At 48.9% G+C, this 70,947-nt stretch overlaps 3 protein-coding genes across 13 annotated transcripts in view; 1 reads left to right on the top strand and 2 right to left on the bottom strand.

The window, feature by feature from the left end:
* Cyld (CYLD lysine 63 deubiquitinase) overlaps positions 1 to 1,605 on the bottom strand; it is a 55,927-nt gene extending 54,322 nt beyond the window's left edge. For 2 of the 7 annotated variants that reach the window (XM_029480370.1, XM_021169542.2), the window contains exon 1: positions 1,523 to 1,605. The gene's annotated coding sequence lies outside the window, so the exon portion shown is untranslated. The other 5 variants (XM_029480371.1, XM_029480376.1, XM_029480372.1 and 2 more) reach the window with 4 other exon arrangements.
* Positions 1,606 to 11,300: 9,695 nt separating this feature from the next.
* Positions 11,301 to 50,952, bottom strand: Nod2 (nucleotide binding oligomerization domain containing 2). The gene is made up of 12 exons (XM_021170890.2): positions 50,891 to 50,952; positions 44,900 to 45,366; positions 37,588 to 37,693; positions 32,585 to 34,400; positions 27,682 to 27,765; positions 27,439 to 27,522; positions 25,440 to 25,523; positions 23,184 to 23,267; positions 22,643 to 22,726; positions 16,520 to 16,603; positions 14,166 to 14,249; positions 11,301 to 11,953 (listed from the first exon to the last, which is right to left on the bottom strand). The coding sequence occupies exons 2-12, from the start codon at positions 45,356 to 45,358 to the stop codon at positions 11,881 to 11,883; spliced, it is 3,042 nt and encodes a 1,013-aa protein (XP_021026549.1). The 5' UTR covers positions 45,359 to 45,366; positions 50,891 to 50,952; the 3' UTR covers positions 11,301 to 11,880.
* Positions 50,953 to 62,151: 11,199 nt separating this feature from the next.
* Positions 62,152 to 70,947, top strand: part of Snx20 (sorting nexin 20) — a 9,004-nt gene continuing 208 nt past the window's right edge. The window contains exons 1-5 of one of the 5 annotated variants that reach the window (XM_029481031.1): positions 62,170 to 62,292; positions 64,789 to 64,874; positions 66,179 to 66,317; positions 67,892 to 68,043; positions 70,155 to 70,947. The exon at positions 70,155 to 70,947 is cut by the window's right edge and continues 208 nt beyond it. In XM_029481031.1, coding sequence (XP_029336891.1) covers positions 66,197 to 66,317; positions 67,892 to 68,043; positions 70,155 to 70,823 — 942 coding nt within the window. In that variant the 5' untranslated portion in view covers positions 62,170 to 62,292; positions 64,789 to 64,874; positions 66,179 to 66,196 and the 3' untranslated portion in view covers positions 70,824 to 70,947. The other 4 variants (XM_021170432.1, XM_029481032.1, XM_021170435.1 and 1 more) reach the window with 4 other exon arrangements.

Below are 70,947 nucleotides of genomic sequence, written 5' to 3'. Positions count from 1 at the left end.
TCCATATAAGTAGAAACAAGTAAGGGGAAATGTCACAATTATGAAAGCAGGTTGTTTGGAGCGTCATTTGAAACTAAAAATGTAAGATGACAGTATAAACACCAGGAGCAAAACACTAAGTATAGATTGATGGGCAGGATAATTACTGCTCTTTCTTCATGTATTAAAGACTTCCTTAAATCACTTAAGCACAATTTCAGGTATCTTCTGTTTAATATGTCATTTTTACATAACAAGTTCCTGGTCTTATCAGCTCATCTCAAAAGTTTCCAGTCCAAACAAGGCTTTTTTTTTTTTTTTTTTTTTAAAGAATACCTTAAAATTTTGCAGCAGAACATTAGAGAATGTTCTGGGTACTGTCAACAACATTCAAATTACATGAACTTCACTAAGAATTTCCAGCAAATCATTTTCCTTCAATACTGTTCTAGTGCAAATCCACCCACTACCCAGCGGGGAGCAGCAGGCTAAATTCTTGGGGCCATTCAACCTACTTGAGGTATGAGGGGGTGTGCAAGAGACTGATGCTTGAATGCACGCCCTCTTGATGCCTGCATTCTTCTCTGGAGCCAATGATTACAAAAATGAGCAATCTTATTAGGAATCCCTGATTAGCCCCAACACAGACACACACACACAACACACACACAGCAAGGTATGAATGAATGCTCCTCTAAGGAGACAACTTTCCAGGGAAAAGCAAAGCGGGGATGGTGGGGGTTGGGAGATTGCAAGGCTTGGTGGCTAGAGGATGACAAACCCCTAAAACATGCAAATGCCAAGGGGTGGAATAGAAAAAGATGCCAAGGACATGAATAACCTGGCAGCTGACCCAGACTCAGTTCCAGACCGTGATCATTCACGACTTGGCGTTCTCCTCCAAGGCTGACCATAATAATAAAAGGAAAAACAAGGTACCTGTCTCAACAGGGTGCACCTTCCAACTACACAACTGTGCAAAACCATCCCTCCTCCCCCCCCCCCCCAGGCCAGAGAAACTGAAAGAAAAAGCAGAACACGCCATTTAGCGAGGCCAGACTGCTCTTCCGGGAATGGAGCCACCAACACCCCACAAAACAGCACAGACGTGAGGTACCATAACCCGAGATTCTCCCTGCCTCCTGCAGCCGTTGGGAGCCAGACAGGGTCCCGGCCTCAGTTTCCCCATCTGTCCACGACGGCGGGCCAGAGAGAAAGACGGAGTCCTGCACTGCTCCTACCCAAGCCCTGTGGTGCAGGAGTCCCGCGAGTCAGGAGCCCTCAGGCAGGCTGGAGGTGACAACCGCGGTTGACGTCAGAAGCTCGTCGGCCCGGGGCAGCTAACGGGCGGGCGCTGAGGCCCGACGGTCGCCTCCGCGCTTCAGGGCGCCTGAGGCAGAGCAGGAACACTGGGGACCTAGCGTCAGCCGCGCGGCCGCGCACACTCACCCGCCTCGGCCGCCGCTCAGCGCCGCAGCCCCGGGCTTCAGAACCGGCGTCCCGGGCCGGCCGGGCGCCCCACACCCACCACCCCAGTATTTACCTCAGGCGCGCGGGCCCCCGCACAGCCGAACCTGCTACCTGGGCCCGCCCCCACCTGCCCCGCCTCCGAACCGCCCGCGGGGAGGGAGGAGCGGAGGCGGAGAGGGTAGATGCCGCGCTAGCCAATTGTATCCAGAGATCCGACCCTGCGTGCGCTCTGATTGGGTCTTCCTGTAACAGACCTTCCTCCAATGGCTGCTGGCAGGGTGCTGGCTGAAGGGACTTTCCGCTCGGTCAAGCTCGGTGGAGGCAAAGGGAAAGCGAAGGGGCGGGGCAGAGGAGAAAGGGTGGGGGCGAGGAGCGATGGCTGATTGGGCAAAAGGCCGCCAGTGCCATGTCACCATTGGCTGAAACCACGCCTGGGCGGGGCGCTGTGCTCTTAGCTCCACCCTCCTTGCGCGGGTCTTGGCTCTTGGCTTAGCTGTCAAAACTAGGGTGGGAAGCGATCCAGAGAAGAACTGAGAATAATTTTCAGGGTTCCATTGAAAGAACAAAGCTTAGAATTACACCTAGAGTCAATGTTTTCTTTCTCAGTTTGTCAACATGTAACACGGGGAACTCCCAACCATCCTGAGCCTCAATTTCCTCGTCTGTAGAACGGAGGTGTTAGTACCACCTGTTTTACCGGATTATTGTGAAATGCTATATAGTATCTCCTAACAGTAGACTCTGTACAAATTGAAGCTCTTTCTGTCCTCAGATGGGGTCTGAGACACCTGCTGATTTTTTAAACTTCTGTGGCCACCTCTCCCAGGTTGGAGAGAGTCTCCTACGGATAAAGAAAGGCTTTCCACCCTCTACCTTACCCAGGACTGCATCCCTGGCCACCAGCCAGAATTAAGGGTATAGTGAAGGATCTTTCAATTAGACGGAAGGATTCTGACTCCCAAAAGTGTTCAAAATATTTAAAGAAACTCTTTTTATAATCAGCCCCAGAGCCTGGCAGCACATGACTTGCTTCACTGGATAGTTCTCTTAATTAATTCCTTCTCCTTTGACATTTTAACTACTAATTATGGGAGAAGGTGATTAATACTGAGAAGGAGGTGTGTGTGTGTGTGTGTGTGTGTGTGTATGTGTTTAATCATGACACAAATTTCCCCAGTGGAGACTACCATGTTTCTGAAAATCCAAACAATGGAAACTAATAAGAACACAGAAGCAGACAGACACATGGGTGATTGCTAACAGTATTAACTCACTACTCCTCTCCCTGCTGAAATCACCCATGATGAAATTGGCATCTTTTGAAAACTGAAGCCTCAACTCTTACCTGTCTTTCATGGGTATACATATCTCCTGTTCCCAATTTCCCAAGCTCTAGCCACATGATATAAATCAATAGTGACACGCAGTGGCCTTAGACAACAACATTCCCCTATAGATCTGGATTCTCCCATGACACTGGCATGACTCAGAGATCCAGTCTGGCTGTGTAGGAGGACATTTTGCTTGGCCCCATCTAACAAGGAAGAGGACAGAGTTGAGGAAGCAGACTTGGGAATCTTTTAGTGGGCCAAGCAGACTTATTTTCTCCAGATTGCCAGAGTCCTTCCCCCATTCTGTTTTGTCTCCTCAAATCCTTTCTCTCATGCTCATTGTCCTTAGGCTCCTGGAGATGTGATTACCGCTCCTGGCTGAAGCATCTTTATGTCCTTTTTGATAGTGGCATCTTGTATAGTTGAATGCTCTGCTTCAGTAGGGTTTGCCACTGCACTATCAGTGACCACGTACCTCACTTATCCCCACCCCCACCCCCGCTGACACATGCTCACTGAATCAGGATCAGGGCCTGACTTCATCCAAGATCGCCAGCTCATCCAAACCTTACTTACGTGCAGGCTCTTCTTAGTCACCATTCCAGGTCAGTTGGTACTGGCTGCCTAGAACTGAGCTGCCTAGAACGATGCTGAAGCTGTGCGTTCAGGCTCAAGAGATAAAATAGCCGCCATGGTCTGACACACAAAAATGATGTCATTGCCATACTAGATACTATTTGCAGTTCTTCATCTTTCCAGTGTCTTGTTTTACGGGCGGGAGATTAAGGTCCAGAGTGGGAAAATAGCTTCCCTCAGTTACACAGCTGTTTCTTCGCCTGAGTTTAAGTGGTATCTCTGACTAAAGTGCTTCCTAGGCCTCCACAATCTTCCCTTCAAGTAAGGCCCAGCCCAAGTGCAAACTCTACCAGCCATCTTTTCAGATGACTCCAGACCCCATTGATCACCTCTTGCTTCCCTGCCCTCAGCCTGTCCCACCCAACCTGGGCTTGGCTCCGTGCAGATCAGGTTAAGTAGCTGAGCAGCTACCAGGAAACACATCTAAGTAGAGAGCAGGAATGCCTGGTCTGCCTTCCTGGGGGAGGGGAGAAGAGTAGCGCCCCCCACCCCCGTGTTCCGTGTTGACAGCTCAGTTACAGTTAGGATAAGAACAGTCTAAGAACTCTGAGAAGGGAGAGGTGCACTCCGAAGCAGCCTGAGAAGGGCTCCTGCAAAGTAAGAGAGCAATGATGAATGTCAGCAGGGGCTGATGGAACACCCCAAAGGGAACAGGAAGTGCACAGCATGTTGAAAGAACTGAGAAGGGGAACGTGCTGTCACCATAGCACGCTGCATCAGGGCCAGGTGGGTCCTTGTGCCTAGAGCAGCAGGAAGGGGTTTTAGCCTGGTTGTGTGATTCCAAGCTGTCTCACCTAATCCCCTTACTATATGTGTAGGACTCCCCCCACCCTCAATGCATGGCCCTCTCTAGACTGCATCCAGATAGCCTTTTAGGAGCTATTGAGCGACTCACAGTGGGTACTGAAGGAAACATTTCTTAGTGGTGCTGGCACGCCCCTGACATAGACCCTGTTTGCTTTGAACCTCCCAGGGGGGCTACCCCAGGCCTCACCAAGCCCTGTGTTTATTTTATATTTTTCTGCTTACTCCACATCTGTACTTAACACAATCCAAAGTGGACATCTGGTGTCCCTGCTCCACTGCCTCTCCCCACACCCCCACACCCCCCCCCCATAACTGGTGACATCCAGTCACATATTCAGCTTCTGTGATTCCTGTTGTGTTCCCACCAATCCAGTGAACATGGCCCTGAATCACAAAAGCTACGTAGACCAGATATCCCGGCAGGTGAGGATAGGGTACCATCGCTTTCTCCACAGAAGCCTACCATGGTGTCTTGATCGCGGGTGAGGAGCACCCTCTGAGTACCCTTTGTCACCGAGGTACTTGCCTCTGGAGAAGGGACTCCCGGTACACCTGAGCATTCCATCTGGACGCTTTCACTCTGACCACCAGAAAGCTCTTTTCAATGAGATAAAAAGCATGACTTTAATCATCTTGAAGCTAGCACGGATGAGCCATCGCTCTCCTCTTTGAGTGGTTATCAGTATTATTCTCAATGATGAGTGATTTCTGTGGCCGAGTCTAAAGCACAGAGAAAAAGGCTTAGTGCTCCTCTCCGACACATTAGTGCCACATCTGGAACCCATCTGGGGCAGTGCACACACTAAGCATGGTCTCATGTCCAGTGCAGCCACCCTCCTTTGCGAAGGAAGCTATAGTGGAACCTGCTTTGGTTTCTGCTCCCATTTTTCAAAAAAAGCATTTGCTGCTCTTTCAGAAGACCCAGGTTCAATTCCTACTACCCACATGCTGGGTCACAACCACCTGTGACTCCAGTTTTAGGGGGGGGTCTGATGCCTTATTCTGAACTCTGAGGGTGCCAGACATGCAGGACTGCCCACATATACATGCAGGCAATAGGTCTTCACTTAGTTATTAAAAACTGGGTGCCTATTATGTGCTGTGTACCCTGTGGGGCTCTCAAGCAGCGGCTATTCCAGGGAAAGTATGTCAGCCTTCCGTTGCTGTGACAGAATACAGGAGAAAATTAACTTGTAAGGAAGAAGCGTCGCTGTTGGCTCGGGAGTTTCATGGGTGCTTTGATCTGTTGCTTTGAGGCTGTGGTATTAAACTATTATAGGGTGGCAGTTGATTCCCTTGTGGAAGTCAGGAAGCAAAAGAGACACGAAGAACCCCAAATGACCAGAAGACCTCCGATTAGGCTCCAGCCCTTAAAGGCTCCACCACATCTCAGTAAACCACAGATTGGCAATTAGATCTTTAAAACACGAGACTTCGAAGGATAGTCAAGATCGAAACTCTCTATCAAGAAGAAAGAGGCAACTGCACCCAAAGAGTCCACACTGAGAAGACCCTGAGACAGGCGAGGGTGAGAGTTGGAGGGGAGGGGCATATTGTTCAAGGAAGGATTTCCTCAAGGAGGTGATTATAAAATCCCCAAGGAAATAGGCACAAATACACCACAGAGAATAGTGGCACCAGAGGAATAATCAGACAGCTGTGTGTGTCTGGAAGCAGCAAAGAAGACCTCAGTAGAGGAATACTGTAGGGAACATGGTGTTCCGTGACCAAGAGAACCCTAGAAGGAGACCTTGACTTTACTCTGCCTTAGATGGGAAGTCACAGAGGGCTTAGAGCAGAGGGGTGGCCAATGTTGGCTTGTGTTGGTTCTATGAGGCTCAGTCTGCAGGCCGGGGACAAAAGCAAAGAAACTGGCTAAAGGACTGCTACAGGTAAGAGGCAACTTGTTTCCTGGGATGGAAGCGGTGAACAAGAAGCCGTGGAGAGAGATAGAAGAACATGGAACCAAGGGGCTAAAAAAGAAACTCACTGGGCATGGCAGTACACACTTGTCACCCAAGCAAGGAGGAAGTCTGTGGCAAGAAGATCGCATTCAAAGCCAGCCTGGGAATCGCGGGAAAATGTTTAAAAAAAAAAAAAAATCAAGGAGAAAAAAAGTTTGGGAAGAGACAAAGGATGGAAAGTCATTCTATCATTTTGAATGGATAACTGACAGAGGAGAGATGGCTAGGGGGCCATTGGAGAGCATAATCATAGACTGCGGTTAAATTTAGAGCCAAAACAACAGGTATCTCAGGGGAGCACAGCTAAAGAGCTCGCTAGCTCCGGGTTGCCAGTCTACACGGAGGTAGTCTGTTTGGATGTAACTCTCAAACAGGAAATTACTCAGCTCAGCCCCACCCCCACCCCTCATCCAGGATGATCTGTTTACACTATCCGAAATCTGAGGCTGAACATCTCTCACCCATGAACGTGGCAGAGCTTAGCCCATCACACTGGGCCAACTGAGTGGGAGGAGATGCACCAGGAATACATTACATTAAAACTCTGGTCTAGATGCAGCCCACTTCAGACACGGTTCCTTCGCTCAGGTTCCTCTCTCTCTCTCTCTCTCTCTCTCTCTCTCTCTCTCTCTCTCTCTCTCTCTCTCTCTTCNTCTCTCTCTCTCTCTCTCTCTCTCTCTCTCTCTCTCTCTCTCTCTCTCTCTCTCTCTTCGTCTTCTTCTTCTTCTTCTTCATGCCTTTTCTTTTCAGTAGTGGAGACTCAGCCCTGGCCTGCACACAGGCTAGGCAACTGCTTCTCCACCTAGCTACACCCCCAGCCTTTTGATCACGTTTCTATGCCGCATATTCATTTCAGTATCTTGTTTCCTGACTGTGGAGGAGGCTGAAGCAGGGGTGAGGGGAAATACTCGAGCCCTTCTCTCCCAGTCATGATGACTGTAACTGAACTCTGAAGAATTTCCTAAACTAAAATCTAGACAAGTCTCCTGCTCTGGTACCTTTTGTTCTGCACACAAGAATTAGGGACTTTTGGTCACATGGGAAGCCAGCTAGTGCCAGGCTAAGCCAACGGCTGTAAAGCCACGTGCTTCTCCAGTAACCTCTCAGCCAAAGAAATGTAAGACTAAGAACTCAAGTTCACTGGTTATCTGCTCAGGCCCAAGAGTCCTTTCAGTGCTGTCCACTGGCCTTCTGAAAGTCTGGAAAGTTCTTCATCCCTGAACTCCAGTAATTTCCTACCAAAGTCTGAGTACCATCCTTGTCTGGGTCCTTGTACTCTCCATCTCTCTTCCTGTTCTCTCTCTCTCTCTCCTCCATCCCCGTTGTCACCCCTCTCTCCATCTCTCTCTCCAACTCTCTCCCTGTTCTCTCTCTCTCCCTTTTTCTCTCTCCATCTCTCTCCCTGTTCTCTCTCCCCCCACCCCCGTTTCTCTCTCTCCTTCCCTCCTTCCATCTCTCTCCCATTTGATATTAAGTCTCACATAGCTCAGGTTGACCTCAACTCATTAGGTAGCCAAAGATGACCCTAGTTGTTTTTTCCCTTGTACCTCCCAAGTGTTGATTACTACACTTGGCTTTGGCCTCTTATTTCTTCCCAACCTCTCCCTGGATGATGCCATTTGGTTTTAAGAACTCGTTTTGGTGCTGAGGACACCCACCCCATTCTCTCTGGCCGCACCCTCTCCAGGCTCCAGGCTCATCACAATAAATGCTTCTCTTAGGCATAGGAAACTTGACTGCCCAAAACAGAAGTCTCTTCCTCCTGACTTTATCATACTTGCTACCCCAGCCCTCATGTGCTCAGGACTGAACTCTGTTATTCTAGACAATTCCCTTCCCCTGGGCCCTATCTACCCATCAACCCCTGGGCATCTGCCTCTGGAGAATCTCTGAGGTCTATCCTCCTAGCTCTACCTCTCCCATACCCAGCCTGCTCTAGCTCCCCAGTTGCCTTCCCACTTCCTCCTCTTGTCCCTACCCTTATGGATTTGGGTCACAACTCCACCCGAGAAGCAAGTTCTTTGTTAAAGAAAAGTTAGATCATATCTCCCCTGCTTAGAATATTCCAATAGCTTGGCCTTATTTTACTTATTTAGATTTTTAGATAGATAGATAGATAGATAGATAGATAGATAGATAGATAGATAGATAGATACTCACCACATAGCCTAGGTTAGATTCAACTGCTAAATCTTCCCATGAGCTTTGTGAGTGCTGGGATTACAGGCAACACTTACCTCTATTCCAAAGTCAAGACCAAAGCCTTGATCACGGCCATGAAAATCCGGCCTACGGATCTTTGCAAACCCACCTATTGATACCCTCTCCCTGACTCAGAGCAAGTTCATTCCCTACAGTTGCAGCAGACCACCACAAATACCTAGCCCAAAAGTGACATAAACCACACCACGGCAATACCTGAAAGCTCTAAGTGGACTGGGCTCCCTCCTAGGCTCGGAGGGGGAATCTGGCTTCCTGTCATTCCCAGCTTTCAGACCTGAAGTCATGAGTTCTTTAACCCTTTTATGGCCTTCATGGCCAGAGGCATGACATCTGCTTCAGCTGTCTCTCTCCCATAAGGACACACAAATGTGACTGTGTGTAGGGCCAACCAGATAATTCATGGTCATCATCACCCCCATTTCCTGAAAATCTACAAAGTCCTTTCTTCTAGGTAAGGTTCTTTTGGGGGACTATTACTCAACCTGATGCACATTCAAAGACCTTTGCTCCTGGAGTCTTTATGCAGCTGGCCTGTGGCTCCTCTCTCTCTGCCCACTCACTAGTGGCTTGGTCACTGCCCACTCACTGGTAGCCTGCCTGGTCAGCACCTTCCCATTGAAGACCCAGCTTTCTTAGTTCATGGGAAGAACGCTCCTTGGGCCTGGTGTTTGTTTATGTCTAAGTAACACAGCTTTCCTTTGAGGAAGTAATGCGTGCCTGAGACGAGCAACATACAAGGAGATGTTTATCTATGGTCACCGATGAAGAGGTTTCTATCTGTAGTCTCTCGGCCTTGTTGCTGTGGCCCTGTGGCCGTGAAGCATGTCAGAGCAGAAATGTGGTAATGCAATCTGTTCCCCTCGAGAAGCAAGAGAGATCAACAAGGTTCAGAGGTCCTGATAGTCCTTGAAGGGCGTGACCCCCGAGTGGCCTCCCTTCCTTCAGGCTTCCTTGACTTTACTTCCAACCAGCCAGGTCCCAAGCCAACAACATATGAGCCTCTGAGGAATGTTTGAATCCTAGCTACAATTTTCTTCCTCGAATTTTAATAGAAAAGTATTACGTTATCCACATACTTTCAATAAACATGTTTTCTGCCTATCCGTCCCCTCTGTCCTCATGCTGGTGCTCTGAGAACAAGGACAATGGCCGCCTGTTTGACATTACTAGTTGATAAATTATTACTAAAGATGAGCTTACCATCCAACACGGTGCTGTGCAATCGGCATTCTAGCCTCTCCTTAGAGAAAGTGATCTTATCCCTCTTCGCCCATCATCTGACCCAACCACTTTCCAGGCAGGGCAGAGCCCCAGGAACAAAGAGAGCCCATGGAGATCCCTCACACAAACGCCCAGGGAGATGCCCCAGCATTTAGCAAGCCGGACACACCAAAGAACCTGTACGGAAGCAGGGATCCACTGTGGCCAACAGCCACCTGTGTGCATGGGCATAGCAAGACTAAGTCTTGTGTCTGTGAGGCCAGCACAAGGAGGCTGCTGGCAGAGGCAAGCCACATACCTGCCTTCTTCCTGTTAAAAGACATCTACTCACTTCTACAGCCACCAGGAGAGAACTAGGGAACTAAGGAAGGCCCACACTTCACCATGGGTTAGACTCTGCTAAGTTGAAGCCAAATGTGTTTGGACTGTCAGCTATTTCTAAGAATTGCTTTTTGGCATTAGGCATTACATTATCCGGTATAAAACAACATTGTCCCCGCCTTGTGGTACTTTAAAAGTTTGACAAGTTTGGGGATATTTTTAACTGTTTCATCACAATGAACAGAGATTCAGTAACTCAATAGCTTTCACCTCTGTGATTATTTATAGCCGGAAGTTCATGATTGCATTTTCTATAAAAGCACCAACTTAAAATAAAACAGTGCCATTTATAAATATTAACCCGCTTTCACGCTAAATAAAATGGAGGTAGTAAAACTTGTACAATTTAAAAATTACAAAGGTGACATTTTGAAAAACCACAGAAAGACCTTGCTCAGAAAGAAGGGCTTGGTTTTGTCCCCTGCAAGCCTCCAAGCCCCAACTCCATGTCCTAAAGCATTCTGTCATAAATAAAATGGAGCTGTCTTTCAGGAATATGTTTCAGAAGTCTGTTGTCAGAGTTCAGTTCACAGGCACCGACTCAGGGCCTGGTGGGGTCGTTTGAAATTCTGGCCCAGATTAATTCTAAAGAGCTGCAGTTGAGGGAGGAACTGATTCCAAAGGCTCAAACTATAGAGTAATTGATGTTACTGGAAACCAAAGGCCATGTGTGATCCCAGCTGGAGTGTGGTCACATTTTTTCTTATAAATCTAGAACATCCTGGGGGCAAATGGCTGTTGTTTGTGTTAAGAAAGGAGAGCAAGGTATTATGTTGGTTGTCGGAGTTGAGTCCTGTTGGGCCTCAGGCAGGACAAGTGGAGGTATCAGAGTGGGATGGCCTTAGAGAGTGAGCTGAGTCCAGACATGGCTAGAGCTGCTTCCTGAATACTCCTCTTCAAACAGGAGGAGGAAGGCATCTTGTATGTAGATCCACAGCAACAGGCGTTCAGTTAACATCCATGCGTTCCACTGAACCCTTCAGAACCCTGGCCATTCAGAGGCTAGCAACATAGTAACAGGGGAATCTGCTTGAGCAGCCAGAGGCCAGCAACATAGTAATGGGGGCGGGCAGCGGGGGTGGGGTGGGGTGGGGGGTGGGGGTGGTCCTGCTTGAGCTCATCCGGTGCTTGGAGTCTAGAAAAGAAAAAGAGAATAAAAGCATGTTCTTTGCCTGTTCTCCTGAAGAACAGACCCAATGCGGGCAGAGGGAGGGAGGAAGGGAGGGACGGAGGAAGGAGAAAGGGAATTTCTCGGATTCACTTACACCATCCGGATAGAGTAGTCCAACAGTGGCCATCTGGAGAGGCAGAGAACCAACCTTCTCAGCCGGAGAAGCACAACGCCTCACGTTCCATCAAGCTCCAGGCCTGAAAACTCCCTAAAACATCACTGGTGATGGATCCATGTTGAAAGGCCAAAGACGCTGAAGTCTGCTGTTCAAACATGAGGGCAGCAGCCACAGCTGTCCTCACTCAGAAGAAATGCTCACATATGCATGCACACGCTGTCTTCCTCCTCCTTCATCTTCCTCCCACGGGGCAACCAGAGGATTGTGTCACCCACATGCAGTGAGGGCCTTTCCCCTTCCAGTCACTAATCCTGCATAGTGATCCTCTCTAGAGGCAGAAACGTGGTCCTCTCGGCTCATGAGTCTCTTATGTCAGTGCAGTTAACAACCAAGACCAACCATCACACCTCCTCAGGAAAAGTCAATTCCAGACGGCAATGGGGTGACTTTCTCCGCTAACAGAAGATGACTATACTGCATTCAGAAAAGCAAACCAGCCCTGTGTAGCAGAGGGATTCTGCCTGATGTTACTCAGCCTCCAGAGTCCAGGCCCCCACAGTCCACTCACATACTGAGACGTCACAACAAGAGTCTGGCGTCCCTGGAGCTGAGTGTTTGGATTTCCTCCAGAGAGAATGTGTTCCCTCGAAGCCTGCAGGGATGATAGGAAGTGGGGTCTGAGTGGAGAGGGAGGTGTGAGTGAAGGCTTGCAAGGAAAGTAGCCATCTTAAAAACCTATGCCTGGCGGGGGGTGGGGGATGGGAGCTAATGCTCAGTTCCCCACCTCAGACTCAGCAGATAGAAGGGGGTTAGGTTTTGAGGATTCTGTTTTTTACCATCAGCCACCCAGAGTTGTTCCCAACCAGCCCAAAGAATGAGCAAGACTCCATGACTGGCCTTAGTCCATAACACTGGGCCAGGCCAGCTACAGACTCCCCAAGGCCAGCTATTGCTGTTCAGGCAATAATCACATCTGTTAGGAATGAAGTGGGTTAAGTCTGTGCCCACCCAGCTTCATCAACAGTCAGCGAGGCACATTAGAGCCCTTAGGTGTCAGCCTGAGGCTGCTCTACTCCTTGAAGATGGAAGGGGACATATCTTGGGACTATGTAATTATTTTTAAAAACCAAAACAAAATAAAACAACAGCAGTACAAAAAAACAAAAGCTGTCTTAGATGCTAGGCTACTGGACCTCACAAGCAATGGGACTGTAGTCACACAGGAAGCAGACTGTCTCCAGCTCAAGTGGTTTCAGAAGCTTTGGCTTCAATTTTACTCTCTGAGATCTGTGGTTGTATGAAACACAAGCTCAAATGGAACCTGGTCTAGGTAATAGGCCTTGTGGGTCTGCAGCCAGCTCTAAGAGTCTGCCCACCTAAGAAGGGCCACCAGTTCCTCTCCTCTGCTTAAATGTCTGACACTGGGAAAAGGGCTCCAAGCCAGGCATGGCGGTGCACACCTGTAATCCCAGCACTTGGGAGGTAGAAGCAGAAGAATTAGGAGTTTATCCTTGGCTACACAGTGAGTTTGAAGCCAGTCTGGGCCATATGAGGTTCTATCTTGAGGTGGTGGGGTAGGGGTGGGAGCAGGCAAGCAGGGGACAGAGAAAATAGGATCCCAGAGTTGACAGAAACTTTTGAGAAAATACTGAAAACCATGCTTGTCTTGTTTTGAGACAGGAGCTTGCCCAGACTCTAGCCTCCTGAGTACTAGGATCACAGGCTCGTGCCATTATACCTGATCTGAAATGCAGAACTTTCACAGTGGTAGCTTTCACTCAGGATGTGTTAAGCCAGAGCATCCTGCTCTGCTTTCTGCACGAGAACCAAGGAGCCTAGATCAGGTTGACTCTGGATGCCTTCTTCAAACACGTGAAGGACTGTCTTTGGCTTTTAATTCTATGGATGTGGCCTTACCATACTGCAGTCCCCACCTCCCCTGTGTAAGCTCCAGAATTTAGAAGTACTAAGGGTCTCACATAGATGAGAGCAACTATTGTGGCTAGAAGCTGGGGTGGAGCTCTTGTTTTAATTATCTAACCAAACCACTATACACTTTTCTTTACAAGACAGGGTTTCTCTGTGTAGCCTTGGCTGTCCTGGAACTCACTTTGTAGACCTTGAACTCAGAAATCCACCTGCCTCTGCCTCTCAAGTGCTGGGATTAAAGGTGTGTGCCACCACGCCCGGCAACTAAACCACTATTCTTACTTTGCTGCTTAGAACACCAAAGTTTCAGAATAAATACTCCTGGTTTTATACTTTCCTTTCTCTCTTCTTCTTCTTCTTCTTCTTCTTCTTCTTCTTCTTCTTCTTCTTCTTCTTCTTCTTCTTCTTTCTTCTTCTTTCTTCTTCCTCTTCCTCTCCTCCTCCTCTTCCTCCTCCTCTTCCTCCTCCTCTTCCTCTCCTCCTCCTCCTCCTCCTCCTCCTTCTTCTTCTTCTTCTTCTTCTTCTTCTTCTTCTTCTTCTTCTTCTTTCTCTCTCTCTCTCTCTNCTCTCTCTCTCTCTCTCTCTCTCTCTCTCTCTCTCTCTCTCTCTCTCTCTCTCTCTCTCTGTTTTTCAGTTCTCAGCCTGTAACCCAGGCTGATCTAGAACACACATTCCTCCTGTCTCAGCCCCACAAGCACTGGTATCAGCTATATACCACCACACCCAACTACTATTTGAAGCAGAACTGGCCCTACTTGGAGATACAGATTTCCTTCACAGCCAGAGATGTAGACCTACTGTGTGCAGAATACCAAATGTTGGTCAAAACTGATCTTCAAAATTCCACCATTCCTCCCTCCCTTCATCTCATTTCACAGATCTGAAAGCCAAGGCTTGGAAAGGCACAGAAGTCCCCCCCCCCCCAGGGCCCTTACCAAACCTCCAGAATGGCACTGTTCCTGCTGAGGGCCTGCAGGAGGGCTTCTGCACCCCGGTAGGTGATGCCATTGTTGGACAATCTGCAAGAGACATAGACAAGATGAGCTACTACAGGGCTTAATTTTCCACTGAGCCCATCCAGTTCCAGGATGCCTGCTGCTCCAGCCCTGTGAGATGACCCATGAGGGTCAATGCTTCTGTAAAGAGAGCCCTTCTTCCACTAGACACACACTGGGAAGGGAGGAAGGGCTGAGGAGCCACAGCTCATTGCCAGGCTTCTACGGGTTCAAGTCCAACTCCTACCATTTGCTGTTCAATCTTCAGCAAATTTGTCTGAATAAGGAAGGACCTGCCTCACAGAGAGTAAGACGTGAAGAAAAAATGACACAGCAAGAGCTCTTGGCCCAGCACCTCACTGACAGGAAGTAACTCATAAACAGTGATGTTCGGGGACATAAGTCAGAGACAGAGGCTGGGACAGGAGCTGATCCACAATGGAAACTTTTGTTCCTTGCCTTCTAAGAACGACTGCCCCATCTGCCTTCATCCCCAACACTGGCCTATTGCACATCTACCATTAAGGTGATGCTGAGAACACCACCAATAGGTGTCGAGCTTTTCCTGTGTGCCAGCTCCCTACCTTCTAAACGTCAGTGCATGGCCAGAATCCATGAGGAGACCAGTTACTACCCCTTTATACTTGAGGCAACTAAGGCATCTGTCCAAGGAGAGAGGCTGTCTGCCTGTGAAGCCTGGACTCCAACCAACACTTGGCAGAGAAGACACTGGAAAAAGAGTTGGGAGAACAGAGCATTCTCTCTCTCTCTCTCTCTCTCTCTCTCTCTCTCCATCCTGTTTCACCTCCCTTTAACACCTCACATGGAAGAGAGATATAAATAATATAAATGTATAGATAGTATGAGGAAATCGGTATGGGGTAATTATTACTACTCAGGATGCTGAATCGTCAGTCTGACAACAGGTGGCACAGAACACTCCCCACCTCCACCACTGCCTGGCATCCTTTCAGATCAAGTGAGGCAAAGTGTGGCAAAGAGGAAGCGCAAACCTGCCACATCCACGCCCAATCAGTGATGTCCTGAGGGTCCCCAAGTGCTCCAATGGCACTTGCTGCTTCACACATGCGTGGTATGCTTCCCAGTGTAATAGGAGCCTTCCCAGTTTGAATTCAAACACCACCTTCTTATAGAGGCCTTGTCTGAATGACAACAACCACACACACACACGCGCACACACATACACCCATGGTTCCACATCCTCCTCCCAACTAAAAATGAGCCTTTTGTTTGCCATCTGTCTCCAGCATTAGAATACAAGAGATGGGAGAATGTGAGCCCGCTCTGTCCTAGCCACCTGATCTAAGAATTGTGGTAGGAACACTTTCTATTGAATGCATACAGGAGTGTGCCAATATTTTTCCAATCAATGGCTGAACACACACATAAGCAAACACCAGCACAGAACACACCAGGAGACACTACTGGACATGGCCATCCAAATAGCCCATCTGCCTGAGCCTCAGTGGCTCTTGGGGGAAGAAGATCACCTGTAAGACATATGGCAGATACACTCATCAGCCTACCCATCCGTGCTCCAATTTACATTTCCAATTCCGGGAGTTGCTTGCTGAGACCTGCCACTCTCTGGAGCAGCGGTTCTCAACCCTCGTGATGCTGCAACCCTTTCAGACCATTCCTCATGTTGTGGTGACCTCCAACCATAAAAGTGTTTTCCTTGCTACCTCCGAACTGCAATTCTCCTGCTGTTATGAGTCTTAATGTAAACATCTGTGTTCTCTGATGGTCTTAGGCAACCCCTTGAAAGGGTTGTTAGAACCCCCAAAAGGGTTGCAACTGCCAGATTGAGAACCACTGCTCTAGATTCTTGGAACAAGCTAAGCCACGTGAGAGTAAGCTGGAGGGTCAGGAGAATTGACGGCCCCATAGACACACCTCTTGCAAAAAAAGGTGTTTACTTGAGGAGACGTATCCAGCAGCTCCACTCTTGGATTAGATATGTGTTGAGCTTGTTCTGCTAACTCCCAAAGGCTCCAGTTGCAGGAGTTCTAATCTGAGTGATAACTGACTCAAGGTCCACCTTCCACAGTTGTCAGCCCTTTCTGCCGCACCAAACCTAGTTCTTGCAGTGTTTCCCAGAGCCACCCAGATACCAGGTAAGCAATAGATACTGGTATCCTCATTGCCCAGCCCAAAACAAGCTTTCCCTACCAGACACCTCAGTGAGGTTTCCAGAGCTAGCCAGAGCCTGATCTCAGACCCTAAAATCCCTCCCCACACTGGGCATTATTGTACCATCACAGGGTACTTACTTCAAGAATTTCAAAGTTGAATTTCTCTTGAGTCCTTCTGCGAGAGAATATACCCCTTCGTCACAGATATGGTTTTCCTCTAGGCTGCCAAGAACAGAGAAGAAGTCCTTAGGGCATTGACTGTGGAGGAGGATGTCAGAATGGGTTGACCTCCTATCTTTTAAAAAGATCCCAACATGCATAAAAATAAGAGTAGACAAGACTGGTGAGGGGTCTCAGTCCCAGGACAGCTGTGCAAAGGTGGTCCATGCTTCCACTGTATAAAAATCCCCATTGTGAACAGCTATAAATACTCTTGCTGTCCTAGATTATGAATGTCTCTTTCTTTCCTAGCTCAACACGAAACTTCTTTTTGGCGTGAGAAGCTATGTACTTCGTGAAGGAGATGGTATTTCCTGCTTTCCATTGCAACCAAAATTGGCCAAGTGACACACAGCAGCCATGGGTACACAAGGAAAGCTGACAGATGGGAGCTTCCAGGAACACTTCGGAATGGGAGGTGCTCTGCCTGTCTCTTGCTCTTGTACCATGCAGAGACCGAATCCTGAAAAAATGCAAAAGTAATTGCTGCAGATGGAGCAGCTACCTTGATCATGAGATGAAGACATACACTAAGCATGATGGGACAGGAAGAGATGGAGACAGGCGAGGCCCTGGTAACCTGCTGTCGCCATCATTCCAGCTCTAAACTGCCTACCTCCAGACATTCCAGACACAAGAAAATCAACCTTTGCTGGCCTAAGCCTCACAGATGGGGGGAAAAAAAAGGCCTCCCAGCTTTCTATTATGCAGTCAAATTAACTTACACTAAAGCTGGCCTGAGTTTGCCTCCATACTTTTGAGTTCCTTGCAGCAAACTGTAACTTAATTTAGCATGCAAATGAAGAGCAATCTAACAAGAATATATTCTTGCAGCAAGTAGCTAGGTTTCAGGCAATCACAACACCCACACTTCAGCAGGGTCACAGGCTGGCAACTCATACCTCATCCAAATGAGGCAAGTGGAGAGCCATTGCCAACTAGTTATTTCCTTTTCCTGTTGGTAAATACTGCTCCCATCGTTGCTGGGTGGAGCTCCCTAAACCCCTCCTAGTTCCTAGTACCAATCTGTGGATCAGTCTTTGCGCCTATTAACTCTGCTAAATCTACTTTGTCTAAAGTTCCTTTATGCCCAGCTAGTCAATACCCATGTCCCTTTCTCCCCTATTTTAATAATAATAATTTTTAAAAACACCTTGTTCTGTTGTGGGAAGCCATACACTTAGAACAAACAAACATGGCATTTCCTACTCTCTGCTATAGCCAGGGCTGGACAAGCAAGCAATCATCCTTAGAAGCAATGCCTCCCAATGAGGTGCTTCTCTGTCAAGAAGAGATGGGAGAATTCCCGATCAGCATATAATGAATGCTGCTTCCTCAGATCCAAGGCCTCTCCAATTATGAAACAGTTCCCTCTGAGATTGAAACATTATCTGCAGGGAGACTCCTTAAGCAAGAAGGTAAACAATTCAAAAATCACTTCAGGAAGTCCCTGAAATGGACTAGATTCACTAGGCCCCTCCCTGCCACCATAAACAAAATCTGGGCCTCTGTCCCAGCAGAGTAAAGAAGACTCTCAGATATGCCCAACTACAAAGAAGGTTCTGAGACCAGAGCAGCTGCCTGGAGGAAACAGAAACCAACCCAGCTGCCTAGAACAGGTTTAGACCAACTCAGTCACTTGGAAAGGGCATGATTCAACCTATTAAACTCCCTGAAAACTGCAGTGTGCTCTAGGTTTCAAGATTTGCAAGTTGTCACCCAGGCTGGGATGGGCATTGGTGATACAGCTGTCTTTGGGTCATTTCTGCCTCTGTAAGTAACCCCTCACCCATATTCCTACAAGTAACCCCAATAAAACTCAGGGTTCACCGGTGGTGGAATCCATACTTTAGTCTGTAGTGGGCTCCCTATCTGGGGTAAGTAGACTTGTACGTTATGTCTCACCAGGAGAAGTTGTGTCACACACCATAATTGGCACCTGAACAGGGACACGACAGAACCACAGATGAGTTGGGAGGAGCAAATGCAAGGTCCTGGCTCTAGGTAGCAAGATGTGCAACTGAGGCTGTCGCTAAGAAGCTTGAGAGGGGCTGTGGTATGCACATCTAGTAGAATTATCCTTCCCTGCACAGTATGTCTTTGTACCATGACAGCGTTTGCATGGTTCTTGCTGTGTTACCCACAACTAAGGCTGTGCCCTCACAATTAGGAGTGTCTATGGGAAGAATCCCAGGATGACCGTCTTCATCTATGTGGTATGGGGTGGCATGTCTGCTTGCTGAGTGGGGTCCACCATGTGAATATGGAAGTCCCCTGAAAACAGTTAAAGGTTTAGAGGAACTTTGCAGTCTTTGAGACGAGCATACAAGGGTCAAGATGGTTGGCAAGCAGCAGCAGGGATTGCCTGGCCTCTGCTGTGTGTGGTTAGCAATGCATCAATAACTGAGATGGCTGCCAAGCAGGAGCTTGGTTGTGTAAATCAGAGACTTGTTTGTGGAAAGAAGCAATTTCAATTAAAAAAGGAGATGTGACTGGCATCCTCCATGTTGGCCTCTGATTTGACGATTTAATTAGATAAACAAGAGGTTAAGAAAACAGTAAAAGTGATAAAAGATACCCTCTAAGTCCAACCTTCAGCAAAAAAAAAAAAAAAATTGAAAAAAATCTATAATCCAACAAACAGATGGGGATGGAGGAAATTAACAACAGTCCAGTGCAAAAACTACTATGATCAGAAAACATTCAACACTTGCACTGACGTAATTAGGGAAGGTTTTAAATAATGCAAGAGTCTGTCTAAGCCTGGCTTGTGAGGCCATGGGACATGGGAATGAACAGGATCGATCGGTCTGCTGTGGAGGCAGAAACGCTGAGGAATATCATTTCCTATCCCTCCTTAGAACAAGGGCTACATAACCCGAGACATGATGAGGGAAGTCCGTCCCCAAGGAGAATGGCTTATTAAAGCCATAAGGACAATTGGTTATCAACGTCTGAAGTCCCCATAAACATCAGGAACTGGATGACCACAGAGGAGGAGCAAATATTACTGGGGTAACTAGGAATACAAGTGGCTGTGTTTGAACCCCAGTTCACTGGGTCAGATAGAACTGTGTTCACAGAGAAATTAGAGAGAAGGTTGATGCAGCAGGGACCTGACTGACAGCTGTTATGGAACTTTAACAGCTTTACGGAGCCCATTGGTCTTTATAAATAGGAAAGGCTTTGGCAGATCTCTGTGACTTAGACTAGCATGCAAGAAGCATTTGTAAGGTGGGAGAACAACCAAAAGGAGAATGAATAAATGTGCCTGTGAATATAAAGAAGCCGCAGGCATCCAGGGGACTCTTGGCAGATTTTCCCACCCCATCTTGCCTACGCTGTCCATCCTCTGTATGACTTGATAAAGCCTGTTATGTGCGATGGGGACAAAAAGGCTCACGAGGGCTTTAAGCAGGCTAAGATCCTTGTAAGACAGGCTAAATAGCTATGTGCCCCACTACTTCAAATGTCCCTTCCTGTTAGAAATCACCAAGAGTCCAAAAGGTTATAGCTGATGACAATGGCAAAAACAGCCTGACAAATAGTTCTTGTAGGGTTTGGGTGCTGGCCATAAAAAAGAAGCAAAAGCTATGTGCCCACCACCAGAACAGCAACTGCAAGAGGTGAAATCTCTAACAGTTCCACATCTGCGAATGAAAAACACTTAACCTGCTGAAGGGCTGGATTGAACATCTCCTGAGCAAGGGACTTTCTGGTGTGGCACAAAATCAAATTCTACAGAGGTGACATACATATGTGACATATGTACTTAAAACAGTGAAATGTGGTGTCTACAAGCCCTAGTGCCAGTGCCATACAGGCTGTCCTAGGACCTGGGTCCTTTAAAGCAACTGAGCATCACCCAGTAAATAAACCAGCAGCTAAGTAATTTAAATCCAAAGGGTACCCTATATAACTTAGAAAAAAGGAAGGAAGAGGGGGAAAAGGAGAGGGGAGGGGAGGGAGAGGGGAGAGGAGAAGACTCCCAGAGGCTATAATGTTATTGAATGAAAGTCCTAGTGCCAGAGATGTGCTATCTCCCTATGAGTTGTTGGCCAGGAAAACCTCTGAGGCCCCTCAATCGTTAGTGTTGGTCGTTGCCAGAAGCAGACAATACGACCCTATTGCTGAAGACACCATGTGTGCTTGCTTGACAGAACGTGGAGAAATTAAGCTGGAACTGAACTAAAAACCCCCACCCTGCTGGCTGGCTTTCATGGTGCCAAGAGGGCATTACAGGCTTGACGGTGGAGGACTGTCACCAACATTCCTGCTTGGCTAAGGATCCTGCCTGCTGAAATGCCAACATGCTAGGCAAGATGTGCCTGCTTGTGCAGTAGTGACTCGGCTGTCACGGGTAACACCAACAGCCTTCCGATTGGATTTTAGGCCCACTCCGCAAAAGGGAGTTCATGTCTGGTGCTGTACGTCAGGATGGCCGAGGAGGTCGTCATAGGTTTTCTAGGTAGATGTGATATGCATGTCCAACTGCCCTCTAAACCTGTGTGTTACACCTACACACCACTGTTGTTGTCACCCTCCACTCATATCCACTGGGGATGCTCCAAAGAACAAGTGACTGTTCTGTGGCATGGTGGCCTGTTTCTTAGCTATAGGTGGCCATATACAGTCACCTCCTCCAATGCTCAAAGACCATTGCAAAAGAGGGGCAAAAAGAAGGTAAGAGTCAAAAACAAGAGTGCTCTGCAAAATTCTTCCAAGATTAAAACATTACATCCTACAGGAAAGCTCTTTAAACAGAGAAGTAAACAACTCAAATAGCTCCAGGAAGTCCCTAAAACTGACCAGGTTTACCAACTCCTCTCCTCCATCCCCCCATTTCCCATCCAGAGTAAACAACAAAAGCTGTGAGTCCCTCTCACATAAGACAGGCTGCATAGGAGACTCACACCAGTCTAGCTGCCTGGAAGAGGCTTAGACCAACCGAGGCACCCAGAAAGTCCACTTTTCATCCTCTTGAGCTGCCTGCAGGCTGTGCAGTGTGTGCAGATGAGCTGCCACCATGCTGGGGTGCATTTTGGTGATGCAGCTGTCTTTGAGTCATTTCTGTTCCTGTAAGTAACCCCTCATCCATATTTCTATAAGTAACCTCAATAAAACGGATGGTTTTCCAAGTTAAAGTTTGGTGGCATCCATCATGGGCTCCTATCTGGAGTGAGTAGACATGTGGTTTACATCTCCCCAGGTGTCACATAACACTTCCACACTGTGTTTGTGGCGATCCTTTCCATGTCTGTGCTTGGCTGTTTCCTGGAGAAATCACTTGGCATTTGTTTTCTCTCGCTACTCTATCTGGAACTGCAAAGGTACCCCTGGAGGTGGAGACACTGGCAGCGTCTACAGGAGGGATAGGGTCTGCTTCAGGTGTCATATGAACACTTGGTGGCTCGATCAATGATCCCAAACTCCACTCACAAGGATCTGATGTGATCTTTGACTTCTGAGGTGGCCTTTGACTCTAACAGCCAATGTTTTAAAGAACTGAAACTCATTTGGAAATACTAAACTTCACAAGCACTAGTACCCATGGTACTACTGCTACAGTTGTTGGCGGCTGCTGTAGTAGCAGTAACCTCACCGTTACAAAGGCTTTGCATTTATGGAACACGTACACATATGGCAGGCTCTATATTAAGCACATACACACATGGCAGGCTCTATATTAAGCTCTCTAACAGCACTACCTTCCTTAATTCTTAAAAATTCTTTCTGGAGCTGGGAGCATTCTGGATTTCAGTTCTCAGGTAGAAAGCTATAATCTGGGGATTACTTTAATCTGCCTGCTTGATTCCAGAGTTTGTGGTCTTCACCATTACAGCATGTGCAGGCAATAGATGAATCAGCAAGCCAACATATCCACGTAGATAAAAAGAATTAGCAGTGAAGCACCAGGGTCTGCAGGCACACCACTCAAAGCCAAAATCCGCTGATGACTCAGTCATCCAGCCTTGTGTTACCCACACAGCCTTCCACGGACAAGGCTAGGCAATCCCCCCCACCCACCCACCCATAACTCACCAGAGCTCCTCCAGTGACTTGTTCTTCTCCAGCATCAGTGCTAGGGCTTGGGCACCCATGCTGCCAATGTTGTTTCCTACCAGGCTAGACAGAATTGTGGAATAAAAACGAATCAGAATAGAGGCAGACCTCAGAGATTGGTCAACTGACCTATAGAGGGCGAGTGACGGACAGGCAAATGAAGGGTGTCCTCCATCTTAGACATAATTGATTACAGCGCCTCCTGAAGGCCAGGTGCAGCCTCCAAACCTTCCCCAACTGGCCAGCCATTCTCAATGGATTAGAACGAGTCCTTATCTGATAGGTTCAGCTCACAGCCAACCATTTACTAACAGGGAATCATGACCCTAAAAGGAGGGAGAGTCACCTCCAAATTCACCCCCAAACCCTCAAGTTTCCTGATCCCAAACTCATAGGTCTTTCATCCTTATTTTACTCCCTAATACAATGGAGTGCATACAAAAAGTTCAATGAACTTCAAAACCATCCCAACCCCCTCGGTCCCCCATGACAATGACATGACACACATCTTGCAACTTACCTGAGCCACTTCAGGCTCTGGTGGTCGGCCACAACTTCAGCCAGGGCTTGGGTGCCCTTATCACCCACGCTGTTGCCCCAGAACCTAGGATGTTAATAGGGTGTGTTTTAGGCACATACGTATTCATGTGCTTCCGTAGCACCACTCCACCCCAGGGAGGTCTCAGGGGTCCCAGCAATGTGGACCTACCACACCATTTTGGTAAAATGACCAAGCTCTGCTCAGAGTTTTCAGTGACCTTAAAGTCTTTAGCAAAGGTGTGTGGACCCACCCCTTGGCGAGGGGGAGTCCACCCTAGTAGTGGTTCACAGGGGTGATTTGTTTTCCTTCCTGACGTTTAGTCCAGATTTGCTTCCTGGTAGCTATCACCTCTTACAAGTCTCTAACTATTCTCAGGGACTACCCAGAGTGATGCTAACTCTTCCCGGACAAGCCAGCCTTTCATCTCTTTTTTCCTTCTTAATCCCCTCTGTTTCTATCATGTCCACACCCTTTACCTTCTGAGCTACTCTCCTCTGATCCACAATAGGTTGGAAATAGTCCTCACGCTCTGACCCATCCATACAGAGACTTGCCTTGTACGAATGTGGATATGTACAGATGAACAAAGACATCTGCACTGGGTCGGCATAGCACTCTCACGCACTCTGAAATAGTTAATGAAGTTGGTTGCCAACTTCAATAGGCCAAGAAATACTTAAGAAATACAGCCCGCCCCTGCGGGTGTTAGCAAGAGTTCTTCCAGCCACAGTCCGATGGCATGAGGGGTAATGAGCTAACCAATTAATAAATCCCTTCATGGAGTCGTAATATGACAGCATTAGCGGTAGGCGGTGAAATCGGAGTATGGCCCATGAAAGATCACCTGGGGTAAGTGTCCTTTGGGCCAAGTATTGCCCTGAGTCTCCTCCTACATCCTGCCTCCACTTGCTGGTCATGAAGAGGACAGCTGTTCTCTCCCACAACCTCCTGCCACCATGGTATTCAGCTCAAGCTTACAGGGCCAGACAATCGTGAACTGAACCCTCTGAAACTGTCAGTCAAAAATAAACATATCTTCCCTAAAGTTGCTTATGCCAGATATTCTAGTACTAGCAGCCAAGAGCTAATCAATACATCAGATTAGGTATGGACTGAGGTGGGGCTTTATAGGCACACTGCTCTGTAGACAAGGCATTGTGATAAGACAACAACAAAAAAATCTGGAAATATCCAAAGTGCACATCAACAGGTGACTGTCAAATAGATTACGTAAAGCCACCCAATCAGGGGAAGGCTACCCAACTCTTCTTAAAATGAGCTCACACTGGTCTGAAAGATGCCCATACTATGCTGGGAAGCACGAGGAGAGATCAGGCTTGCAGAGCAGGTCTCATCTCATGTTATCAAAATGTTTATGATTTTATTTCAGTTCCTGGTGCCATCCCTGACCCAGACAGTTGTCTTTAAAAGATGTTAAATGGAAGCCAGGCATGGTGGCTTCCCACGCCTTTAATCCCAGCACTCAGGAGGCAGAGGCAGGTGAATCTCTGGTTTCAAGGCCAGCCTGGTTTACAGAGTGAGTCACAGGACAGCCAGGACTACACAGAGAAACCCTGTCTGGAAAAACCATAAAAGCTAAGTGGTACATAAATGTCCAGTTGTGGCAGGGGAGACCTCAGGCAGAGAGAGAGAGTTCCATGGCAATAAGGCCTTGTTTCTTGTCTATTCTGTTGCTGCTAACACATCTGGAAAGGGTGCTGACTTCAGATTACCACAGTCTCCCTCCTGGCTCACACTGAGTTAACGGGCAACTAACTTGCCAGAGCAATGGGTCAAAACATCTGGGCCTTATAGTTACCCTCTCTTCCTACATCTTGGATCTCACCATCCCCAGTTCTCAACAACCAACCCCTCCTTTGGAAGCACAGCATCAGATGTTTCCATAGAAACCCTGGTGTTCTTGAGGAGCAGAAGGTACTTCCCAGGATAGCACAGTACTGAGCATCTCTTAGGACAAGAAGGCTCAGGTCCCCAGTTCAAGGCACAGCCCTCTCCCTACCCACAATACCATGAATCTCCCACTTACCAGGTGAGGAGGTGAACACAGAGGCAGCTCAGAAGCAGCCTAGCAGCACCCACGCTCACCCCAGCCCACCCTTCCGCCTGGATCCCAGGCTGCCTGGGGGCTCTTCAGGTGAAGTGCTTACCTGCCCCTAAATCTGTGAAAGCCCCACATTCCTTCATGCACACCCTCTATCTCGGAAGCAAACCTACCCCAGGAACTTCAGGGAGGTGTTGCTCTTGAGTCCCTGGGCCAGCACCTCGGCTCCAGCGGCTGTGATGTGATTGTTCCCCACCCTGGCAGGAAGACACAGAAGATCAAGGAAGGCACAGCATGCTGGCACCTGGCCTCTTCTGGGGTGTAGTAGTGACATGCTGCTCAGCAAGGGGTTCCGACCACTTGGGTGTGGTTTTCCAAATAGGTCTGGGCAGGAGTCATAATAGAAAGCTGTCCTGGCTTTCTGTTTCCTGGTTTCCCTAGGAAGTTGTCACATCTTTTTGTTCTTGGTCTCAGCCACCCTCAGTATACACCCCAGCATAACCCCCCCCCCAATCCCTACCCCCTTGACTTCAAACCCACTGTCACCAGGGGTAGCCCTGGCCTATTCTGAAGGGACCCAGAAAAGAGGAAACACCAAGGATACTGCAGGAGGGAGGCAGGCAGGGTCACAGGGGTGCAGCAATTAGCAAGGACAAGACCACAAAAAGGTTGCAGCATAGCTAGATCTAGTCTCCTCTAACAGTTCAGAGCTGTCACCCACAAGGCAAGCTTTCCAGAATAAATACAAATCAAATTCATCTTTCCAGGGCACTTGAAACCACCCTGGCTCACAACCATCTTATAGGGCAGGCATGACCATCTCATTCCAGAAAACACGTGGTACCAAGAAAGCAACCCAAGACCTGTGCTGGGCAAGTTAGCTTTGAGACCACCCCAGTGGCCTCATGAATTCTCACAGAGTGGCACCAAAGTCCAAACTACTTCCTCCCATCCGTCTCCTTCATGCAGGGTCAGTCCCCAGCCTCCACAGCTCCCTCCTCATTCTCCCACCACCCGTGGGCATTTTCTGCTCCTATAATCCCTTCTCTGAGCACTGAACTAACATAAGGATACACAAGCTGGAAGCTTACATAATTTACCCATGATCGTTCAGTCTCTCGGCTTACTATATAAAGCACGCACTGTACTGTACCAGCTCGTTACGTGCGTTAACTCCATCCTGACAGTCTTTCAGATGGCTGTAAATATGATCCCCATTTTAAGGAAAGAGACGGGAACAAAAACAACTGATCCGACTAGCTCACGCAGCTAATCAGGACTCGGATCTCTGGGTGTCTAGATTCCAACCAGGGGACAGCCTCACTCCAGAGTCCCTGCTTTCAGCCATGATGAAAGCACCGTGGACTGGCCCTAAACCTAGGCCTCCAGGTCTGAGTCCAACAGCCTGTGCTACCCACAGACTTCAGTAGATGGCTAGACCAGATGAGACTGGGGGAGCAGGTGGCAGTGGTAAAACAGAGCTTTTTGTACCAAGTGGCACCTGTGGCTTTGGCCTTTGTAGCCCTGAGATGAGAGCTGTGTGGCCATATTTTAAAATGGCCTCCCTCGTTCCAAAGGCAGCCAGCAGGCAAGAAATAAGAGGAGCTATTCTTCACTGTCTTCACTGTTGCTTTGCAAATCATAAAAGGCATGAATATCAGAGAGAAAGAAAGAGAGAGAGACTTGAGATCAAGCAACTAAAGAGAGAGGCACTAAGTACTTGGGGTGTATGTGTCAATCTTGGGTAGGAAAGCAATTCAAATTGAGGGCAGGAGCATCAGATGGAATTTCAAACCTTGCCTGAGTGCTGAGGAAGCTCTGGGGAACATTCCAGCACCTGGGTACCACAGCTGTGACAGTTAGCACAGATTCAGTGTATATCACAAAGAACTTGAGATCATAGACATGGGGTGAGGGGGAGGGCACTTGGAGGGCGGTGCAGGCAGGGAGGCCTAGAAACTCTCCACCCCAGGAACCAAAAACTTCCAAAAGACAGGAGCTCCTTAGCCTCCACAGAGCAGAGCATAGCATGGGATCTAAGAAATGAGCTCAAAGTGAGACCTTTTCCTGGATGCAGTCAAGGATCACCAGCCACCATTGGTCACAGGCCAGATCATGTAAACTCAGCTCTGGGAATGTCGGATTCAGAGAAGAAGGGAAGTCTGGGCTCACCTCAGGGACAAGAAGTTCTGCTTGTGTGCAAGGAGCTTGGCCATGGAGCAGGCGCACGCATCCGTGAGTTTGTTGTTGAAGAGACTGCTGGGTTCCAGGAAAGATGGAAACAAAGCACAGAACTTCAAACAGGGGAGTCCTCCTCTCTTCCCAGGAGCCATCCTGCCTACCCCAGGAGTCACACCTGGCCTACCCCATCACCCACCCATAGCTGCCTCAGTGGCCCTGCCCAGTCCGACTCACGCTAGCTTCTGCAGCTGCTCACAGCGAAGAGCACACTCAACCAGCGTGCGGGCACCTCGGTCTGAGATATTGTTATCTCGCAAACTGAAAAAGATGACATTGGTTCAGTTAAAAGTAGAGCAGATGAGACAACACCCCCTCCAAGGAGACCCTCACCTCCAAATGACAACCTCACTGTGCTTCTGGTAACCAGAAGGGCAGAGTACCTCATGCAGATAGAGAGCCCCCCATCCAAAATCCCTGACCAGGGGAGCTGGTGATAGAAGACAGTCTAAAGACTGGGGACCCTGAGCCCTAACTAAAGAACACTGGGGTTTTTTGAGAAGCCATGGAGTTGATTTCAAACCCAGTTCCCATCTTTGCAGAAGGATAATGACCATGACAGTCACCCCATATAAGGATGTTAAGATGGAGAGGAGCTGACCTGTGGCAGAAGCAGTCAGAACAGGATGAACCATCTAGGAAGCAGACTGCAGACCAGCTAGATAGACACAAGTATCTCAGACCTTGGAAACAGCCCTAAGTTAAAGAGCACTGCTGATCTGCCCTTGGCTCACCAAAGCCCTGAAGGTGGGCAAGGCCCTGCAGTCTGCTAGGGAGCCTGGGTCACAAGGTCATCCGAGAGCTTTCCTAAACTACAGCTTCTCAAGCCCCTACCCGGAGCTGGTAGCCTGGGGATAGGTACCCAGTGAAGTCAGAAACCTGTGTACTTTAACAACGATGCCCTCCACTGGCACGTATAAGTAATCCTTGCATAGGTGGTTACCAGCCCAGGTACTAGTCCCCCTCAGCTGGATGCGCTGACCTTGATCGGCTAGTCACTAACTGTCCTAGTTTGATTTCCATTGCTGTGATAAAACACTATGAACCAAAAACAAAACAAACATACAACAACAAAAACGGAATAGAATCTAGAACTTTGTTTTGCCTTATGGTCCCAGAAGGGTAAGAGTCTATACTAGCAGGGAGGCATTGGCAGCAGGTAAGCAGCATGAGAGCTTACATCTCCAATGGTAAGCACAAAGACAGTGAACTCCATGTGGCAAGACTCTAAACTCTCAAAAGCCACCTCCAGCAATGCCGTACCTCCTAAACCTCCTGAAACATCACTGCGAATTAGGGACCAAGTGTTCAAATACCTGCCCCTATTGGTGTGTGTGTGTGTGTGTGTGTGTGTGTGTATGTGTGTGTGTGTGTAGAGCGGGGTGGTTCTCATTCAAACAGTTAGACTAGCTATCTCCAGGTCCCTGCACCTGCAACAAGGAAATGCCCATCTCAGCAAACTCTGCCCATGCACTGTACATGGTAAGAGCCACCTGAAATCACCAGTCCATTTTCTGTGCCAGGCACTGCTCTGTGAACCCCCCAACAGTAGCATCATTAATTTCACCCCAAGTCCATACAGTAGGCCCTACTGATGTGTCCTCAAGAGAGACACAAACAAAATGGGGTGACTTTGCTGGAGTTGCACAATGCTGAGCCAGGATAGCTGGGCTGCCAACCTGCCCTCAAGCACAGCATGGTGCAGCCTCCCTGAGGGCTTTTCTAGGGCTCTCAGGGAAGTGGTTTTCAAGCTGCAGGTTGTCTGCCCTATTAGTGAGCTCCACAGACAATTCTAAAAGTTCTGAGCAGGATGTCAACGCTGAAATAGGACAGCTGAAAGAAAGCAGGGTGAGTCAGAGCTAATGAGGGAAGTCATCTCACAAAGCGCTTGTTTCAGTTCTGCACGCCCGTGGGTCTGTGCATTCTCTCTGGGAGGGGAACAGAAAGCTGAAACCATCACCCTAGAGGCAAAGAGAGCAGAGTCTAAAGAAGCCTGCAGAGGAGTGCTTTGCATGTAGGGTTTCTTAGAGACCAGGATTTCAGTTGGCATGGAAACCCTTCGGGTGGGGAAGATGCAGACTCATACTGTGGGAGAGAAGCTGACCCCTTCTTCCCTTCTGCTTTCTTTCCTCTCTCTATGTGGCTGTGTTATGCACATGCGCGCGCACACACACACACACACACACACACACGAAATGCTAACCTCTTAGTTGTACAAAGGTTAAGAACAGTAGAGCTTGGTCAAGGGCTTTAAGCGCCGCATTCAGCTTTCTCTTACTAACATAATCCCTGAGGTGATTAACTTAAAAAGCAAAAAGATCCATTTTGACACACATGTCTGGAGATGTCAGTCTATCTGCTGGCCTTCCTGCTTTGGAACCTGCGTCAAGGCAGCACATCGTGACAAAGGGGTAAACAGCGTGTATCTCCAGCCAGGGGATAAACGCTAAAGGAATGAACTGGGCTCCCATAATCCCTTACAAGTGCACACCTCCAATAACCTACAGACAGGGATGCCCTTCTTAAACATTGCACCTCCCAACACACAGACCCTTGAGGGACATACATCCATACATGGTAACTACTCAGGACAAAAAGAAGCTGATTTCTGCAGAGCAGGATTCTCACAGAGCAAGACTTCCGGCGTCTGAATAAAGGGTGATGCTTGTTACCCACAGGTTCCCAACCCTCCCCAACTTCCGCAGTCCCCCCAGGCACCCCCTTCCCACCCAAGCCTACTGGACAGGAATTACTGCAGCCCAGGAACCTCCAATTCAACAAGCGACTTTTCATGACACCAGGCCAGGACTCCCTTTTTCTGAAAACAGACAGACCCACAGCCTCCCAGACCTCTGGACCCATCATGTCACAGAATCATATGAACGTTCTTAATCATTGAAAAAGGACCATTTAAAAATTCCAGGGATGGATGGGTGCTGAGCTTGGCATACTGTATCTGTAACTCTGGTATGAAGGGGGGGAGGCAGAAAGATCTTAAGTTTGAGATCTCAGTGTGAATTAGCTGAAGCCGCACTTAAAAATAAAAATCCAGAGATGACTTGGTCTGAGGATCATCCAGGCCAGTATACTCAGTCTTCTGAGGTTGTGGTTTAAAAGGAGTGGCCCTGCCTTTAATCCCAGCACTTGGGAGGCAGAGGCAGGCGAATTTCTGAGTTCAAGGCCAGCCTGGTCTACAGAGTGAGTTCCGGGACAGCCAGGGCTATACAGAGAAACCCTGTCTCGAAAACAAACAAACAAACAAACAAACAAACAAACAAAGGCTTGGCCCACTAGCCAGGAGAGCAGCTTCAACACCCAGGGCTCCAAGTTCCCAATTAAGGTCCCATGCAGCTCTGTTCCCAGAGACATGGTGCATGGTACAGATCATGTTCATTCATTTTCCTGGCCAAATTCATGCTCTTCTCTTGGCTCTAGGTGCTAGGAGGCAGATACCCTAAGGTGACCTCAGGTAGGCTCAGCCAGCAGAAGGCACAGCACTGGAAAGGCAAGGAGCAGAGAAAAGGGGCCTTCTTACCTCAGATGCATCCCTACCTAAAGCTCCTCCCTGGGTCTTCCTCTCAGCCAGCAAATCCTCTCTTGCTTCAGGCTTTTCCCTAGAGCCCTTCCTAATTCCCACCCACAACTCTGCAGTCCCTTCCATAGACTTTCCCCCTATTCCCCAACTTAAGGGCTGCATCTGTTACCTCAAGACCCTGATGGAGCTATTCATATTTCTATTATACAGTTATTGTGTACAACAGAGCTACACATTAACTGCATATACAATACACCATATTATGTTATAAACTTGCAACCACATCCCTGTACAAGGGTAAGTCAACACACAGTTTCACAAAGGTGTCTATGTTGTGGCTTTACCTTAGAGCAGATAAGCCATCTAATACGGACAGGAATCTTGCCTTTTGTTAAGTTCAATTAAGGTTATCTGCAAGGAGAGGCAAAGCCTCAGGAGGCTGTTTCTAGATCTTAACTGTAATGTACAACTTCCTCTTTCTGATAGGCTCTAAATAAATAGCAGGCCACCCCGTTTACTGACAAGTGAGAAGGGAGGTTGCGGGGAGGGGCATGCTGGTCACCAGATCTGGGTATACTCTCTGCCTTTGCCCAACCCCAGACATGGAAAGAGGCCCACAGATGTTCCAAGGAGCAGAGCCTCATGTTTTTAGCCATGGAACAGAAAGCAATGTGGGTGATGGGAAGTTCTCCAACTGATTTATCTCAAGTGACGGAAGTCCCATAATGATGAAATTTTAAAGATTCAAATGGGGCTCAAACTATTTCTGGTTTGAAGTGGTCCTTAATACAGACACAAAACTTTGTGTGGGACCTCAAGGATTCCCCAGAGCAGTGGAAACGCATCCAGAGACAGGAGACTTGAAACCAGGAAGGCATGCTTTGTGAAAACCACCCTTGTTGCCCATATGATTCTGACGAGTTACTTGACTTCTGTGAGCCTCAAGGAAAGAATCACGGGGTGCTAAGAGCCCTGCTGAGCCCAGCACGGTTGTGGGGGATGGATGGGGTTATTTCAGAAAGGATAGCACAGTGCCTAACACAAAACTTCAAGCCTGGCTGCGATGGCTAATCTTGGTTGTCAACTTGACACACCTGGGACAAGGGAGTCTCAATTGAGGAATTGCTTCCATCAGACTGGCCCGTGGGCTTGTCTATGGGTCATTTCCTTGATTGTTCATTGATGGAAGAGGGCCCAGCCCACTGTGATGCCATCTCTAGACAGGTGGGCCTGGTGTGTACTAAAAAGCTAGCTGAGCAAGCCAGAAGAAGCAAGGCAGTAAACAGAACCCTCCACTGCTCCTTCTTTACGCTCCGGCTTCCATTCATTCACAGCAAAGGGAAACAAACTAAGACAGTAGCTCTAGTTATTTGTTCTGAAACTAAGGCCCAGAAGAGGGAAGGATCTGGCTGGTGTTGTATGAAGGGTGGCAGAGGTGGAATAGGACCCAGACTTCTGGGTCCCAACAGTGTTCTATGCTTCTACGTCTAGCCTTGACAGTAGCATTTGCCACAGGTCCAATCAGCAAGACCTTGTCACACTCACTACAGAGCTGTGCAGACCCCAAGGCACGGTCGCAGCTGTTCCACTCCAACATCTCCCACAGAGTTGTAATCCAGCTGTAGGGCCACAGGCCGCTGGAGATGTTGCAGTACAAAAGCCAGCGCAGCACACTCTGCAGGGCCCACTCTGCAAAATGTCAACTTCAGGTGTCCGATGTCCAAGCGACGGACAGCCTCCTGGGCCAACTGCTCCTCCTGCATCTCATACAGGCTCCGGATGAGCCAAATGAAGCCCGGCATAGCATGCATGCTCTTGGTCTCACCGGGCACGGCAGGCGGGATGGAATGGAAGTGCTCACGGAGGCTGTGGGCCAGACACGAGCGGGCACGTGCCTGACGCTGGAGCAGCACCCTCTCGGAGACCTGGCATGCGGCCAACAGGTCCCGATGCTGCTGGGACAACAGACCCGCTAGGAAGGCTGCAGTGATCTGCAGATTGTGTGGCTCAGCCTTCTGCAGCAGGGCTGCTTTGCTGCCCTTCTTGACTCTGGAGCCCTGGATACACAGGTTGGGCAGCAGCCTTCCCAGCAGTGAGCTGCCCAGCCGGCCACAGCTGAAAAGGTGCTTGAGAGAGGCCACCGACGTGTCAGCACTGACAGCCAAGTAGAAAGCGGCAAAAAAGCACTGGAAGGTAATGTGCAGGAACTCCAGGGGCGCCTTGCTCCCGGGCACACTACTTTGGGCACGTACCAGGAAACCAAGAGAAATATCATCAGAGTCAACCTGAGCTGCCTGGAGCTGCTGGGCTGAGAACACATAGCAGCTCATGGCCAGGCCCCGGAGAGCCAGGTGGCCAAGGTGCAGGAGGGTGGAGAGCCGGCTTTGGAGGAGTCCAGGTCCCAGACCGAGCGGGGAGGAGTCCGGAGGGGAGGCATGCAGCAGGAAATGCTGCAGGATCAGGAGGTACATGTCCGTGCTGGTTGTTGGGAAGCCCCTGTTCTGCAGCAGAAGTTCCCGGTGGCATCTGGACACCATCCAAGAGAAGACAGGGAGGTGGCACAAACCATGCAGGGCTGAAGTGGCTTGGATCAGCTGGATGAGGCGGTCTGCCACCCCAGGTTCCCGGTGGTGCTTTCTCAGGTACAGTTGGATGCCCTCTTCGGAGAAGCCCTTAAGGTGGCACTCTGTACGGACGAACTTCCTGAGGAGCGCTGACACAGCATCCGGGCGGCTGGTCAGCACCTTGCAGGCATTCTTCAGCAGGTTCCCCTGGAGAAGGTTGAAGAGCAGAGTCTGGACTGACGTGGGGTCAATTGGAGAGCAGTGGCGCTCCCGGTCGGTGAACCGGAACTTGAACTCGTCCAAGCCATCAAAGGTTAACAGGACACGGTCAGGATGGTCAAGGAGGAACTGGAAGACATCGTCCTGAGCGACATCAGGCCAGCAGCAGTGCTCAAAGAGCAGAGTCCTCAGGGACAGAGGTTTGGCCACGCATTGCAACTGTCTGCAGCTGAATGGGAAAATGAAGAGAAACTCCTGGAAGCTCCTCCCTGTTGCCCACAGCAGGTGCAAATGCTGCAGTAGAGTGCTCTTGCCACTGCCTGCTTCACCCACCACCAGTATGGTGTCGGCATCTCTGTTCAGGTGACCATGGGTATCAAAGAGGTCCTCCAGGCCCAGGATGGCAGGGCTCTTCTGCAAGGCTCCGGCTGTGCCCACTTCAGTCCGCAGCTCCAAGATGTTCTCCGTGTATATATCCTCCAGGCAAAGATTCTCTGACCCATCGTAAGTACTGAGGAAGCGAGACTGAGCTGACACCATGGTCCTCAGCTTAGATATGAACTTCTGACACTCGGCAGCTAGGATACAGAAGAGGCAAATGAGGGTGAAGCCATGGTCACAGCGGGACCTACCTACCCAGAGAGTAGCCTGCATGGGGAATGCAATGTGTGGAAGGGCTAGTAGGCATCTGTCCTAGTGGGCATCTGTCCTGCCTTATTCACCTCTAAGCTGAGGGTTTGGTGGACAGGACCCAGGGGCTTCCAAAACCTGGTTCTTCCCCTGCAAAGTAGGAATATGGCCGAGAACTTTGATATGGTCAAACAAGGATGGTGATACATGCCAACTAGTCAGTATAGCATCCAACACAAAGGACATTAGCCACTGTCATATGTATTATGCACTCCTGAAGGGACCAGGGAGGATATGGGTTGCAGGATCTGTATCCTGATTGTCTATCCCTGTTGGGTGGCCCGAGATACCCTTTAGTGTCCACTGCCAATTTCTGATGGAAAATAGAAGGGGGCAGGTTTTAGGTCTTCAAATTCTGAAGTCTGACACTCAGGCCCACCATTTGCTTGGCAAGCCATTTGGCCTTTCCAAGATCCAGTGTTCTTAGCTGTAGAAACAAGAACTACTAAGGCTTTCATTTGAAATGTCCCCACTAGCTTGTGTGTCTGAATGCTTGGTCCCCAGCTAATAGTACTGCCTCAGTAGAGGTAGCACCTTTAGGATACAGAATCTCGATGGCTGATACGGTTCACTGAGGATAGGACTCAAAGGTTATGTCCCGGCCAACTGCCACCTGAGCTCTCTGCCTCCCATCCATTGTTGTAATGAAATCAGCCTCTCCTGTTATCTCTTCTTGGGTCAAGCTGCACCAGCCACCAACCCTCCTGGACACAATGTACAGTCCTAAAAACTGGGAGCCCAAAGAAATTTTCCCCTCTTGAGCTACTTCTGGTAGATGTCTGCACCACCACAAGAAAAAAAAATGGCCACATAGAGCAGCATCCAGATCTGATTCCCAGACCCCACCACCACCACCATGTCTGTGTTATCTTACATGCTAAATGGATTAGTCAGACTGAATGGCTAACTCTGAGACCTCAGCATCACCAGGTGCCTGTGCCAAATCCTCGTCAAAACCTTCTGATACTTCCTTCCTGCCCCTTCCTCCTCCTGCTTGTTTGCATCCAGGGCCCTACTGCCAGTGCAAAGCACTTCCTAATGAGAGCTAAGTTCTCCTTTCAAGAAATGGGGAAGTGCTGGTCAGAGGCTTGGGCTGGCAGGACGTCACAGGACATCATAGGATGTCAACACCTTCACCCCACCATGGCCTCTGTGGCCCTGGGAAAGCACCAGCCCATTTGGCCTCAACTCAGAGGTATGCAAGTTCTTGTCAGAGAGCTCTCAGGCCACTGAAGTACCAGCAGAGACATAGGAAGCAGGCACCTGGGCTGCTGTCACTTCTTCTCATCTTCTTTTCTGACACAGGGTCTCATTCTGGAGCCCAGACTTGCTTCCCACTTGCAGTCTTCCTGCCTGAGCCCCACTGTGTGCTGGGATTAAGGGCCGAGCTGCTGCAGCTGGTATTCAAGACCTCTTGTTTCCAAAGGCGAGGATCCTTGTGGCTCTTTCTGCCCTTTGGCTATATCAGGAGCACTGACCATATACCAAAAGATACACAGGCCCCTTTCCAACGCCATGACTTAAAATGCCAGCTTCTAGCCATTACCAATATCACTGAAAGCTTCCAAACAAACCTAGTGCTGGCACGACAGCCTAGTGGGTAAGAGCACTTGGTACCAAGCCTGGTGACATGAGTTCAGTCTCCAAAACTACGGTGGAAGAGACAGCCAACCCCTGAATGTTGTCTTCTGATGTCCATGTACATGTCATGGCACACTCACATGCATCTATACACACACACACACACACACACACACGCAATACACAAACACACGTGCACTCACGTACACGTGCATGCACACTTGCATACAGGCACACACAAATTAAAAAAAAATAAGTAGGCAAAATGAAATTTGGTAGAGTGAACTAAAGAAATGTCTCTCATTTTCATTAAAAAATAAATAAACCCAATTTTTACTTTTTTTTTTGAGAGAGAGGGTCTCATGACTTCCAACTTGATATTATAATGGAAGATGACCTTGAACTACTGATCTCTCTGCCTCTACTTACAGGTGTGTACAACCATGTCCACCTGCTTAATTGCCATCTTTAGAAGCATCTTGTGTCAGGGAACTGTCTAGTGCCTATGTGGCCAGCTACACTTGATGACATTGTCAGTAAATACTCCCCAAGGGCCACAGTGGCATCTACACAGCGAATCCCATCTCATGTTCTTGTATGCAACAGTATACACCTGGGTACCAAGCACAGGCCTCCAGCCACCCTGCCCACACGCTTGCTTCTGCACAGACAGCAGGGCCAGAATGATAGTCCCTTCTGTTAGCTATAGTTCATGGACCAGGAGTCCACATCAGGTTTCTTCCCAGTTATGTGAGAACAAGACTGGGGGAGTACCAGGCTTGCATCCTTCTGCAACTGGTGGTTTCTTCTCCCAAGTAGAGAAGGACACTTCAGTCACACCCATCTTGCTTCTCAAGCCTCAATCTTCCCATCTGTGAAATGGAACATAGCAAATACCCACTTCTCGGAACTGTTGGTAAATGGCAGAAAAATTCCATAGAGTGTATGGCAGGCTGCCTGGTTCATTTCAGCCGTGTCACCCGGGCCTCTCTCACTGCTCAGCTGAGCATACCATGGATGAGACTGCACCTTCTAAGTCTGCCTGGTTTTGAGTTCCGGATCATGAGAAACTAGGTTTCATGGATTGAGAGATCCTAGCCCTATCTGTGTCTGATCTAGAATGCAATTTGGACAGCAAGATGTACCCATAGCTGGCTCTCTCCACATGCCTTGGCTCCAGGGAGCATCGTGTGGTTTGGGGAACAAAGAAGGGGGAGAGCCACCATGCCCTCATCTTTTCAATCGTCACTGCTGTCAGGTTGCTGCTAGGCTTCAGATGCAGGAACTGAGTCTGGGGGACGTCAGGAGGAGACAGCCAACTCCCGCAGACTGTCTTCTGATCTCCATGTACATACCATGGCACACTCACATGCATCTATACACACACACACACATACACACGCACATACACAAACACACATCCATGGACGCTAACTGCCTTGCGCTTTGCTCTATAACCAGGGATCTGTGTTAACCAGAAGGACAAATACGTACCCTCGTAAGGCAGAGGCAGTGGAGCTGGCAGTTCCCTGACGTGCTGTAGAAGGAAGGCAGCCAGTCCATTGGCCTTCACCGCAGCGAGATCAAGCAGCCTTCTTGCCTACAGACAACAAAGAAAAGGCCATTGCTATTTTCAAGAAGGCCGAAGGAAGAGGAACAGTGTGGGAAGGTTTCTATTAAACGTTGGACACCCCTAATCTGAAGGTCCCAAATCCAAATGCTCTTAAATCCCAAGCCTTCTAAGTGCTGACACAATGTCACAACAGGAAAATTGAAACATCGTGTAGAATTACCAACCATGTGTGCATGAAATATAAATGACTTCTGTCATTAGACGTGGGTCGGGTTGCCAAGGTAATCATTGTTTATGTAAATATTCTAAAACCCAAAAAATTTTCTGAAACACTCCTGGCATCAAGCATTCAGGATAAAGTAAAAAACCACCAACAATACAATCAATACACAGTCCTCTTCTAGCATAATGAGAGCCCAGAAAAACAACTGCGCTACCGTCTGCATTTAGCAAACAAAGATGATGTAGTCGTGGTTTGTGAAACAAACACACAGCCAACCTGGCTCCCTCCCAAAACCCACTGAGAGAATGAATAGCTAAAAATTAAAAGCTAAAGAAAGACAAAATAAATACATAAACCTACCAACGGACAAAAAGCAAGCAATGATTTTGGAAGCTATAGACCCCTGGAAGGCTGGTGTTGTACCAAGTCCCATGACCTGGATGCTTAAACTCTCTCTCTCCACAGAACCTACTTTCTTCTCCAGCCTAAACTATGCTCTGAGTCTGAGACACGCACCCCTAACTGCCCATTTTCTTCCTTTTAAATGTGTCATAAGTATACGTGCACGCACACACACACACACACTGGTCACACATGCACACACGCCTTTCCTAGTCTCTGCTCGGGTCTCCTCAATCCTTCTAGCTGTTCAGCCCAACATCTGAGGTCACCTTACAGTCCCTTCTCTGCACATCGTCAGCACATCCTGTAGTCTCCACCTTCAAAGTACCAGAATCAAGCTATCTGACAGAAATAGAGTCCAGGGCACACAAGCAAGGTATATGTGCACCAAAGCCTAGCAGCCACATGCCTCAGTGACAAGTATTGGGTGTACTTGGTCATAGATCATACTTGACCACAACACCCAAAATCCTGCCATTTCAACACACGGTCAACATAAGAAGTAGTGGAACATGCTGCTTTCTAATCCCTTTTCTGTTATGTCTTCTACAGTTGGTACATTTAGCTGATGGCTACGGAGCCCTGTATGCACATGAGGCCTACTGCCATCTTGGTCCAAGGCACAAGGCACACCATGGCTTACCTAGAAACTGCACAACTGCCAGTCTCTGCACTATCCCTGCCTACAGCCTATCCCATCCCCCACACCACAGTCAGAGAAGATTGCCTGCTTCCTAGTCAGAGGTGAGTATTTTACAGGTTAGTCACACAAGTAAACATCCCAGCCATGGCCTGAGTCCAATGGTAAACACTCCAGAGCCAAAGTAGACAAGCATCCTTGTCTGTGACCATGTAAACCCAGACTGCATCTCTTCTTGACTGCTTGACTGCCTTGACCCCCTCCTCTCCTTGAATGCTCCACTTAGCATTGACCTCCCTCTCATTTAATGAGCATGCCCAGTATGCTTCGACTTCAGGACTTTGCTCTGACAGCATCTCTGGGTAGAGTGCTAAACCCTACTGCTGGCTGGCTAATTCTCTCACCCACTTTAGTCTTTGCCCAGCTCCTATCTTCTCACTGAGAATACTCTAACAACCTTTCAGGAAGGTGAAGTCACTACTTCACACCCTGGGGACTCTCAACAGACAGATCCACTCGTTTATTAATCTTCCACTGCACAGGGTACCTTCCAAACTCTGCAATCTGCTTGCTTCTGCTATGATCTATCCCGCTGAGGTGTGAACATCATAACAAGGTTTTCTGTTGTATTCACTGATTTAGTCCCGATGACAGAGGCAGTATAAAAGGACTCCTGCTAGACAAACAGACAGATAGACAGACAGGCAAACGGATGGATGGATGGATGGATGGATGGATGGATGGATGGATGGATGGACAGGTGGGTGGGTGGATGGTTGGATACATGAGTCAATGAATGGGTGGGTGGGTGGACAGATGGACAAACAGATGGATTGATGGGTGGATGGATGGATGGATGGATGGATGGATGGTAGATAGACGGGTGAATGGATGAATGGATGGGTGGATAAATGAATGGATGGGTGGATGGATGGATGGATGGATGGATGGATGTGGGATAGATGGGTAGATAGATGAATGGATAGGTGGGTAGGTGGGTGGGTGGACAGATGAACAGATGGATAGATGGATGGACACATGGATGGATGGTAGAAGACTTCTGAAGGCTAAGTCCTAAGACCAAAATGTTGCTGTTGAAAATCATGTCATATGTACCTTACAGTCTGCCAAGAGCTCTGCATGGCAGCATCAAGTATGTCTGTTACACAAGAAGACAATGAAGACAAGGAACAAGTCAAAGAATTTATGACAGAGATAACCAGGCTTTCTTCCACACTCCAAAGCATGAGCCAGCCACTCACTGTCCCTGCCTGTCATAATGCCCAGAGATCTGCATTCTGAAAGGATGAAAAAGGATCCCAGGACTGGGAGAATCCAGGCACAACTAGAGAGTGGTTGCCATACCCCAAAGCCAGAGTTTAAATGACTATGTGTAAAATATATGCCAAGGTTACCTTTCCACTACCCAGTTCACTCATCCTCCAGGTTCCCAGACCTCTACAATCATACCTTTACCACAGGCAGGAGGCTTTCTATCTGAAGAAGCTGGTAAACCCATGAGAAAAATTCTACAGAAATAAACTACTATATACAGTACCATTGTCTAACCATCTACGGTGAAAGTCATGTAGACAGGTTTCACCTGGTTGCTCAGGATATCTCAAAATCTGTCTTTTTAATAATAACCAAGGTTTACCTATGCCCAAAGAAAGTGTCAAAATGGGAGATTGGAGCCAAATTAATAGAGAAGGGATGGTAACTTGAAGGTTCAAAGGTTTATACAAGGAGTGAGTGATGTCACACAGTGGTAGAATGATTGTTTAGCATGTGAATGCTCTGGGTTCCAACACTAGCACAGAAATGGATATATATATATATATATATATATATATATATATATATAAAATGAATCAAACAATGCAACTAATCATATAAATAAAAAACAGCCATTAATATCATCTTGTCTACATTAAAGATTACATTCCCTAAAACAAGAACAAGTCGCTGTAATAAAGAAACAGTAAAAATAGCTTTTACATGCTGCAGGTGTTAAAGCAGAGATGGAAACCTCAAGAGTTCAGGGTTTAAAATACCATACAGAAAACAGCAAAAGGTAGCTGTGGTGGATTACGCCTGTAATCTCAGTACTTGAGAGGCTAAAGAGGGAGGATTGCCCCAAATCTGAGGCTAACTTGTGCTACATAAGAGCTCCAGGCTAGTCTGGGCTACAGTATAAGATCCTGTCTCAAAAACAACAGTAGCAGGATGCACAACAATGGTAAACAGAAGACAACTGGAGGATTCATCCAGAAATTCCAGCATTCAAGCAGCTGCAATTCCATAAAGAGAGAAGAAAAGGAACAACAACGAAAAATCATCAGTAGACCCATCAGTGAAATTTCTCAAGCACCAAGATGCAAGTTTCTAGATTCAAATGGCCTCTTGAATGCCCAGTCCCCAAGGTAATGATTACAAATTTCAGCATATTATGAACTTAAAAGAAACTTTAACAGGTGTAAGAAAGAAATAGCAAATGGTCTTTGAAGTCTCAGTGCAACCCCTAAACAGGGAAGATAATGGAGTAATGCCATGAAAATTCTGAAGGAAAATGATGGCCAGAATGTATACTTATTTGATTGTATGCAGTGTTGGGGATAAAACTTAGGGTGACACACACACTAGCTTTCTACCACTCAGGTTTAGCTCCAGAGCTCTTTTTACTTTCAGTCATGGTCTCACCAAACTGACTAGACCATCCTTAAACTCACTCACTCTGTAGTATACATAACCCTTACATTTTCTATATGCCTGCTTAGCCTTCCAGGAAGCTGGAATTATAGATGCTCCACAGGATTTTATACCCAGTCAAACTGTCAATCAACTATGAGGGAAGCTTTAGACACTCAATTCCTAAATTCAATTCCTAAATTGTCTAAAAAATAGAAGAGAGAATATATGGTCTACCAAAATGGAGTAAACCAGCCTATGTCAGGGAAGGACAATGGTGTCATTCATAGAACTGTGTACCCTTGACCTAGTCCTGGGAGTCAGAATCAGCTTTAATGAGCTTAGAGTAGACTGGGCTGCATGCCCCACTTCCTCAAACCACATTCCCAGTGACATTCCTCCCATTTGCTCACACCAGCTCTGCCTGATGCTCCAGATTGAACAAGCCCAGGATTTCCCCAGACTCATCAATGACATTGTCATTGGCCTACTAGGAGGTCCCTAACAGACTCCCAAGGAACGAGAAGCCAGGCCATATCCCTAGTCCTGGGAGTTTCCATCTAAGAAGAAAAGATAATACTTCTGTTTCCTGACAAAAGTATGCTTATTTTGTTTTTTTTTTTCTTAGTTAGTTTGTTTGTTTCTTTCTTTCTTTCTTTCTTTCTTCCTTCCTTTCTTCCTTTCCTTTCATTAAATACACTTTTTGGAAATTTCTTGCAAAAGGCATAGAAACCATAAAGAAAAGCAACAGAATGGTTAACAGACAAGTTAGATCATTGCTTGCCTCTACTGGTTACATGTGAAGGATAGGGTATCAATAAGGTAGTTTCTTCATCTGGATGTGGGGAAGTTTTTACCCTAGACATAGGAAATTTATACACTATTTTGTAGGCTTGGTACTTTTCCCAATATAAAACTGTCTTAGTGGTTCTATGACAAAGCAAGCAAGTCAGAGCTCACGCTGCTACCTCAGTCCCATTGGCTTTAGCATCTGCATGAGTCACACGGACAGCTGGCATCACAGTTGGTGTTACCAGCCTGAGGTTTCCCAACAACTGTTATCCCCAACTGAGCAAAACTACACAAAGCTCTCACATCTTATGACACAAAGGGAAGTGTATACTCCTTGGAAAGAAACAGACAGAGATCCAGTTCCTAGCCAACCCTTCTTTAATGGGCAATATGTTCTTCATTTTCAACAAACACACTCTTCACCACTGGATGAATGAAGCAAGGCTTAGCTGTGCCACTAGAGAGAACACTTTGCCAGTGCCAAGTGCACACTTTCCCTGTACATGCTCAGAAAGCAGGGGAAAGAAGGCACTTTAACTCGAATTCTGCTTCCTTCTGTGTTTTCAGTTCCCAACCTTCAAGCAATGAGAGCCACCTCTATAAAGAAATTAAAAGGTCAATGCTAGGGACATGTTAGCTGGATATACCATAAATACTATCTACACTGAGTCAGAAATTGAGCCACTGAGGGAAAGAAAGCTAGAGATCCCAAGACTCCAGAGCTGAAGGGAACAAAGACAAGGGAGATTCTAATCACTTAACTTCAAGCTGTGGGGCCCCTCTGTCATCTCTAAATCCTCAGATCTGTTACCCACTGTCCTATCCCTCAGCTCACTCCTTCATCTTCAGTGTTGTCTTTTGCTGTCTACTTAGTCCTTCTGTCTGTCCATCTGCCCTTCCTTCTGTCTTTTCTTTCCTTTTGACAGAGGCTCTAACTATGTAGTCTTAGCTGGCCTGAAACTCACAGAGTGCTGGATTAAAGGCATCTGGCCTCACTTCATTCTTTCTTGGGATGGAGTCTTTGCCATCCCGCCTTTCTTCTTTCCAGTAGGTTATAGCCCCCTCGGTCCTGCTGCCGCCAATGGACCTGGGTTACATCATGTTCTTTCGGTTTCTTTCTGGGTATCTACAGGCATCCACTGGTTGCTTCTTTGGCCTGTAAGTTATCCCAGTTTCTTTTCTTGGACAGTCTAGATTCTTTTGATATTAATACTCCCATTTTCTATAGGGCCTAAGCTTCCCTCCTCAAACCCATTAGAGAATCCCTCCCTGGAACACTGGTGAACACTAGATCAAAGGTGATGAATTACAATTTCACATGAGTGGGTGGGCTGGTTCTATCCCCACTACTGGTCACAGGAGGCTCTGAGGATTTATTAATATGTGCTTTTGAATGCTAATGGAAGGGACACAGGGGCCATACCTTTGGGCCCGAGTGTGCAGGAATGAGAAGACTGTGCGTGTTCTGTGAAGACCTACCCACCTCAAGCAGCACGAGGGCAACAATGAACTCAAAGATGCTCATTTCATCTGCCCAGGGAAGTTGACCCTAGTTCACCTGAAGTCCAACTTGCTCATCCTCACCCTGACATGTTCCTAACAACTCACTTATTTCATCGACAAGGACTCATCAAACACCTACCACATGAACAAACGAGTCAAGGCCAACACCCGCTGATCTCCTGAAACTGAAGTAGAATGGATGCTACCATTTTCCATGTTTCACAGGCAGCCTGAGGACCTCTATTTACAGGAAAATAGAAGTTTCGGAGATACTCAGCAATACTTTTCTGTCCATGTGGTTTCTGTTGAATCCTTGCATTTCGGGTGCCAGTTCTAATCCAATTTCATATCTGAAATCCTAGGTGGGCATTTAAACTATATTGGCACACAGTGGGCTACACAATTAAATTCAGATTTAACATAATGCAGAATTACTCTCCACTGAGCTGTTGATTTGAAGCAGATACCAATAAAAGTCTGCAAGTACAGAGAGCCACTCAGCACGACATGACAGCAGCCAGGGGTGATGATAACAGGGCTTCCCAGACACATCTCTAATTGATATATGGGTGATCAGGGAGCTCTCCCCCAAAACCTTGAACATCAGAGATTAACAGTATCCTGCAGAGGAGAAAAGTGAGATGGGAGAAAAGAAGGGTAGAGGTTAAGGCTGGGGAAGAGCAAGAAGCCTCAGCACTGCAAACAAGAAAAAGAAAAGAAAGGGGAAGGAACAGATGAAGAGCTTGACATGTGCTCTTGGGATGTTCAGAAACATCCTGTCACACCGAACTGGCCTTGAACTGCATCATTCTGGCAACTGAGGCCAAGCCCTGGGCTGCCACAGCAACTCTGACCTGCCTGGCCCACTGTGCACAGGAAATCCCACCAACTGCATTATTCCATGGGGCTGACTCAACAAGAGTCACAGTCTTCGTGGCTGAGCGTCCTCCTCCTGTGGATCCTGCTGACACAGGCCATGGCTTACCCTCTGAGATGACGTGAAGATTGGCAGCCTGATCTCCTCACACTCGTACTGGTTCAGAAACCCCCCCTCCCTTGCCAGCTCCAGCATGGCTTCTACATGGTTGTAGAGTCTCCTCACAATGGCTGGCCGGTGACTCTGCAGGTCTCTGGTTGGATGAAGGGAGTGAGTGTCCCAGGACCCGTGCAGTTCAAAGGTATGACTGTTGGCCTGTGCCTCCTGCACAGCTTCGAGGAGCTTCTGACAGCCCCAAACACCCTTGTTCCAGACTGTGTCCAGCAGACGCCTGGCAGAATGGGAGAGAGGTTGGCCAGGGAGGCTGAGGCCCTCATAGTCCTCCCTGGAGAGCACATCCCAAGACAGCAGCCAGTCTAAGATGCTCTCAAAGCCCTCCAAGGACCCTGAGACCAGCAGTGCCACCAGCTGGCTCCTCTGTGCCTGGAACTCTTCCTGTGAGCACATGTCACAACCTGTAAGAGAGCAGGGGAGGTCAGAGGTCAGGAAATGACTTCTCTAGAAGCCAGGCTGGGACTGTAGGGAGCAACGTATGCAAACTCCAAGTGAGCCAGGAGTACTCAGGCACTGTCCCCAAAGTGAAACCCTGGGATATCAAAAGCTAGCTGCAGTTGCCATGAGTTTAAAACAGCCAGATATGTAAATCCTCGAGTCCCTGGGCTCCCGTACTCTTGCTACAGTGCAGAACTGTCAGGAGAAGCCAGCTTCTGTGGATCAGTTCCCTCCTAGGCAGGGTGACGAGTTCCACCAGAGAGCATGATCTCTCATACACCTTTGGGACCACTGGATCCATTAAGTGCACCCTCAGTGCCTTACTGAAAGATTTCCTTCCCCACTCCCAACTGCTAGAAAGCAGAGGCTGTGGCCATTCCCATCTACAAAAAGGGAAACTGAGGCACATGGGAAAGGGATTTTGTAGTACTTATAGCTGGGAAAGATAGGGCTAGGGTTTGAACCCAAGGAGTGGGACTCCTTGCCTGACACAAGCCTTTGTCTCTTTGGTTATCCCCGGAGCCCTGCCTCTGTACATAACTCTTTATGTTCCATGGATAGATCTGGGGATTGCTGTAAAGATGCCAATCCTGGTGGAATGGGATGTCATGGTGCACACAAAGTTGGTTCAGAGCCCATTGGTATGCCACTCATTGATAGCAACACAAACACACACACATACACACACACACACACACACACATACCCTTGACCAAAGGCCCTTGCTTCCTCCTACGAATTCAGCAGCACACACTGAATGCAGCCCCTCTGCCACAGTCTTCAGGAGCTCAGCCTTCAGACCCGAGTGCTGGGGGCTCGGTGAGGACGGGACCATCAGAGGCGTTAGGCACTGAGATCCCTATGCGACAAAGAAAATCTCCGTAGGCCAGTTTGTAACTGCCACTGGCCTGGGGCAGTGCCCAGTGTCTTAGTCAGGGTTTCTTTCTTTTTTTTTTTTTTTTTTTTTTTTTTTTTTTCGAGACAGAGTTTCTCTGTGTAGCCTTGGCTGTCCTGGAACTCACTTACTTTGTAGACCGGGCTGGCCTCAAACTCAGAAATCCACCTGCCTCGGCCTCCCAAGTGCTGGGATTAAAGGCGTGTGCCACCACGCCCGGCTCTTGGTCAGGGTTTCTATCCCTGCACAAATATCATGACCAAGAAGCAGTTGGGGAGGGAAGGGTTTATTCAGCTTATACCTTCCACATTGCTGTTGATCACCAAAGATGTCAGGACTGGAACTCAAGCAGGTCAGGAAGCAGGAGCTGATGCAGAGGCCATGGAGGGATGTTACTTACGGGCTTGCTTACAGTGCCTGGCTTGCTCAGCCTGCTTTCTTATAGAACCCAAGACTACCAGCCCAGAGATGGTACCACCCACACAGGGCCCTCCCCCTTGATCATTAACTGAGAAAATGCCTTACAGCTAGATCTCATGGAGGCACTTCCCCAACTGAAGCTCCTTTCTCTGTGATAACTCCAGCCTGTGTCAAATTGACACAAAACCAGCCAGTACCCCTGGAGAAAAGGAAAGCGAAAGAGCACAGGCAAGGAGGAAGCGGAAGAAAGACTTCCTTTCAAAATCTGGGACATTCTAAGATGCTGAGGAGAAGGGGTGGGGGCAGCTGGAAATGGCCTGGGGAGCCCAGGTCTTTCCTGTTAGATTCTGATATCTTCCTCTACAGCAGGCCCGCACTGCAGGCTAGGTCTCCCTCAGTCTGACACCCCTATGCTGGCAAAGCACTGGGCTCACTAGAAGCCCTGGGGATGTTAACTCCAAGCCCAGCCAGAGAAGCCGGGGCTGGAATGCTATGGGGCTATCTTCAATCTCTAACTCAACACCACATTATGGACATGCAGGCTGGAAGCCTGGGGCTGGCTGGACGGGGAAAAGCAAGGCAGCGAAGCTACCTGAGTATCTGGCAGCTCAGGAGAGAAGGTCTCCCTACTGTGGAGCTTAGAGTCCTCACTGGCCAAGCATGTCACCTGTACCCTGTGCTCAGCCCAGGGGGAGCCAAGGATGGGAAAGAGGCAGATGACAGCAAGGGGCAGCATGAGCTGGGGCCAAGTCGTGGACTGAGTCTCCACTGTGCAAACCAGCCAGAGGTAGGGTGCTACTCCAGCACCCCTGCCTGGGTCCCAAGAAAAGTAACCACTGCCCCTTTCTACTAAGAGAAAAGCACAGAGGTGAGGTTAGCACTCTTGCCCGAGGCCTGAGGTGCAGCCAGGAAGTTATGGAGAATGAAAAGATTTGAGATTGGGTGGCCTGGCTCATTTTACCTATAGGAGGCTGGGTAAGACACTTACTGTTTCCTTCTTCTGCAAAGCACAATGAGCCAAAATCCCAGAGGCATAGCACAGGCAGTCTCTGATCAGGCCAACCCACCCTAGGGGAAATCCCAAAAGCCTGAGCAGGAAGCCTGAGGTGGCAGGCCAGCACCCAGAAGAACTTGCTCGTTCTTGGCAGTCCTGGCACAAAAACTGGTACATCTACACTGGCTTTCACTCAAAGACCCTGGTGGTGTGAGGTGTCTCCAATAAACATGCTTGTCCAGACAGAAACAACTGTGAGAGAGCAGAAGCCCTCCCCAGATATGTTAAGAGCCTGCCGGATACCCAAACCATCCACACCCAGGCAATGACATCAGCAGTGTGGACACCGGCAGGGCGAGGCAGGAAAGCCACGTGGTCCGGTACTGTCTTCTATTGAAGCTGGAAATTCCCATCTTGCCAGACTCCTGCAGACACAAAGCAAGACATATCCCCAAAGACCAATTCTGCCAGCCCCCTGCCTCTGAGAAGGCCAACTCCCTATCTCATCCCAAACAGCTGGAAAGACCTGGGCTTGAGGCTGTCCTCCTGACAGGCTGAAGAAGTTCTTCATTAGTTAGTCCCAGAATCTCGTTCTTGTACCTTCCTTCCTGGTCAGACTTGCTCTCCCCAGGCTAACCACACTGCTTTGTCATCCTTGCCTTCTCTACCAGGCTAGTGCCACGTTGGAGTCGCTCTTAGGCTCTGCAAGGTGCAACCCAAACAAAGGGGGTCACTTCCTTTCTGAAACAGAGGGTCAAGGGTATCTACAAAGGCCCCTACTCCCCGGGCCCATGTCTGTTTCTTAGCACTTCCTTCCTATCCAGGATCATAGGTAGCCTGGTGTTCCTGAAGTTCCTAGCTGAGGACTTTGTTCAAGGGCTGAAATCCCTTTGCAGTGCCCCAGGCCTCCAGCAGACGGGAGAGGAAGGAAGGCAGCAAGAGGAGAGCAGAATTCCGACCTGAGCTGTCCTAGTCCTGGCTGGCTAAGCTCTCCCTGGAGCACTAACTAATCCCTCTCCTGCTCCATGTCTGAGTTGCTCCCCAGGAAACCAGTTCCAATCAGAGAACAAACAGATTAATTCATCCTTCATTTCTGCCCTCCCTTGTCTGGACCTGAACTGCCATTCCCAAATCCACCCCATCTCCTTCACCCCCTCCCACACCCACTACCAGAGAGAATACAAACCATGATTTCCACTTGTTCTGTTCTCTGCCTTTCTTTCTGTCACCCTCCTCCCTGGAGCACTTCTCTGGAAGTCATGAAGGGTTTCACTGATATTCTTCCCCGCTTCCCAGCTGCTCTTTCTATCCATTCTGCCTCCAAGGCTGGTTCCTAGTCCCCCACCCCACCCCCCTACCGCCGCCACCAAGTACAAATCACTGATGCTTCTCTGCCCACAGGCCCAATTCTCAACTGTGAGATAACGATGACTGAAATGTTACTGGACACCATTCAACATCATGTGGTGTTACCTACCAACATCTCCAAAAGACAAAATCAATCACCGGCTCTCCCTCCTAACAGCTCCCCTCGCAGACGAAGGCAGCCCCGAACTCTCAGAGTCGTGCTTGGCGCTGCCTCTCTCCAGCATCACAGACTATCCATCCAACCTTCAACAACAGACTCCAAATCTGAAAGCCACAGATTCTCTCTATGCCATGATGTAAGCTCTATAGCCTCCCTTCTTGTTTCCCTCATCTGCCATGAACCTCCATAGGCAGACTCAGCCTCACAACTCAATGAACCCTGCCAAACCTTAAGTCAGAGCAGGAGCCTAATCTGTTCATGGCTCCCATCAGAGTCAAAGCGAAAGCCAAAAGCTTTTATGGCGAACTCAAGCCCAATACAAGAGACCTCAGCTGCTACCCCTTTCCTCCTTGCCGCCCACCACCCACCCCCAGCCCTCCAATTCATCCCCCCATTTACACCCTGCTGTAGCTCCTGGCCTGCTCCTCACAGAACAAGGAAGCCTGCTCTGGTCCATCATGCTTCTATAAGTTCCTCCCTCCCTCCCTACACACACACACACACACACACACAGTGGGGGCTTTCTCTAGCCCCCCACATGACTTGCCTATCCCCTCTTTAAGACTTTGCTCAGTGGTGACTCTCTCAGAGGTGCTGTCCTATGTTATGCAAAACTGTAGCCCCCAAGCCCTGTCCCAGCTTTTTCTCCCCACAGTACTTCCTATCCTCTGAGATGGCATGTGTTGGCATGATGTATTCACCATATCCCTGTGCATCACCCAGTGTACAGATGGGGTCTGCATGAGCTGAGGATGTGTTTGTTCCACACAGCATGGGGGCAGGGGTAGCTGTGGAACCAGAGAGTTGCAAGGCCAAACAGCTATAGAAGCCACTTTGTTAGCAGTAAGCATCTGCTCACTGGGCCACCCTACAATGCTGACCTGGGTGGGAAAGAGGGGACAAGATGGAGCCAGTGCCAGCTTGGAGCTGCATGTGGAGGCCAACTGGCATTAAGTGGCCAAGAAACTGGGAGCCCCAATGGCCTCACAACAGACTGAACAGACCAGAGCCAATGGGGCTGACTCTTTGGTCTTCACCAAGAGGGCAGAGATGGGAGAGGGGGCTTTTCCCCTGCAGGATATCAACCCTGGGTGAGATTACATACAGAAAAGCCAATGTCCTTGCCCCAGGCCAGGACCCTGCAGGCTCTGAAAAAGACACAGAAGTTAGAGAGAAGGGGGTGGGGGGAACTGAACCAGGAATAGTTCCTGCTAAGACCCAAAGCAGGGTTTTCTCCCTCTGGGTAAGGACCTCACCTGCAAGTTTCCCCTCCATTGTCCCAGCCACCTCCAAATCACAGCCTCGCCTCAGACTTCAAAGGATCCTGGGGGCTTCAATTTGGTCCCTATACCCTCTTCTCAGTTACCGAAGCCTGCCGTGGCTCCACTCGAGACATCCCTTTCCTTTTACAGCCTATCTACTCCATCGATGCTTCCAGGAGAAACAGAATCCCTTTCAGGAGCTCAGCCAGGCCAGCTCCAGAGCCAGTTAACAGCGTCCCGGCGATGGGACTTGTGACGGTCGTGATCTCCACAAAACCAAGCGCTGTCGCCCGGGAGTCCTCGGTCTCCCCGCGAGAAAACCCTCCTTTCCACACATCCACCTACCCCGATCACCCGCAGACCACAGAACCAGAAAGCAAGCACTCACCGCCAGCTGCAGCGTGGGGATCCCTCGTCAGTTTTGTGTTGACTCCACACTAGGACTCCCTCCGTGATCTACTCCTGCCCATCGCCCCACCCACCTAGCCAGAGACCCCGCCCACTCTGGCAGGCTGGGAAGGGCGTCCACACCTTCTGATTTCCCTCTAGGGACTGGTGAGACAGGTATCCGGGAAGAGGCCTGCCTGCGGTGCTTTGTGTTCTGCCCTTGGGGACCGGTTTCAATCACAAGGGAACCAGAGTCCTGGGAACAAGAGCTAGGAAAGCCCTCGGTGTCAGTAGGAGCCGATGTACCCTCTCAGGGATTTATAAGCCCTTAGTCAGCTACAGTCTTAATGGAGGCATTCCCAGAAGGCTGTGCTGGGTGGTGTTAGGGCATTTAAAGTTCCTCTTTTCCCCTTGGTTGTCAGTCCCATGCAAGCTGATGAGCGAGGTCTAAGTGTAATAGCACTTGCCTCCAACGGTAGCCTCCTAGGCTGGCCTCTGCCACCATCCTAATCGGAATTCGCCAGCCTTGTTTAGTTCCCATTCTTAATGTTACTTCTAAAAAGACTTGTACATGAAGTCTCATTTGAGAGAGAGAGAGGGAGAGGAGAGAATAATTGACACTGACATGAAATTGTATATAAACCGAGACGTGACCACTTCCAAGGTATGGTTGAGGTTCCGAAGGTTTGTATTGTAGATATGAGGGAGGGTACAGCCGGAGGCATCTGGAAGAGTCCAGAGCAGGGAAAATAGCAGCTTGAACATGGTCAGTGGGGGACATGACCATGAGAGGAAGAGAGACAGCCAATGTGTGTGTGTGGGGGGGGGGGAGAAGAGAGAAAGAGAAAGCCAAGAGAGAGCACAGCCAAATGGGGGGGGGGGTTATGGGAATGAGGAGTTGGGGGAGGGAAGCCCACAAGCTGGAGAAGCTTAGAGTTGGGGTGTAGGGTAAGAGGTATGGAGAGCTACAGGTTATGAGGGAGCCTGGAGGCCACCACAGGCTTTGGTGCTTTGGAATGCTAATAGATGCTCCCTTTAGCCTTTTGTCTGGGGAGTTCCTTTTGAAACTGACACTAAGTATTCTGCCGGCCTCTGCTCTCAGTAAAATCTCTTAACCCCACCTGTAGAGTACTCCTCTTGTCCCAGACTTGTGGATGAAGAGACTGAAGCACAGAAAAGTTCATTAGCCTGTCAACACAGTGATGTGTCCCAGGCACCAAAGACTGTGCGCTAACCACTGCCTCACACTGCTTCCAAGTTAAGTACCTATGCAGTACTTATGCGGATGAAATAACCCAATACAAGCTGAATTAAAAGTAGGGAAGGTTTATTTGGGAGCAGCTCTAGAGCAGGTTCACAGATGCCAAGGAACAGGGCCAGGGAAATTACCACATAGACAAGGAGGGGATGGGAGTGGAGGCAGTGAGATAAGAAGAACGAGCATGCACAGACAAGGAGAGAGAAATGCAGAGAGAGAGAGAGAGAGAGAGAGAGAGAGAGAGAGAGAGAGAGAGAGAGAGAGAGAGAGAGAGAGAGAGAGAGAGAGAGAGAGAAAAGGAGAGACCAAGATGTCTGGATTATATAGGGAAGAGCCTCTGGGGGGAGGGGGAAGCCCAGCCCCTGGGCTGGAGAGTTCAGGGTAGAGGGTGAGTATTCCGTCCATACCCAGAAATAGGTAGGAACTGAAGGATGCTGGGAGAACCTGGAGACCAGGTCTACTTTGATGTGTTAAATAGACACCTCAGCTGCTTGTCCCCTGTTTGAAACAGTTTGAAACCCAACAGTTTCTATTTTAAATAGTTCACATTTATTTATTGTCTGTGGGTATTATGCATGTGGATGCATATATGTCTTGGCACATGAGTGGAGGTCACAGGACAACTTGGAGGATTCAGTTCTCTTTTCACCATGTGGGGTCCTGAGGATCGAATTTAGCTTGTCAGGCTTAGCGTCAAGTACCTGTCGACCATGGAGGAGGAGGGGTTGGGGGAGCGTGGTGGAAACCTAGCTCATGGCAGAAGAAATGCATGGTAGAGACTGTTCACATCCATCCTGGACCAGGAAGCAGAGAGTTACAGGAACCAGACATAGCCTTCAAAGATCTACCCATAGTGATCCATTTCTACCAGCTGCCCCCACCCCACACACTTTCTAAAGGCGCTTCTGCAAAGAGAATCTCACTGTGTAAAAGCATTGCCTGTCAATTAAAAAGCCTATTGCCAATAAGCTGAAGCAGAAAATCGGAGGTGGAACATCCGGGAGAGAGAGAGAATTCTGGGAAACAAACATGAGAGATTTGCCTCAGGATACTGAGGAGACGGACATAAGATGAGGCAGGAAACCAGCCATCACATGGCTGAACTCAGGTTAGAATAAAAGGGATAATGGAGTTATGAGCTAGTCAGAGAACAAGTCAAAGCATATGGCTTAAGCATTTATTAATAAATAAATGGTCTCAGAGTCATTATTTCAGGGAACTACGTGGCTAGGAGGAAAAGCCTGAAGTTATAGTCTGCAGCTTTATACCAAATAGCACACCTATTGGACCCAGTATTTAAAGCATGAGCCTCTGGGGCATTTTACATTCGAACCATGATGCTGACTGACAATTAGAATACAGAAAACTCCACCTGACACGTGTTCACTCACACTCTTTTGAGATCGCATTGGCTAGTTTTATGTCACCTTCACACAAACTAGAGTCATCTGAGAGGAGAGAAGCTCAATAGAGAAAATGTCTCCTTAAGACCTAGTGGTAGGACATTTTCTAGTGATGGATGTGGGAGGGCCCAGTCCACCGTGGGTGGTGCCATCCCTGGGCTGATGGTCCCGGGTTCTATAAGAACACAAGATGAGCAAGCCATGGTGAGCAAGCCAGTAAGCACCACCCTTCCGTGGCCTCTGCATCAGCTCCTGCCCCCAGGTTCCTGCCCTTCTTGAATTCCTGTCCTTGCTGCTTTGGATGATCAACAGTTATATGGAACTGTGAGTGAACTAAACCCTGTAAGGGAGTGTTTTGATCAGGAATCTGCGTCTGAACACTGAAGGTCCAGTTCCCCAATTGGTTCTTGGTTGATCAATAAGCCCAGTGAGCTGGGCTGCCTAGGCGGGACTTGCAGTTTTCCCACAGGCAGGCTAGCAGACACAAGAGAAGAGCTTCGCCATGCTTCAGCGGGAGAAAGAGCCACTAGCCATGTGAGATTCAGGATGGAGTGGCCATTGGCTGCTTCCCCGGACTGGGCCTGGGGTAGCAGGTGGGAGATTAGAAACACAACTAAGCTGAGGGCAGATTTCGGGTGCTGAGCTGGGGCTAAAGGTAACTGAGCAACTAAAGTTGAGGGCAGATTTAGGGTGCTGAGCTGGAAGTGAAAAGAAGGGTGAGATAGCCAGGGAAGGCTTAGAAGAGCCTGGCTATTGAGCAAATCAAAAATGTGTGTGTGTGTGTGTGTGTGTGTGTGTGTGTGTGTGTGTGTGTTTCATCCTGTGATCTGAGGGAACCTGGGTGGGGCTGGTAGCTCAGTCCTCCCAGAGAGCTTAAAGCAGGGTCGTAGAAACTATTCCCCACAAAACCCATTCCAAACAATGCTTTTGGTCATAGAGTTCACCACAGCAATTGTAACCCCGACTAAGACAGGAATGTAGCCTCCTCCAAGTGTCTTCAGAATACGGCCACTTCTTAGCAGAGCTACTGCAGAGCAATTGCCTCTGAGTTGACAACTTTCATCTGGGAGAGAAACTCCTTAAGACTCAGAGTGCTCTAATGAGAGGTCAAACAGTCCATCCTTTCAGATGGCACACGCCAACACTCAGGAGGCAGAAGGAGGAGGAATCTCTGAGTTCTAGGTAAGCCTGGTCTACAGAGCAAGTTCCAAGACAGCTGGGGCTACACAGTGAAATCTGCCTTGAAATAAGTCAAAACAAAACAAAACAGACTCAGGATCTTGAGGAATAGTGGCCATGAAAAGCTTAGGCCCAGGATGATGGTATACATCTTTAATCTCAGTAGCAAAAGCAAGCAGATCTCTGAGTTCAAGGCCAGCCTGGGACAGCAAGTTCCAAATAGAGAAAAGCTTAAGTCCAGGCATGATGGTACACACCTTTAATCCCAGAACTCAAGAGACAGGGGCATGCAGATCTCTGAGTTCAAAGTCAGTCTAAAGAGCAAGTTTTAGGACAGCCAAGCTTAGGCAGTGACAGAATTGGAAAACAGAAAACCGGTGATAATATAATAGAAAAAAGGGCCATGATCCTGCCCCAGCAGGCAGCAGGACTCTGGCAGCTTTGGCCATGTGGCTCTGGCTTTAGAATCAAGAATAGCATTCTACTGGGACAATAGATGTTGGTTAGCTAAGAAATTAGTGGTGATTAAGAAGAGACCAGCATCACTGAAGTGAAATCTTCTGGGAAGTGTTTTCTGAGAGCACAAAGAAGCTGTGTTCCAGAGATAGCCAAAGTTGAACCTCATGCTACAGCTGGACTTGGTAATGTGTAAAATATCACCCAGGTGGTACTGGGTTTGGAGGCATAAAGGAGTCATGGAGATCAGCTGAGGCTTGGCACAGTGTGAGGCCAGGGAAGGCCATTGGTGAAGGTGCAGCCTCAATTACAGTTGACAGCCTAGAACTGAAGAGGTCATGCAAAGAAGTTGAGGCTTGGCACCGTGATGAGAGCCTATGAGAGCAGTGGAAGACATCAGTGAATTAGCAATGCCAGCACCATAGGATGATCACCAAGAATAGCAGCAGCTATGGAATGGAGTCAACCAGACCCTGGAGTGCTACAGAGGGTAAAGCTGGAGAAATGACCCAAGCCCTTTGGAGGAGCCCAGAAGATCATGTGTGGATCCTCGGCATTGGCAAAAGAAGCTGCAAAGTTGGAGTTGCCTTGGATACCACAAGATGTTAGAGATGTCAGAGCCATCAACAAGGCAGTCAACAAAGCAGAAAAGAGTTGAAGATCTGAAGAACACTTTGAACACAGACATGGGATACAGAATTTGGAGTTTGCTCCATTGGCTTTTGGTCTTGCTTTGGTCCAGTATTTCTTCACTATGACATTTTGGATGGTAATGTGTATCCTATGATGTTAGAGGTTTGTGATCTGCTTTTTGATTTCTTAGGGGATTACAATTAAGAGATTGCATGAATCTCCAAAGAGACTTTGAACTTTGGACTTTTAACATTGTTGAGACTGTTGTAGACTATGGAACTTTTGAAGTTGGAATAAATGTATTTTGCATTATGCTATGACTATGTATGGCCCCCATAGATTCATATGTTTGAGCAAGCCTATGGGCACCAGGAAGTAGAATGTGGTGGTGGTTTGAATATGCTTGGCCCAGGGAGTGGCACTGTTAGGGAGTGTGGCCTTGTTGGAGGAAGTGTGTCACTGTAGGGGTGGGCTTTGAGACCCTTCTCCTAGCTGCCTGGAAGCCAGTCTTCTCCTATTTGCCTTCAGAACAAGATGTAGAACTCTTAGCTCCTCCAGCACCATGCCTGCCTGGATGCTGCCATGCCTTGATGATAATGAACTGAACCTCAGAGCCAGTAAGCCAGACCCATTTAAATGTTGTCCTCTATAAGAGTTGCTTTGGTCATGGTGTCTCTTTACAGCAGTAAAACCCTAAGGCAGGTGGTATCCTTACTTTGGTCTGTCAACAGTTCTCTGAATGAGATGTTTATTCACTGTCCCCAAGAATAGTATCACACAATGAGAGCCACTGTTGCTGGGATCCAGATCTCCCACCACTCATTTAGGTTATGTAAGCACTGCTAACAGTGCTCTATGCCTCCAGCAGCATTTCCTTAATAAAGCAATCCTAGTGAGTCTCTTTCAAAAAGTCAAATTATATCACTCTTCAGATGAGAATGCTTGTCACATTCAAAATAACAGCCAACACACTGACAGTGTCCTTATAACTGCTGTGTGACCCTAGCTCTCTCTCTCTCTCTCTGACCCATGGTGATGGTTAATGGTGGTGGTGAACTTGACTGAGATCATCCAGATAATGGACAAAGCACATTTCTGGGTGTCTGTGAGAATATTTCCTGAGAAGATTTGCTGAACTGAGCGGGAAAGACCTGCCCTAAATGTGGGCAGTGTTGTCTACTAAGGCAGAACAATAGCAGCCAGACGCTCGGTACAGACAGTCCTTTGTGACCTCTTGCTCTGGCTCTCACTCTTGCTCTGGCTCTCACTCTTAAGATAAAGAAACCAAGGTTCCCAGAGTCTATTGGCTTCCCCCAGTGGGCCAGATACCAAGAGGCAGAGCTGCTAGTCAAACCCCTAACCTTCTGCCCCCTTTCCTGAGGCCTTACCTATCCTTCAGTGCCTACATCCCACAGTCCCCGTGGGATTCTCCCTGTGCTCTAAGCAGTGAGGAGAAGCTGTGCCTGTGTCGTGCTCTGTCAGCTTAATTGGCTTTCTCTTCCAGATCATGTTCCCTGCATGTTCTTCTCTCCTTCCAGCCCCGGGGAGAGAAGAAGGGACCCAGTGGTTATTGCTGACCTTTGCCACTGGCACAGGCATGACCCAAGCTTGCCATTGAGCGACTCACTGAAAGGTGGAAAAGTTCAGCCAGGCACTTGCTTCTGAGCTGCCTCAAACCTAGAGGGCCCAGTGTGTCTGGGTGTCCCGAATGGCTTCTGTCCTCCACACTCCATTCCCACCTCTGAATCAGAACCAGCATTCTGGCAGCACCCAGCCACTGGGAAGGTTTTGCTGTGTGCTGGTGACCCAGTCTGAATGTCTGAATCTCCTTCAGTTTCTGTTTGCTTGCTTGCTTGCTTGCTTGGTTGCTTGCTTTGTTGTAAGATGTATTTATTTTATTTTGTGTGTATGGATATTATATGTGCACCACATGCATACCTGGTATGATGGACCCCCTGGAACTGGAGTTACAGATAGTTGTGAGCTGCCATGTGGGTGCTTGGAATTGAACCCAGGTCCTCTAGAGGAGCAACCAATGCTCTTTACCATTGAACCATCTACACACACACACACACACACACACACACACACACACACACACACGGTTTTACACACTGAAATCCCAACCTCTGAGGGGCTGAGGAGATGATTCTGTCTTGAGGTCAGGGCCTCATGAATGGAGACTCAAGGGGTTCCCATGATGGCAAAATGGCCATGTAGCCCAGCTGCCTGCAGTGGGCTCTCAGCAGACACCCAGTCTGCAGGAGTCTTGACCTTAAGACTTCCCATCCTCCAGAACCATAGGAAATAAATTCCTGCCATTAATAAGCCATATGGTCTGTGGTATATTGATACAGCAACAAGGATTACCTAAAAACATCAGACCCTAAGAAATTAAAGCCAGCTCTCCCACCCAAGCTTCTCCTCTGACTCCTCACTGAGACCCTCCTTCTCCCTTGTCCCTTAGCACTTCTAGAATCATCTTCCATGTTGACAAAACAAACACTCCACCACCCAACAGAGTATTTGAGAAAAGGGTTTCTCTCCAGGCATGGTGATCCACAACTTTAATCCCAGCACTCAGGAGGCTGAGGCAGGCAGACCTCTGTGACTTTAAGGCTAGCCTGGTCTACACAGTAAGTCACAGGACAGCCTGGGCTACATAGTGAGATCCTGTTTCAAAACACACACACACACACACACACACACACACACACAAAGACAAAAGAAAAAAAAAAAAAAACAAACGGTTCCTCCGCCTCCACCTTGAACAACTTTCCTCAGTTGGTGGTTGATACCCCCACATCTGCGTGGCCTGGAAAAAGAGCAGAACACCCCAATCTCAGCCCACTCCTGCCTGCTCTCAAGCGCTCATCATGTCCCCACCACATCAGAGGCCTAATGGAAAAGGCTCTGTTGTCTCCACTTTACAGCAAATCCTGACATAGATAGAAGTCAGCCCATCCTGGCCTTGAGGGGAGACTAGGAGGCTCGGCACAGCAGCAGGCTCTTTAAGCCTGTGGTGCAAAAATGAGGGCAGCACCTAGTCCTTCCTCTTGTGTCTCAATGCAGCCACGAAAGCAGTCAGCAACACTTGGTCTGCAGCCCCAATGTAAAGTCCTGCAGTAATAACCTTTGAAATCTTTAAAAAGCCTCCTCGTCCATGCGCAGCTGCAAGAAGATGAGAGCGACCAGAGTTATCAGGTTTTGGATCACTTTGCAAAACACCTCGCCAGCTCAGGTTTCTTTGGCAAACCCAGAGAGACCCTCCTCAGAGATCATCAATTCCTTTTAATTTCTCAAAAGAGAGTTTCAGGATTGTAGTCTCTGAGCATGCTCAATAGCTGAGATTGGTAAGCAGTTATTCATTCATTCATTCATTCATTCCTTTTGAGGCATTGGGAATTGAGTAAGCAGTCATTTCTGGTTCATTATTACTCAATCTCTGGATTATTACTCTGCATTATTACTCAATGCAGAGTCCTTGCACATAAGAAGGACTGATTTAATCTTGCCAGTCAGAAGGGCGGTGGCCCGCTCAGGGGTACACTGAGGCAGACCTGAGCTGGAGCCGCAGCTCCATTCGTCTTCTGCATCATCTCACCACTCATTGGCCTGCTCCTGTGCGGTCACACAGCAGTGATCCTCCGAGCACCCTCTAAGTGTGGGCATTGGGCTGAGTGCTGGGACAGGCTACCCAGATGAACCCAGCTTCCTGCCATTGTGGTGTTTAAGACAATAAGCAAACAGGCATGCCAACCGTGGTAGATGGCATGAAGTCAAGGGCAGGCTGCCTGGAGAAGCAATCCGAAGACAGACAGGAAGCTACAAGCCAGGGGAAAGAAAACCCCACGTGGAAAGACCCTAAAGAAGGGAATTTCCAGAAAGGAAACTCCTGGGCAGGCAAGTCTTCGCACTTCCACCATGCCCACCATGCCCACCATGCCCACTGTGCTCCAGTGTGTTTCACCATGGCTGTGCTAAGGACAGCAAGGGATGCTGGGAGGGGAACAGTGAAGTCGGAAGGGGCAGGAGAGGGTGAAGTTCAGGTTGGCTCTAAATGTGATGGGACATTACCGATGGATCAGAGCAGGAAAGATGCTCTCTGACTTTGGAATCCAGAGAAGTCATCTGACTCAAGATGGCAGACTCTCCCCTTCTTGACTCCATGGTGCCCACCTCTCCTCATTTGGCCTTGGTATTGCCACTGTTGTGAACAGGGATGCCCACTGCTCTGCCATGGCCCACCATGATCTTCTTTGTTACAGAATGAATATGCCCTCTCAGACCTTGGCATGAAAGTCCTAACGTACAATGTGATGGCCCTGACAGGCAGAACCTTAGGAAGTGACTAGATCATGATGTGAAGCCCTTATGGGACTATGTCCCTTAAAAAGGAGACCCCTGAGAACCCTCTAGCCCTCTGCTAATTGTGGGCCATTACAACAAAGAGATAGCCATCCACAAACCAGGAAACAGGCTCTCACCAAACACTAGATCTGCCATCACCATGATCTTGAATGTCCCAGCCCCCAGAACTTTAAGACACAAGCTTGGTTGTTTAAACCACATGGCATCGGGCATTTTGTTATGGCAGCCCAAGTGGACAAGACATAGCCCTTGCCTGTTCCCCTCTCTCATCAGCTTCTGGGCTTCAGAGAAAAGCCAGCACCCAGCAGATGACAAAGTCTCCTGGTCACACTGGCCCAGTTGTGTTCCTCCAACAAAATCTGGGCACACCTCCATGTCAGGTGGTTTCCAAAAACTGGACCCCAGCCCCAAAAGAGGAAGCAGTGACTGTCACACTATTCCCCTGTGGCTGCTAACTGCTGTGATGAGCTCACAGGGTTTGGAGAAGAATTCAGAGCCTGCTGTGGCATCTCACAGATTTCAAGCCTGGACAGAGACAGGGCAAGGAGCTGGAAAGATGCACAGTAGGAAGAGGAGGGGCAGAGGCACACACCTCTCTGCAACCTCTTGTCTCTTTACCACACCAGGCCCTCTGAGATACAGCCCTTGCAGCTGGGACTAGCTAGTCAGAGGCATGCCATGCATAGTAGTTCTCGCAAGCTCTTGCCAAAACCAAATTCTTATGGATATGTGTTCTTGGTATGAGAGTGATAGTGGTGCAGAGAGGCAGGATGTTGTACAGAGTCCTGAGCAGAAAGGCAAACGATGAGGATTTTAGTATGCCTTCAGTTGCCAGCCTCACACGCTCAGCATGACACCATTAAGTGTTCTCTACACCTTGACTCATCATAAGCTTCTGAGGGCCTGTGGGGTTGAAGCAGACGCAAATGAGGGCGAAACCTCTGTGACAGTGAAAAGCAAGATTGATTTAGTTGAGCATGGTAGACAGCATCTATTCATCACAAGATCCTTTCAGTGCAAATGTGAGCCTCGGGAGGAAAAGGAGATTAAGAAGCACACGTACCCAAAGGAACCCTCACAGCCTATCTGCAGCCATTAACGCAATTCGATAAAAGACAAAGAAGGCAATGGACTCCAACAGAGAAGAGATGGGCGTGAAGTAAGCCTGTAAGAAGATGTCTACCATAATTATCCTTTGTGGGACCCAGTGATGTAAGCTATGAGGTGACACCTCTGCCCACACTGTAGAATGGCTTCAAGAAGTATTAGCCATGCCAAGGATAGTGAAGGTACAGCCTAGCTCATTCACAGCCAGGCGAGTGCAAGATGTCCACCCGGGCCGTACCCTAGCCTATCCCATGACCTTTCTGTGTCAGGCACTGGCTCCACATCCCACCAGCTCCATGTGCCAAACCTCAGTTCTCCAGCTTGTCAACAGAACACGAAGGGCCCCATTATGCCTAACTCGTAGCTAGGATAATAACTATTAAAAGGATGTATCCCCAAATCCTCATGTTAGACTGTGATCCCTAACATAATGGGTTTGGGAGGTAGGGTCTTCTGAGAGTTGACTGTCATAAGGACAGTCTTCATAAAGGGATTTATGCTGTAACTGTGAAACTGGAGTGCATAAGATAAGCTTTCTCTTGTCTGTCCACCTCCTACCATGGCATGTCACAGGCGGCAGGACAGCCCTCACAGACACTGCCAGTGTGCTCTTGCATGTTCCGGATCCAGAGCTATAAACTAAATAAACTTTCCTGTGTGTGATTTTTTTTCCTTCAGTTTATCGTCTTCTGTCATTGCCACAGAAAAGGACTAAAACAAAGGACTTTGAAATGAATTCTCCAAATGCCAGCCATCGTTCAGGTGTCTAATAGGTATCAAGCTGCTTAAAGCTGCTGTGAAGTTAAACTGTCCTCCTGTTGGTGGCCTTGTCCCACGTGGCCTGCAGATATTTGTCTCCGCCCATTTCCTGTTTTCAAAAGGAGAACTCAGAATTGCGGCAGACATTCAGCCATCTAGTTGGACCTTGCAAAAAGAGATCGGACCGGGGCATGTGACTCTCCTGGACCCTGAACCCACAAAGCCTGAAGATCCCAGGTCAGTCAGTGTTTGACCCCAAGCGTAGCTGGCTTCTGTGCACTGAGACCCAGTGATGTCCTTGAGAGGCCCTCTAGGAACTCCCTGGGGACTGGGTAGGAGGGACCAAGGGTGGTGAGAGTATGGGCTGTCCTTAGAAACTGGGGCCAAACCCACCTCCAACCTCTAAGCCTGACTCCTTTTGCAATGCCAGGCACTGGTCCTGTTCCTGGGAACAAATCCAGGCTTGTATTTCTCAAAGGGTGGACCCTGCAGCTGAGTAAGAATCCAGAGCCCACCCCAGCTCTGTCTGGGTGTTGTGGGGTAGGCAGCCTGCTTGCCTTAGAGCTCCTAACACTTCCTCTCCCCAGTCCCAGTGGGGATTCTGATGTGCACCCCCAACTGAGAGCGCTTCCACTGGCAAGCTCCACAGAGAAGCACCCAGGGGTCCTATGGTGCTCAGGGCAGGTGGAGCCTTGGCTGACCCTTCAATGGAGACCTGAGGAGGCTGCCCTACAAAGAAAGGAGGCTTAAACTCAAACTCCCGCAGGCAGCCAGGGCTGCGGCTCCCCTTCCTTCCTTTCCTTCCTTCCTCCTCCTCTTTGAATGGGTGCCTCTCAGTTCTTCTGTCTTATGGGCAAGGGCTTTTACTATATTCTACCAGATTTTCATTAGCCCCCCACCCCCACCCCCCGGCAACCTTCCCCCTGCCCCCGAGAAAGGTGGCCTCGGCTCTACAAGTGGCCCTGTGTATGCAGGAGGAGGACTGAAGAGGGCAGGGTCCCTTGAAGTGGGAAACAAGAGCCAAGGCTCCCGGAAAATGAAGATTGTCATGCACAGAAGATAGTATGGCCTGCGACTCTGCTCTGTCCTCTGGGCCAAGTGCAGTTCCAACATCTGCAGTGCTTTGTTCTGATGACTAGAAATCTTTCCCACTGAGGGTGTGGAGTGATAAGGCAGCCCTCAGAACCCTCTGTCCCCAAGGAGCTTAGCAGCTGGGCATGGTGGCACAGACCTTTGATCCCAGTACTTGGGAGGCAGAGGCAGGCGGATTTCTGAGTTCGAGGCCAGCCTGGTCTACAAAGTGAGTTCCAGGACAGCCAGGGCTACACAGAGAAACTCTGCCTCAAAAAACCTAAAAAACCAAAAAACCAAGGAGCTTAGCAAAAGGATCAATTGCCCACAGGGGGAAACTGAGGCTTGGATGTGTTTGGGAAACTGTCAACATATCACCTTTATCTACTTGTCTTTAAATGGGTCACTCCCAGCCTGTCCTGTAAGAGGACAGGAACAGCTTTGGTTGTGGCTTTGAGTTTTATTCTAAGTCTCGGTTTCATGCCAGTTTTGAATGGTTTACCAGAGCACGCAGCACATTTCTGCGGTCTTCCGAGGTCCCATGGAAGAAGTTCCCTGCTTCTGGCACGGTACCAGCTACCCAGATCAAAGCAGATCTGGAAAGGCCTAGACCACTAGGGCCAGTTCCACAAGCCACCACTCACTTCACAGACAAAATCATAGGGAGAGTACAGAGTGCCCATAGGAAACACTACATCTCCATTTGGTAAAATAGGCCCCCTTGGCATACCTGTAATCCCAGCCCTAGGGAGGCAAAGACAGGAAGATTATGACTTCCGGGCAGCTTGGGCTACATAGTGAAGCACTATCTCAAAAAACAAAAGCAAGCAAACAAATAAAACCCCCTGTTAAATATGACAGCATATGGACTACCTACTATCTTGCTTTAGCACTTAGCACAGTGGTTCTCAACCTATGGGTTGTGACGCCCCCCATAGGAGTCACAGTCAGATATCCTGAATATCAGATATTCATATTAGAATTCCAAACAGTAGCAAAATGACAGTTATGAAGTAACATCAAAATAATTTTAGGGTTGGGGAGTCACCACGACTTGAGGTACTGTATCAAAGGGTCACAGCATTGGGAGGTTGAGAACTTAGCAGAACATGAGGGACCCATCCCATCAACACTTAACAGTGTGATAAGGCTTATAGCCACCCTTTCCAAAAAAAAGGAAAGGGAGAGATGGAAAGCAGAAGATAATAAATGACATGCCCAGGGGCTGCGGTCAGTCAGAATGGGGGTCATGTCTCCTGACTCCTCCACAGGGCTGAGAGGTTAGCAGGTCACACAAGCTATTGAGTACCCAAGCATATACAGCACTGGTCCAGCCAGGACCCTGTTCTGTGCCTCAGTTTACCCACCTCCTGTCACTGTGAGGCTTGATGGAGGGTCTCTGATGACACTTAATGAACCGATGCTTAGATGCCACTCAGAAAACAGTCCCTTCCACCTGCCTTATGAAGAACATCCCCTGAGGCACAGGCTCAAGCCTCCCCTACGCCAGACCAACTCAAAGAGAGGATGCGATGACATCATTGCACTTCCTCTTGGTTCCTGCGCTATGATGCTTAATCTTGCCAACTTCACTGGACTTAACAATACCCTGGGAGCTGAGAGAAGTCGACCTCTGCGTGTGTCTGTGTGCTGTTTCCGCAGATGACTAAGTTAAGGGGAAGACCCACCCTGAATGCCAAAGGCTTGGAGGAAAGAAGAAAGTGTGCTTCAGTGAGCTGGCTTTGCAGGTAAAGCCATTTGCCACTGAGCCTCATGACCTGAGTTCCAGCCCCATGACCTGTGTGGTAAAAGGAAGGAACGTACTCCTGCAGCTGCCATATGACCTCCATACTCTTCATGAGCTGAGGGACATGCACAGGCATGAGCATGTGTGCATGCTGTGCTCTGGAGGTGAGCTGCTGTGCTCTGCCCATGTCCTCCCCGCCTCCATGAGCTGAAACCTGAAAATGAACATAATAAAACCTTCAGCTGTTGATGCCTGGAATTCTGTCAGAAAACCTAACACATGTGCCCAAGACAGTGCCCAGCCGTTTGTTCCTCTGAGAGAATGTCTTATTTCTCGTCTCCTAGTGTGCAGCTATCTGTAAAAAGCACACCCTTCTAGAGTTATTTATTTCATTTCTATTCCTCAAACACCTAATGCATGTCAGATCCTAGTAACAGAAAGGACTGTGCAGTCCCTGTTGTGTGAAGAGCCCCGAGTCCAAGCTGTATGGGGTAGGCCTATGGTAATCCTCATACCAGCCTGTGAAGGTAATTCTGATATTGTACCCATTTTATAAGACTCTGAGGCACAGAGGAGGGTAAACTGACAGTTATCAAGGCATCCATTTACTTCTGTGTACAGACTGGACTCCAGAAGCCTGCTGGCCTGCTGCCTGCCTGCTGCCCACTTCTGGTCAGAGCAGATTCTGTAGTCGGCCAATTTGGGCTTACCACAAAGTGAGAATAGAAAGAGTCCCTGCAGGGGAGGGCGGTCACATTGGGAACATGCAAAGAGGCATCCCTGGCCTGCACATCTTAGACGCAGTTCTCCCTTGCTCCTCTGTACCAATGGTGAGACCTCAGGCTAGACCTGCTTCCTTATCTGTTATTTGGCAGTAATGCCAAAGTTTTGTAGGTGTCTTAAAAAAAAAAAAAAAGAAGTGTGAGGCGCCAGATGAGATGAACTGGGCATATTAAATATTTGCTTAACGGTAGATAGATAGGGAGGGGTGCACTGTAATATAAAGCTGAGTGGTGGGACATTTATCTGGACTAGCCAGTACACTTCACCCAGGTCATCTCTAATGTTGGTGCTGTCACTTGACAGTATTTCCTGTGAAATCCAGAGCAACTGTATACTGCATGGAGCACAACCATAACTCAGGATCTGTCTGTCCATTACAGGAGAGGGCTAGGTTTGATCTGGCTGGGTGGGTGACAGAGGACACAGCAAGGCATCATTGTCATTCCTCCCTGCCTGCCAGCATGGAATCCTTAGCATCCTTGCAGGAGCCCCAGTGTGAGCTGGCTCTCTTCTCTCTTGTAGCTCAGGTAGCCTTGGAGCATGGCAAGTCCAGAGCATCCTGGGAGCCCTGGCTGGAGAGGACCCATAAACCAATGCGTAACAAGGACCAGACAGGAAGTATTGCCCCCAGGCCCAGACCTCCCAGGACCAGGACCAGAAGGTAAACTGGAGGGTTTGTGTTCAGTGAGGGAGGTGGGCGTTCACAGACATTTGAAGCACTTCAGTGGTTGTACCGAGGTAGCCAGGCAGCTGTCTTAACTGGGGTCACCTTAACCTAAGCACAAGGATTTGGTGCATGCTTGTTACGTGGGAGATGATCCTCGGAGACAGAGCAGATTGGGAACAAGAGCAGCCTCCTGTATAGGGGGTGGGTGATCACATGACTAGGGTAGGTGACTGTGACTCAGTCTAGATGGGGGCTCATGGGAAAGTGTAAAGAACTTACCTGGGTTGTGCATCCAAGGACAAAGAAGCCAAGGATTGCCCAACATCCCTTTCTTCCTGCAAATGCTGTGGTCCTAGAAAGGCCCTAGGGTCCTGAGTTATGGGTGCTTTTCTTAGAAGCCAATAGCATTTTCCAGAACAGTGGCTGCCAGGGGGTGTGGCCTGGCACTGACAGGATCTGCTATAGTGCCATCTCCTGGAATCATCTCTCTTTACACTCAATTTAAGATGGATCTGCTGAAGCCTGGGGTGTGCCATGCATGGCAAGTAGACTGATCACTCTCCTGGCCTCCAAGCTCAGAAAAGAGACACTGGTGAAAAAGAATTGTAGATGTGCCAGGAAAAGTCTACTGGAACAAAATGGGAAGCACTCACTCCAGTATCAAAACGGGGTGAGGCAGGGGAGTGACATGAGGGTCAGGTGGCACAAGATAAGGACGTTCCAGGCCTGTGCCTCTTGCAATAAATGAACAATTCTTTATGCAATTGTGTTGGGAAAAAAAATCTAAACAGATTCTCAGAAAGGTGTGGGACTCAAGTGAGGCTTAGGAAATACTGTGGGGAGCTGGGTGGTGGTGACGCACGCCTTTAATCCCAGTACTAGGGAGGCAGAGGCAAGGTGGATCTCTGTGAATTGGAGGCCAGCCCGGTCTACAGAGAAAGTTCTAGGACAGCTAGGCTAAACAGAGAAACCCTGTCTCAAGACAAGACAAGACAAGACAAGACAAGACAAGACAAGACAAGACAAGACAAAACAAGACAGAACAAAACAAAACAAAAAACCACTGTTGGTTTTTAGACAAGGAATCAGGAATTCAGAGCCGAGAAAGGCAGCTGCACCCTGAGATAAAGTGTTTGTGTAGTCAGAGCCTCCCAGGCTCAGGCTGAAATACAACTTCCTCAGGGCTTCCCCTGCACACTGATGTGCACTAAGGGGCTCCATGGCCCCAAGTCAGTGCCCTAGGGAGTACATGGGCATGGGTCCTGCTTGCCAGGAGCACATGATTACAAAATGGTCCATCAGCAGGCCGGATGTGTACAGACTGGATCCCACCCACAGTGCACTTCATAATAAGAAGAAGCAATCAGAGTGTTGGACTGAGATCAATACACAAGGTAGTTTCACAGGGGTCTAGCTGACGTGCCCACAGGGAGGATGGCAGGAAGGGATAGATAAACTCTTCCAGAACTCTGATATCCATTCCATCCCACGCCTCTAGTCATCTCCCTCCATCCCTGGCCTGCAGGGCACTGCTGAACACAGATTCCTTAAAGGCAGTGTCTTTCCAGAAGCCCAAGATGGCCCCAGCTCTAACTCCAGCATGACCACAAGGGAACTCCAGGAACACTGGCAGAAGGAGAAGAGCCGCTGGAAACATGTCAGGCTGCTCTTTGAGATCGCCTCAGCCCGCATAGAGGAGAGGAAAGTCTCCAAGTTTGTGGTAAGCAGAGCTTAGACTGACGGGGCTCCTCCCATCAGTCACCTCCTGCATGGCCGGGGAAAGGCCTTGGGAGATCACAGCTTTCCACTTCTAATATGGCACGCTAACTCACAGTCTTCCAGAGAAACGGAGGTTGCACGGTCCCACATGAAGGTAGGGTGCCATGAGGACTGTGAGTCATGTTCCCATGATGCCAGGTGTCAGTCATCCGCACCCCTTCACACCCCTTCTCTGTTGATTCTGAAATCTCCTTTAATCGTTAATATGTTTCTGGCTTTTTATTTGACTTGCTTTTAAAATACTTGCTTTTAAAATACATGTAAGGGAAAGATCAGTTTCACAGGACATTAAAAAAAAAAAAACAATTACAAAAATAAACCCAAAAGAAAGCTGAGCTCTGTTATTTAATTCTAGCTGCTAGTCCTGGTTTGTGGGGAGTTCCCCGATGGGAGTGCCGTCTGAGTGAGATTGGCCTGTTCTAGGAAGATGGAAGAGTAATACCAAGTATTCCCACCTCACTGGGACCTGTGAGGTCCCACTCACCACTCCTCCTTACTGGGACCAGTACAGTTACCATAGCTACCAGCTTGTACTGGGTACAGCCCTCCCTCGAATCAATGAGTTCACTCAGCTATTTAACCCTCGTGCCGAAGACAGGAACTATTCCTATTCTGTTGTGTTGTATAAACTCTCGGAGGTACAGTGCAGCAGCAGGAGGGAGGACCTCCGAGAACCCATGTTCAGGAGTTCCCTGAACAATCAGCTGTATGACAGGCCTAATACAAAAGAAAGTGTGTTGAGGGAAGGGGATATGGAAAAGGGGTATAGGTAGGGAAAGGAGGGGGACAGAGAAGGACAGAAAAAGAGAGAGAGAGACTGAGAGACATAGAGAGAGACAACGAAAAAGAGGGGGGAGAGCAAGGGAACTGGGGTGCAAGAAATCTTCTTATAGCCTGGCTGGTACCTGGCTTGCAGCCCCCACAAGCTGTTACTAGGTAGCTGTTTGAACGGAGCCTAGAAGATTTGCCAACACATCCTCAAGTTAAAGATGAGACAATTGAAGCTCAAGGAGGTTAAATTCCCAATCTAAGACCAATGCGTTATGCCTGAAACAAATGCTCAGGTGTTCCAGATGGGCCCTTCCTGACTCCAGCCCACGCTTCCCAATTTAGGACACAGAGCCCCAGTTTTTGATGATAAAAAGCCAAGAGAGACACCAGCCCCATCAGCAACTCCCTGTGCCTTTTCTTCCAAGATGCATCTAAGCACTGCTATTCTAGAGCCAACATTTGCCAGGGACTACCTTTCTACCTTTACTCATAGTACAGCAGGAGAGTAGGTGTGCCTGTGCGCGCGCGTATGTGTGTGTGCGTGCGTGTGCGTGAGATGAACTTCAAAGTATGCTATGTGTATGCGTGAAAATGGCAGAGGGCCAGCCAGATGGCTCAGCCTGTACAAGCACCTACTGCCAAGCCTGCCCACCTGACTTTGACACCCAGAAGCCACATGCTGGAAAGTGAGAACCAACTCTCACAAGTTGTCCTCTGATCTACACAAACCACACACACACACACACATACACACCGCAGACACATGTAAAAATGTTTTTTTAAAGAAAATGTAAAAGGTAACATTATTACTTCGTACAAAATGTGACTTTAAAAATGGCACAGGGGCAGGTGCGTAGAGGGAGGGGGGAAAGGAGACACTGTTGCCAAGCAGGGCACGCCTACAATCTCAGAATTTGCAAGACTAAGGCTGGAATATCAGGGTCCATCTGTAAACTACAAGGCTAGTTCTTATTTCAAAAACAGATGGCCTGGGACAGGGGAGGGGAAAGGATTGTGGGAGAGGGTACAAGGAGAGGGCGGTGAGCGGGATTTAAAGTGAATAAGTAAAAAGGAAAAAAAATTAAATTAAATTTAAAATAGCCAAATGACCTGGGGCGAGGCTGTACAGCTCAATGGCAGACCACTTGCCAGACTTGTACACGGTCCCTGGGTTCCAGCCCCAGAAGGGTCGAGAGCGTGCGCGTGCACACAGCCGCGGGCGCGCGGGCGGGGCGCGCACTCGGGCTGTCCTGAGGCTCATCCTCTCCGCTCTGCCTGCAGATGTACCAGGTCGTGGTCATCCAGACCGGGAGCTTCGACGGCGACAAGGCGGTGGTGGAACGGCGCTACTCGGACTTCGAGAGGCTGCAGAAGGCCCTCCTCAAGCGCTTCGGGCCGGAGCTGGAAGACGTGGCGTTCCCGCGGAAGCGCCTGACCGGGAACCTGTCGGCGGAGACCATCTGCGAGCGGCGCCGGGAGCTGCGCGAGTACCTGCGGCTGCTTTACGCCGTGCGCGCGGTGCGCCGCTCGCGCGAGTTCCTCGACTTCCTCACGCGGCCCGAGCTGCGCGAGGCCTTCGGCTGCCTGCGCGCAGGTCAGTACGCGCGCGCGCTCGAGCTGCTGGGCCGCGCGCTGCCGCTGCAGGAGAAGCTGACGGCGCACTGCCCGACCGCCGCCGTGCCCGCGCTCTGCGCCGCGCTCGTCTGCTTGCGCGACCTCGAGCGGCCGGCCGAGGCCTTCGCGGTCGGCGAGCGCGCGCTGCGATGCCTGCGGGCGCGCGAGAGCCACCGCTACTATGCGCCGCTGCTGGACGCCATGGTGCGCCTGGCCTACGCGCTGGGCAAGGACTTCGCGGCGCTACAGGGCCGCCTGGACGAGAACCAGCTCCGGAGGCCCACGCACAGGGGCGCCACCCTGAAGGAGCTCACCGTGCGGGAGTATCTGTCCTGAGGCGGCCCGACAGGTGCCCTGGCATCCAGGCTGCGCGGACAGTGCCGTGGGTCGCCATCGCGGGTGGGCTTTGCTGGACGGCTTTGGACAAGCGTGGCTTGAGGGGCTCCTGGGACCTCTGGAA

The sequence above is a fragment of the Mus caroli genome, chromosome 8 (genome assembly GCF_900094665.2).
Source record: "Mus caroli chromosome 8, CAROLI_EIJ_v1.1, whole genome shotgun sequence".
In the NCBI taxonomy this organism is placed as follows: domain Eukaryota; kingdom Metazoa; phylum Chordata; class Mammalia; order Rodentia; family Muridae; genus Mus; species Mus caroli.
This window is presented reverse-complemented; position numbering and strand designations above follow the sequence as displayed.

Excerpts from the sequence above, each read along its gene's own strand:
- Nod2 (XM_021170890.2), bottom strand. The coding sequence starts at position 45,358 with ATGTGCTCACAGGAAGAGTTCCAGGCACAGAGGAGCCAGCTGGTGGCA. Across the intron at positions 27,523-27,681 it reads GAGCAGCTGCAGAAGCTAGC|TCTCTTCAACAACAAACTCA; the intron begins GTGAGTCGGACT and ends GGAACCCAGCAG. Across the intron at positions 25,524-27,438 it reads CAGAACTTCTTGTCCCTGAG|GGTGGGGAACAATCACATCA; the intron begins GTGAGCCCAGAC and ends TCTTCCTGCCAG.